Source organism: Gorilla gorilla, chromosome 8 (assembly GCF_029281585.2).
Source record: "Gorilla gorilla gorilla isolate KB3781 chromosome 8, NHGRI_mGorGor1-v2.1_pri, whole genome shotgun sequence".
NCBI lineage: Eukaryota > Metazoa > Chordata > Mammalia > Primates > Hominidae > Gorilla > Gorilla gorilla.
The window spans coordinates 71,556,026-71,628,114 of NC_073232.2; the positions used below are offsets into that span (position 1 = coordinate 71,556,026).

Below are 72,089 nucleotides of genomic sequence, written 5' to 3' on the forward strand. Positions count from 1 at the left end.
ATTTTTAATTTTATTTTAGGTTAGATTTGGAGGTACCTGTGCAGTATTGTTACACGGGTATATTGCATGATACTGAGATTTGGGTTTCTAATGAACCTGCCACCGAAGTGAACATAGTACCCGATAGGTAGTTTTTCAACCCTCCCTGCTTTTGGAATTCCCAGTCTTTATTGCTCCCATCTTTATGTCCATGTGTAGCCAATGTTTAGTTCCCACTTATGAGCGAGAAATGCACTTGGTTTTTGGTTGGTATTTGGTTTTCTGCCTCTGCATTAATTCACTTAGGATAATAACCTCTGGCTGCACCCAGGTTGCTGCAGAAAACATGATCTCTTTCTATTTTATGGCTATAGTATTCCATGGTGTATGTGTACCACATTTTCTTCATCTAATCAACCCTTGATGGGCACCAGGGTTGATTCCATGTCTTGAAGTGGCTTTAGTCTTCTCACCTAACCTTGCACTTCTCTGTGAGACAGGTCAGGCAGGCATTCAGTGGTTTGTCCATTCAGTCAGCAAACATTTAGCTAGCATCTTTGTGGTTGCCTCCCTGGTTCTCACCTGAAGTAGAACCAAGGCTCTAAGTTCCCTCCCTTGCTCAGCATGCTCTATGCCCAAACACAAGGTCTAACACATTCGTTTAACTCATATCCTAAGGAGACATTCAAAATGATGGTTAAGTAAAAAAGGTGGAGAATCAAGAAAATTCTACCCACATTATTTTGGTTATCAAATTCAAACAGAACTGACCCTATTAAAAGGTAAATACAGTCATTCCTCAGTGTACACAGCGGGGGAGAATTGGTTCCAGGACCTGCCATATATACAAAAATCAGCACAGACTCAGGTCTCCACCATCAGCCTTGCAGAATCTGATTCTAGGAAAAGTCAGCCCTCCATGAAATCAAGTTTCACATTCTGCAAATATTGTATTTTAAGATCTGCCTTTGGTTGAAAAACAAATCCACGTATAAGTGGACCCCTGTAGTTCAAACCTATTTTGTTCAAGGGTCAAAAGTATATTTAAAATCACATCATTCAATATTAAGTGAAATTTGAACTAAAGAAGGAAGAAGAGTAGAGAGAAGAGAAGGAAATAGAGGAGGAGTAAGAGAGGAGGAGAAGGAGAAATAGAAAGGAGGGCAGAAAAGCATGCAAGATGCGAAAGATAGTTGAAGTGAACACCGTAGGAGATTGACTCCAAGAAAACAAAGAGGAAAATAATGACAAGAAAGACAAAGGAACATAAATAAAGAAATAAAAGTGACAAGGGTGAAAATAACAGAGACAATCAGAAAACTAGAAATTTAACATAAAAATAATTATATATCTAAAAAAGACTAGAAAAAATTGTAAGACATAAAATTCAACTACGATCTTTTCTACAGTGAAAGAAAAAATAAATATAATTCAAAGGTTTACTGTACCCTGATAAAAAGAATATAGGATGAAATACACCAAGATTTGTCCAAAAAAGAACCACAGATACTTTTGAGAAAGTAAAAGCCAGTATCCTAAAAGGAAAACTATTAACTGACTATCAGACACTCCTCAGAGTTTTCTTCTTACTGGAATGCAATGAAACAATCGAGATTTGAGGAAAGTAGGACTCAAGAGCTCTATTACTCACAGCTGTCATGTGTCTATGGCAATAGAAATACGTTCTAAGATAGGTAAGTCATCCAAATGTGGATGAACCACCAACTAATAACATAGCTTCAAGACGCATGAGGCAAAAACTGTTAATAGAACTGTAAAGAGAAATAGAAAAAGTCACAGTTAGAATCTAAGATTTGCAAATCCCTATCTCAATAACTAATAGAACAAGTAGAAAGAAAATCAGTAAGGATATAGATTTGAACAAAACTATCAATCAGCTTTAACCTAGTTGACATTGATAGAACACTCTACCTGACAAGCATGCACATCCTTTTCAGGTGTACCTGGAACATTTGCCAAGGCATACTCTTAGCCATAAAGTCTCAGTGAACGTAAAATCATACAAGTCATACAAAGCATGTTCTCTGACCACATGGAACTACTTTAGAAATCAGTAAAATGAAGGTATCTTTTAAAATCCCCAATTATGTAGAAAAAATAAGTAACACACATCTAAACAACTCAGGGATCAAAGAAGGAATTAAAACAGAAATTAGAAAATATTTTGAAGTAATTATAAATGAAAATGTAACATATTAAAATTTGTGATATACAGCTAAAGTAGAATTTTATAGCACTAAATGCCTGTATTAGAAAAGAAAGGTCTCAAATCAATAACCTCAGCTTCCAGTTTAAGAAACTAGTAAAAATATTTCCAAATACATGTTGTATACAATAAATATATACAATTTTTGTCAACGTTTAAAAAATAAATAAATTAGAAAAAATATTAAAGACAATATTTGTAGAGTTGTTATTTTTAAAAGAAACTCCAAATAAGCAGAGGACAAGGAATAATAATAAAGATCAGAGTGGATGTCAATAAAACAGAAAAAAGAAAAACAATATAGGAAATTAATGAAGTCAAAAGTGGGATCTTTCAGAAGACCAATTAAATTTATAAACCCCCATTCAGACTGATCAGGAAAAAAAAAGAGAAGACACAAATTAGTAATGTCTGGAAGCAGATCACACATCACAACATATTTCAAGAATCCAAGACAGTGAAGATGGGTCCAAATGCATAAACCCCCCAAAAGTGAGGCTATGTAATGGTGTATCTACACCCAGAATGTGAGAATGGAAAACAATGCATGTTCCCTAGAAAATGATGGTGCACATCTCCATTTGTTGGCCCACAAAGGGGCTCCCAATAGCGTTAAGCTTAAAGAGTAGGTCGAAGAACAGTTGTTTTAGTCTGATGCCAATCAGGAAAAAGTATTGACATCTATTTCAAGAGGCATAAAGAAATACCTGAAAAAATGCTAATCTGAGAGTTAACAATGGCCATCTTAGGCTATTAGGACTCTGGGGATTTTTGGCAATGAGCTTGTTTCATTACACAATAAACAATAAAGCTATTTTTGAAAGTTTTTATTTTCAGATAGAAATTCATGTTATTGAGGGTGTGGGCAATGTATTGCATACACTGTAGTATTACAACGTTTTTGGAATATGATCTGGCAGAAGCTACTAAAAGATAAGTATGTATCTGCATTGACCGGGAATCTGATCTTATATAAATAATGGCCTTAGTATGTGAGGACTGCTGCATAAAATTTTGCAACCATGAACTCGAAGGTGCATCATTTTCCCGTTAGTCATCATGGATTTGTATATATTTTATAACAGTTTTCTGGCAGTAAAATGTCTTGGGGGATGCCTTTTTCTAACTGTCACCATTTGGACTAGCAGTGGTGCTCAAATAGTGCAGGGATTTTGTTACACAGTTATTTGTACAGACCAGAAGAAAGAGGAGAAGAGAAAGGAAGGAAAAGGAGAAAAAAGGGGAAAAAAAGAAGAAGTAGAGGAAGAGGAAGAAGGAAAAGAGAAAGAAGGAAGGGAAGAGTCTCAGAAAGACCAAGTTACAGAATACTCATATTATGGAATATTATGAAATAATTTTAAAAGAATATACTAGATCTATTTGAATTGACCTACAGTGATGTCCAGGATTTATTTGGGGGGACAGAGGCAAACTGCAAAACAAATGAAATAAGTCCTTAATTTTGTTTTGGTGGTTTTTTTTTTAAGGAAAGAAAACATCCTTTACATTTGCTCATATAAGTTTTATGACAGCTAAGAAAACTGTGGAGGGATACACACCAACAGTTAACTCTCTTCTGTGGGTTTGGGGATGTGGGCATTATGTTTTTTCCTTATTTTTTAAATTGTATGTATTTAAGGAATACAGCATGATGCTTTGATATTATGTATCTATAGTGAAATGGTTACTCCAGCCAAGTAGGTTAACATATCCACTGATCATCTCACATAGTTACATTTTCTTTTGTGTGTATGTATGTGACAAGAGCACCTAAAATCTACTCTAGCAAATTTTCAATATACAACAGATTTAACTCTAGTCCATTTGCTGTACATTAGGTCTCTAGACTTACCGTTTCAGATAACGGCAAGTTTATACCCTTTGACCCATATCTCCCCACTTCCCCCACGCCTGCTTCCACCTCTGGTAACCACCTTTCTACTCTGTTTCTACATATTCATGGTTTTTCTTTTTTAGACTCCATATCTAAGTGAAATCATGCCATATTTTTCTTTCTCTGTCTGGCTTATTTCATTTAGCATAATGTCCTCTAGTTTCATCCATGTTATCATACATGGCAAGATTTTCTTCTTTTTAAAGGCTGAATAACATTCCATTGTGTATATCTACCACATTTTCTTTATCCAGTTATCCATTGATTGACACGGCTTGTTTCCATATCTTGACTATTGTGAGTAATGGTGCAATGAACATGGTAGTACAGATATCTTTACAACGTGGTGATTTCATTTGAGTATATACCAAAAAGTGGGATTTCTGGGTCGTATGGAAGTTCTATTTTTATTTTCTTTAGGAACCTCCATACTGTTTTCCATAATGGCTGCACAAATCTACATTCCCACCAACAGGGTACAAGGATTCCCTTCTCTCTGTGCCTTCATCAGCACTGGTTATCTCTTGTCATTTTTACAATAGCCATCCTAATAGGTGCAGGATGATACTTCATTGTGGTTTTAATTTGCATTTCCCCAGTGATTGGTGATGTTGAGTACCTTTTCTTAAACCCGTTGGCCATTTTTTTTTGTCTTCTTTGGAGGAATATCTTTTCAGGCCATTTGCCCATTTTTTAATTAGGTTGTTTGCTTTTTTTTTTTTTGCTATTGAGTTGTATGAACTCCATAGGGATTTTAGCCCTTATCTGATATCTGGCTCGCAAATATTTTCTCCCACTCCATTAGTTGCCTTTTCAGTTTGTTAATTGTTTCCTTTGCTGTGCAGAAGACTTTTAGTTTGATGTAGTCTTTACTTGTTTGTTTTTGCTTTTGTTTGCCTGTGCTTTTTGGAGTCATATTTTTAAAAAAATCATTGCCAAATACAATATCAAGGAGCTTTTCCCCTGTGTTTCCTTCCAGGAATTTTATCGTTTCTATCGTTTCACATCTTACATTTAGGTCTTTAATCAATTTTGAGTTGATTTTCGTGAAGGTGTAAGATAAAGATCCAGTTTCATTCTTTTGCATGTGGACATCCTATTTTCCCAACACCATTTATTGAAGATATTATCTTTTCCCCATCTTGTCTTCTGGGTGGCCTTGTCAAAGATTAGATGACCATGTATACTTGCACTTATTTCTGGACTCTTTGTTCTGTTCCATTGGTATATACAGTATGAGTGTTTTTATACCAATACCATACCGTGTGATTATTACTGCTTTGTAATATAATTTGCAACCCAGAAGTGTAATGCCTCCAACTTCGTTTTTCTTTCTCAAGATAGTTTTGGTTATTCAAGGTCTTTTACCATTGCATAAAAATTTAAGAATTTTTTTATTTCTATAAAAAATATCATTAAAATTTTTATAGGATTGCATTGAATCTGTATATTGCTTTGAGTAGTATGGACAGATGGACATGATTTTTTATGTATATATTTCTCTATTGCATAAATTAATACTTTGAATATGTATCACTCTTTTGTCATCTAAAAAAATTTAAAATTTGAAAGCAAATTACAACTACCTAGGCCAACGATCTTTAAAGTTTTCTTCAGAATACTTCAGAACTCTATTGTGCTTTTGTTTTTCCAATATTCAGTTAAACTTACAGTTATTCCTTTATCTATGCATCCACCTGCCCTCAGCCCGCACTCCCAGCCATCAACCAAACATTTAGTGTCTCCGCCCATCCTGTCTGCAAGGAGCTGGGGACTCAGAACCTCCTGAGGAGTTGCTGGTGATCCCACAGGTAGCAAGGTAGACAGCAGCAAACAGGCGCCCCACCACCTGGTGACAGCCTAGGGTATTGGAGCTAATTAGTGCACAGCAAGGCCCTGCTTTCTCCCGTTTGGTAATCAATATACCATTGGAAAAGTGAGTGTGGATTTCAGGTGACAGGGTAAATCTCAGGTGGACTTGTCATTTTGGAAGGATTATTTCTCAGTGACAATTCAAGGGACCAGCTATGTTAGAATCCACTGTGAGTCCAGTCAAATTCTTTCGGGCAGCCAACTGTCTCAGTCTCTCAGACAGTGTGTTTTTGAAGGAGCCCAGGTAGAGGATTTTTTAACACAATCAATGTTTGAGAATCACTTTTCTATAGACTCTGCGAACCTCAGGTGGAATCATATATTCCAAAGTGCTGAATGAAAGCTTCCAAAGTGTCCTCCTGCATCTACAGTCTCTGGGGCAGAAGGAACCAGCCCATTTAAGGGAAGCTGCTGCCCCATGGGCGAGGCATCAAACCTGCTGTTTGCAGGCTGGCCTGCAAGCACGGAAGCTCAGGGGCCATGGTCACCACGAGGTTCAGGATGGCTGAGCTTGGAGACCCAGCAGAGGGAGATGAAGGAAAGAATGTAGGCTGGAGACTGCCCATTTTTCCCTCTCCTGGTGAGCGCAGAGAACTGAAGTCACTGTCTTTACGTTTAGAGAGGTGAGTGTATGGAAGTGGGTCAGGGAGAACACAGCATGGTGATTTATGCAGTCAGTGCTGCTGCCCTCGGCTCACCAGGGAAAGCTTCAACATGCTGCTCAGAGAAGCGGGCACTGTTTTCCTGAGACCCTGAACACCCATTTCCCAAATTTCAGGAGGTGGACCACAGCCCTGAAGACTCAAGCTTTTGCTCTGGAAAGCTAAGCCATCCAGAGAAGTCTCTGTGTTTGTGTACAAGCAGAAGAGGGAGAATGGTTTTTTCAAGACTGGGAAGATGCCCCGGGCAGGCAGCAAGAGTAGGTGAGCCCTGGGAACCTGTCCCCATCCAAACCAAGGTCTGGGGGTAGCTAGGGCTTTGGAGAGTGGGGAGCCAGTCCTTCACAGCTGCATGGAAGCTGGAAATTACCCTCTGCTGCTTCTGAGCCAAGCGGGAAACCCTCCTTCAGGCCAAGAACAATGTGGTATGAGTGGCATTTCTGTGGTCCCTGAGCCACAGAGCCCTAAAGATGAAGGAATCATGAAGCCAAGAGGACACAGCAGTAGCTGTGATGCTGATCACAGGCTGAGGAGCAGCTCCTGCCTCTTTCCAGGGCTCTTGGGCTCCAGGATCCCTGCATTATCTAATTGAAGAGGAAGGAACCCTGAGAACAGCCAGCATCGTGTTTCTTCTTAACCCTAGGGAGCAGATGCTCGGAGCCAGGTGTAATTTGATTTGGAAAAATAAAGAAATGTGATGCTTCTTGCATCTGAGTGTGGAGGAGCAACTCGTAACTTACACCCTCCACTTATTAATTCCTCCATCCACGTGTGAGCGATTTTAGATCACCTTAACTCGGCTGCTGAAAGCTGCACCCTCCTTATCGTTCTAACACCCAGCATACTCGAGGCACCTCTTGCAAGAGCTAAAGTTTATATAAATATTATGTCTTACGTTCTTATCAAAAATCAGTTCTCCAGTATTTATATTTTAGATTTCTTGCCACCCCTTGCAAGTGGAACCAGGAGGGGTGGGGTAAGTTCTTGGCCAGAAAATTTTTAAAGTGGCTCCCAAGAGGCTGAGGAGCTGAAAAATAAAGAACACAAACCTTGAATATATTTGTAGCAGCCTGAAGCAATTTTGTAAAGTAGGGTGAGAGGGCTTGCCAAAGATACAGGCGTGGAAATTATTTCCCTTTTTAATGCAGATAGATGAAAATGAGAAAATTGTAATCCTAAGAGGTAATGCACCCAAATGGAAAGGTCTCTTAGCATGCCCACTAGTTATACGTTTCAATTTTTTTCTAGTAAATATAAATATACATATATATAAATTAATAAAAAATTCAAAGGGACCAAAGAAATACAAAATAAAATAAAACAATTGGTCTTCTCCACTCTGCCTTTCAGCCCCTCTGGTTGTCTTCCCCAGAGGAGAACGTTACTGTTTTCTTCTCTATCTTTGCAGAAATATTCTATACACATCTAGTTACCTACATATATAAATATATTTTAATACAAATGAGACCTTACTGCACACACTGCTCTGGGCCTTGTTAGATGGACCATACTTTATTAAACCAGATCTCTCTTAATGGACATCAGAACATGTCCAATAGTCCAATATTACAAGTGATGCTGAAATAAATATCAGTGATGTATTTCCAAGTCTCTTTAGAATACCAAATGCAGAGTTTACCTAAGACATAGGAAATGTTTTTAAGGGCATTGTTCTGGGTTGAGTTGGCTCGTGGAAGAAAATATGAGAGCGGTGTTCAGGATTCCCTCGGGAGCAGAATGCTGGCCCCTCCCCGGCTCAGACCCATGCCCAGCACTGTCGGGGGCCATTCATTTCTCCAGGACTGTCCTGGGAAAGGTCATACTGGGATGCCTTCATTAGTTAGGGTGGAAAGATATTTCATCTTTAAGAGGAATAACTTTCCTCTTCACAAGTGGTCTAGAAAAAAGAAAGTAAAATTGAAGAAGTGGAAAACACATGTCAAGATGAGGCGAAATCCAGAATCACTTCAGACCTGAGCAGGGAATCACAGCTCAACACACAGAGAGAGAGAGCGGGGACCACCAAGGCGGCTAGAAACCTGAGTGAGTGTTGGAGAGGCGGAGTGAACTTTTGTAACAGGCTCAGCTATAGGAAATTCTTGGGACACTTCCTTTCCCAATAAAACTTCGCATAACAAAGCTGTTTTTGACAGGGTTGAAGTTTTTGTGGAAGGGATACAGAGGCCTTCACTTTGCAGGTGCAAGAGATCCCCAAGATAAGTCCACTGGCATTGTCGAGGGCATTTCATTTGTGGCCCAAGGTTGACACAGTTCGAGGACAAGGAAGAAAACTAGAGAAAGCCTTGCCCTGGGAACAAGAGATCCTTCAACCAAGCCCCATTCTCCCTCTTTTTCAGGACAAGGTCCGTCAGGACACAATGGGGTTATGGAGAGGGGAGAAACAAAGGAAAAAGCACTTTATAATCATTACCTCATTTAATTCCTGCAGAAGGGGAGGGAGAGAGCATTGTTTCCATTATGTGAACCACATTCCAGAAAAATTGGAGAATAGTAAAAGAGAGAGAAAAAAAAATCAGCCCTAATCCCATAATTGAAGCAAAGTTATTGTTACCATGCTGGCAATTGTTTTCACCCCGACATCTTACTGTATTTGTTATTATTTTTATATAATTATGGTCAAAGTGTTACAACTGTATAGCCTCCTTTCTAATTTTTCATTAACCATTACAGCATATACAATTTCCATGTTGCCAAATTCTCCAAAATCATCACCTTCCTAAACATGAACCAATCATCGCCACAGTGTCAGCTTTACTTGGACAGTTCCTTATTGTTGAACATTTGCATTGCTCTTGGGGCTTTATTTCTGCATTATTTTAAATAATAGTACAATTTCAGATTGTTTTGTTAAGATAAATTTCCCCAACGGGTAGGGGAGTAAGGGGCAGGGGAGAGGAAGTGAATGGACAACCATCCTAAGATGCCCTCAGGAACTTGGAAAGAAGATTTCCTTTGAGAGTTCTGCTGTAACAGCTGACCCATAATCAGTGAGTATAGCAATTTGAGAAGTTACCCTGAAGGGGTAGAGGCAGCCAAAAATGAAACAGTGTTGAAGGCACCAAAGTAGCTGAAGAATGTGACCATCAGAAGAGGGTGGGCTGGCCCGAGGAGCCCAGAAAAAGTGTTCATGTCAGTTAGAGTGTTGGGGGGATGCTGGGTAGTCCTAGTTTACTCCTATTTTCTCAGTATCATCAGTAACAACTCCCTCCCCATCTCACTCTCAAAACTGTCTTATTTCAGAAAACAAATTACACAGTCCTCTCCTGTGGATGACTTGGCAATGGGCAGGCCTCTGTCTTCCAGAGAGACCAGATGGATGCACCCTATTTTGCACAAAAGATTTGGAAGAGGACAAGTTGCATCTGAGAGAGAGGTGATGGTTACTGGCCCCAGGAGTCTGGGTGCCAAACCTGCCTGGACACATGTGCTCCAGTGGGACAGGGTTTCTGGAGGTACAGCTGAGAAGGAAGCTGCAGAGAAAAGCATGGCACGGCCAGGAGCCAGTGGGGGGACTCTGACCACCACATCAGGGGAAGGGTCACCCCAAAGCCTCCCCTTGCCTGCTGGGGCCAGCACTGCCCTGTGGCTATAACACATGAGAACTGAAGGACCAGAGCCCTCCTCCTGGAGAGAGAGAGGCTCACCAAATGCTTTCTGGACTTTGCACGCCACCCTAAAGGTGAGCTGACCTTGCAGTGAAGACGTCTGCCTGCCCACCAATACTGGGGCAGTGTGCTCAAGGAGGTTTTGTGACATCTGGGAAAATAAAGGAATGCAGTGCCATTGGCTGGATCTGAGTGTGTGCAGCAATTCAGGCTTGACAGATGGGTGCAGCAGCCTGCAGGTCCCACATGGCCCCAGGTGCAGCCTTTTCCCGCTCTGATGCCACACTCACCATAGCACCCTGTGGGCGTGGGAAAAGGACCCCCAGGCAGATCCATGTCTCCTTGTCAATTAATTAGGCTCTATATTTTATACGTTGGTTTTATGAATTTGGACAGCTCAAATCAGTGTACAGGGGTTCACTCAACCCTGGGATGGTTAAAAAAAATTGAGTTTCTGAGCCACAGAATGAAGGGCAGACCCATCCTCAAAACACATGATGACATTTTTTTCTTTCATCTGCTTTTGGTTGCTCTGTATTTTAACTTTTAAGTTAATCTGAAATTTGCTTTTTCTTTAGGACTAAATTACTCTTTCTCCCCAACTGCAAGCAGGTTATTATCATGTGATTTGTGGAAAATATTTTTATTTATGAGTATTTGTGTTGCTTTATGAACCATATAGCTTATTCATTCATGAGCCAAGGTCTTTGAATTATTTATTCTGTTTCATTGATTTGTCTATTCATAACCAAATTATTTTGAGCATTGTATCCTGATAACATTGTTTAATAATTATAAAAACCAATCTTTTTATTCAAAGATTTATGTTGAACACTCACATTATTATTTTCACTGTAACTTTAGAATTTGTTCTGTTTCTAAAATAGCCAGGAGGATATTGAAATGACCTACACCAAATGTGTGCATTAATCTAGGAACAACTGATATTTTCACAACAGTCATTTTCTTATTCAGGAATATGATATTGTTCAAATGTGTATGTTATTTTTTGTGTACATTTTATATGCCAATAAAGTTTTGTAACTTTCTTGATTGCAATCACACTGATTTTCCTTAAAAATACTCCAAGGTGTTTTATGATATTTGTTGTTATTCTTTATATGTTTTTTCTCACTAAATCTGCTTATTGCTGGAGAGGTGTGTAATTTAACAGCCATATTACGGATGATAAAACTTGGGCTCGGGGAGGTTCATAAATTGTTCAAGATTTATGAAGCAATTAAGCCGGGGAGCAGCAGCATGAAGCAAATGAGGACAAACCCTGACACCCACACGAGTGTTTCCTTATCCTTCTCTGTGTCTGGGCTCTTGGCAGCCTGTGGTGTTGGGAGCAGGCCTGGTCCCTTCTCCCTTCCATGCTGACCTCCCTCCCACGTCTCCGTGGAGACTGGCTTTCCTTCCCACTGTGATGCACCTTCATCTCCAGCCCATTCCAAAGCGCCCTCCTTTTCTGAGAATGCCTGCAACTCTGTCTCCCACAGGAAATGTTCATCATGCTCACCATCCTTGCCTTTCGTGTTTTCCTTGAGACCATTGGGGAAGAGACCTCAGTGAGCAGAATGCACAGCCATGGGCAGAGGTCTGAGTGTGGGGATCAGCTCAGAACATAAGACCAGATCACAGACACCCGAGTCACCGGGCTGCAGCCTGCACAGCTGGACACACTCGCCATCTGCTAGGGGTGCCTGGGGCTCTGCGGGTGTCCAGCACCAGGAATTGGAGGCTCCCTGCTGGCTGTGGGGCGGGAGTGAGACTGGATCCTCTGCTTCAGGTAATCCACCCAACTTACATTTGATTTATACCCACGGGACCACGGGCTTTTCCTGAAGGAAAGCTGCAGTGTGTGGCCTCCCGGGCTGACCACCCTCCCCTGGCTGTGGTCAGCGTTCTGAAGCTGGTACCAGTGGTGGGCCAATCCCACTCAGTGGTGATCCCACTCAGCCGTGGCTTTTCAGTCAGTTGCTCCTACGAGGAAGATGGGCACAGCGTGGTTATCCCATGTCCATGGAACTTCCAGTTTTGGGAGACGAATTCTCTGGGTCTCTTTGTCACCACTCACAATTCTCTGTGCAATATCTTACTGCAATTCAGATGAATTAACTAAAGCGTGGCAAAATGACAAGACTGGCCAGAGCCCATGGGGAAGCTGAGAAAGGGAAAGCTGGCCTTGAAAGCGGCAGACTGCAGTCTGCCGGGGCTGCAGGTCAGCTGCCCTAGGCGGCCGTCTCGTTTGGGATTTAGGTCTGAATCGCCATTTAGTGCTGGGGACTTGGTGCCCCCTCCACTCAGGTTTGCTAGCTGTGGTGAAGAAATCACTGTCAACCAGGGTCTGCGGGCATTCAAAATGGAGCAGAGGCTTGGCCCCTGCCCTCCTGAGATGTGCCAGAGGCAGGCACCTGGGAGTGTAGCTTGAAGGAGGGCCGAGAGGCACTGTGGGTCTGGTTCAGCTTCCCAGAGAGCCTCATAGGAAAGGTGTGGTTCAGAGGGAAGCCTGGGGAGGGCTTTGCGTAGAGAAGGGCAAGGAGGGTACTGTTCTTTCTTAGGAAGAATCAGAGAGCCACTGAGCCAGCACATGCTCTGTCCCCAGAAGCCCTGGTTCTCTCACCTCAGTCTTCCACCACCTCCCTCCATAACCCAGCTGAAGCCACTTTCCCCTCACAGAAGTCCTGTCACTGACTTCCCAGAAATGAGAACAGGCACGTTCACGACTTCAGAAAAAAGGACTCTATAAGCATAAATGATGGGAGACTCTTGGCCCCGATAAAGATGTTTTTCAAAAGACCAAAGAGGGTAAATAACAAAAGCACCCATGGTGTAAGGTCCAGGTGCTATTTTTAGGCCGTCCTTCGTGGTTCAGGACAGACGGAAGATGGAAGAGGTGATGCTGGCCGCCAGTCCTGCTCCGTTTTGGTCCTCACCCCCGGAAAGCACTGAATCCTTGATTGTTTGGTTAAAAACATCCCAGAGTGGATTTTGTTGTTAGCTGCTCTTGATCTTTTAAAATTTCCTGCATGTGCTATTGACTGCACTCCCGGCCTTGATAGAAATCCAGACAAAATTGTCAGCCTGTGAGCTGTGGCTTTGTCATCAGCAGGCTCAGCCGTTCTGGCGACAGGGGCAGGAGGCTGCGGGGCAGGAAGTCGGGCTGTGAGCCAAGCCTGAAGTGACTGGAGAACAGCCTCAGACCCACCCTGGCCTCTCGTCTCTCCGTTCCTGCTCCTGCACCAGGCGATGGATGATATTTTTATGTAAGAAACCGGAGGAGAAATCCTGCCGCAAGCACAAAACAGCCTTACACAGTGAGTTATCAGAAATGCCACTAAATGTTGCAGGTGGGCTTGTGCAACTTGAAGGAACACATGGCCCCGGGCTTCACTGGGCCCCTTCACCACCCAGCCCTATACCTGAAAGGAAGGGCCTACCAAAACGCAGACGGGTGAACCCACCACAGCCAGATTTCTCCATGTGTCCTAACTTCTGCATAGTCCAAGCTGAGTCAGCCTCACTCTAAGGAGTGTCGTGATGGGAGGTTCTCCTGGAAGGAGGGGGGTTATCTCAAGACCCTCAGGATCTAAGTGGGGCCTAGCACATGACTGGCACTCACCGACTGGTGAAGGAGAAAGAGGAATGGAGAAGGAGAAGGAGGGAATGGAGGAAGGGGAGAAAGGGAGAGGCAGGAAGAGGAAACCAGAAAACAGGCAGACATGAAGCAGAAGAGCTTCACCCACCCAACCACAAATCTCCAAGCCAGGGCACTTCAGCAGCTGGCAGGGCTGGAACCAAAGGGGTGACAGCAGGAGGCGGCCTGAAGCAAAGGAGTGGAGAAGAGAGGACAGCGAAGTCACCAAGGATGTCCCACGCTCTCTCCATCAAGGCCTCAGTTACAGGGGCCTTCTTGCTGCTGAGTCCCTAAAATGGAAGAACCACAGCATGGCAATGACTTGGAAATGTTTGCTCACGGCATTTAACAACCAGAAGCGGGGCCAGGCGCGGTGGCTCACGCCTGTAATCCCAGCACTTTGGGAGGCCAAGGCGGGCAGATCACGAGGTTAGGAGATCGAGAACATCCTGGCCAACATGGTAAAACCCCGTCTCTACTAAAAATACAAAAAATTAGCCGGGCGTGGTGGCCTGTGCCTGTAATCCCAGCTACTTGGGAGGCTGAGGCAGGAGAATCGCTTGAACCTGGGAGGCACAGGTTGCAGTGAGACGAGATCATGCCACTGCACTCCAGCCTGGCAACAGAGCAAGACTCTGTCTCAAAAAAAAAAAAAACCCAGAAGTGTTTGTTTGTGCAATTCATTTTGTTTCCTAGCATGTGGACTTCATCTAAAGGAGTGTGTAACTCTTTCTCTTCCTCTTTAGCTCCCCAAGGGATACATTGTGATCTACAGCTCTACCCTTAGTCCTGAAGGAAGTTAGGTAAACTCTGGAGTGGGAAGACTGGTGTTTCTGTCTCCTCAGCTACGTAAACACACCTTCAACTGTAACATGCTGCAACTATAAAATACAGTTTTATAACAGCCTGTTTCATGTTTCACAGCCCGGCTTCCATTTCAGTTTGTGGGAGGGTTGCTGAGGGAGGTGGGCCGGGAACTGAGGAGAATAGACACGCGTAGTTCATCAAGGTGTAGTTTAACTGTAACTGCTGAAATAAAAGATGAGAGGAATACCAATTTTCGTGAAAGGCAGACATAAACACAGCCCTGTCAAAGCTCCAGACGTGTATTGGCCTTAAATGTGTGCGAGGTGGGCTCCCGTGACAGGCCACACCGTAGCATTCCTCATGACCAGTTGTGCAGTTATTCACAAGACAAGACGAGTGTGAGATGCCTCATCTGAGAAGGACACGACGGAAGTTGCCCCGTCTTGTGTGAACCAGGGTCTCTGAAACTCACCCTTGAGTTAGAAGAAAGGCAATCGAATCCGAACACCCCTGAACAGCACTATTAAAAAAAAAAAAAATCTTTTATTTTAGCAGAATCTCCCAGTGGCCATTCTAACAAAAAAAATGAAGAGACTAATCTTCATTTCCATGGGTAGAAATACAATTTGAGAGCACATTTTACCTAAGGGTATTAAATTATTTGACTACTCTGAAAACCTTTCCCAAACCTTAAGGATTTTAAAAGGAGGGAGTGCCATTGCCTCTGCTTCACAGAGGGAGAAACTGAATGACGGGAACAGGAGTTTAGACAAGTTCACCAGCATTCATTTGAAAGAGTCAAGGTTAAACCTCAGCATTCCCAAGAACCCAAATTTGACAGTGCTGGAAACTCAGGAATTCTGATTTCTAAAGATCTACTTTATCAAAAGGTAAAAAATATAAAGAAAAATCCCCCAATATAGAGGATTGGGATCCCAATAGTTAAATACATGTTCTGCATGTGTACAAACAAAGTCAGAAGTTTAGAAAAAAGGCACGTCAGAAACTGTGACCTCCCTTGCCAGTGTAGCTCCCATGAGTAGCATAAATAAAGCGCCTGAGAATCCATTTTAAAGAATTATTTAATCTCTTATAAGCCTGGAGTTAAGTATTCTGAAATTCAGTGCAAACTCATCTATATTCTTGTTGAGAATACATTTGTTTACACTAATATCAAACTTCTAAGGCCCCAGCGTCTACATAGTTTTGGAAAATTCTTTCATGCCAGAACCAGAGAAGTCTCAGGCTTCCTTTACAGCCACAATTCCTGGTCACCCTGACACTAAAAGTGTCAGGTTTTGAACGTGAACAGGGCTGGTCATTTCATCAGTATTTCAGGACTCAGCAGTTTTTTTCTTTTTTCTTTTCTTTTTTTTGAGACAGAGTTTCGCTCTTGTTGCCCAGGCTGGAGTACAATGGTGTGATCTCAGCTCACTGAAACCTCCATCTCCTGGGTTCAGTTGATTCTCCTGCCTCAGCCTCCCAAGTAGCTGGGATTACAGGTGTTCGCCACCTCGCTCAGCTAAAGTTTGTATTTTTAGTACAGACAGGGTTTCACTATGTTGGCCAGGCTGGTCTCGAACTCCTGATCTCAGGCGATCCATCTGCCTTGGCCTCCCAAAGTGCTGGGATTACAGGCATGAGCCACCGCTCCTGGCCCTGGGACTCAGCTATTTCTGACCATAAATCCAAAATCTGAAAATTCTCGTTCCAAAGAACTAGATTTGTTTGTGTTCATCCCAGCAATTTTCTAAGCTGAAGACGCTTCCTTACTGTGCACTGAGATGACACGTAGGTCAACTTGACTGTTTTAATCAACTACAGGCTCATCTAATTTTCTGTGTCACAGCAGGTTTCCAATGTAATACTCTTATCTCTGAAAACACTGTATTTTAAAAACAAAACAAAACAAAAATTGGTCATTGATTTTTAAAACACGAAGAAACTATCCTGTTAGGTATTTTCTGTAATTTAGTAAAAGTGGGCACTTGGGAAGAGCTCCCTGCAACACGCGATGGCCCTGGTGAGGGCTGCGATTCAGTCTGGGCTGTCAGCTCTGATCTCACAGCGCCCATAGCACTCGGCCACCACCGCTTCCTCGAAAGGAGCATTTAACTCTTTCTCTTCCTCATGAATGCATCAGTGGCTAACGGGGGAGGGCACTCTGGAGCCCTTCATGGAGTCTGTGGGGAAATCTGATTCTCTCCACGTTGCAGAGGGGTTTATGGAGGTCCAGGATCTGGTGAGCTGCCCCATATCACACGGCTTGCAAGTGGAATCCTGTCTGAGAGACACCAAATCCCATACTCTTTCCACTGTATTGCTTTTCTATAGAATGGAAGAAATTGAAGTACACCTTCCATCAAGTGTCCGCCATTGGCTCCAGTTTGATTTCTGAGTCTAATCTACATTACGTATAAACCCATCTACCTAATCCATATTATATGTAGAAATACATCCTCACTGGCCTCATCGCTTTCATCCCCAATGCCTCCCAGGTTGAATCACAATGAGCCTGGCTCTGCAACTGGCTCTTAGCTGTGGTCTCCGCAATTCCAACCTTGCCCTCTGCCCCAATAAGCATTCACCACCCAGCACCCAGCATGATTTCATAAACACATAAATCAATCCACCACTCCCTACTCAATGCTTTCTGGTGGCTTCCCAGGCCCTCAGAAAGAAACCCAGATTTCTTAGTGTCCCCGTGGTACCCTCTACTGAAGCACACACATGACCCCAGCCACTCATGCATGCATCTGATACAAAGGGACATCTCATTCACCACGCTCCACATTCTTTGCAGTCCCAAATGCTCCAACGTCATTCGCACCTGGAGACCAGTCTTTCCTTGCCTGGTGTCTTCTGGCTTACTTTCATGCCATCCGGTTCTCAACTGAAATGTTCTCATGGAAGCAGAATGGTCTGGAAGCCAGGTCCTGTGATTTTGCATCACATCCTCTTGCCTTCTCTTCTTCACTGCACTGTGGCTCTCTAACATTGGCACTCTTTCCCTCGGTTCACTGTTTCCCACCACGCACTGTCAATTAGAATGTTGGCTCCCTGCAAACAGGGCTGTGTCTGCTCCGGGACTGAACTGTAGTTGGAAAAAAAACAGATGTAAAACTCATCTGCTGAATTTCCTGATGCTCCATAGGACTGTCCTCCCAGCACTGGACCAGCCTCCTCCCCTCTAGGTGGTCTCTTCTCCAGGTCAAATGTGCCTCGTGTGTGAGCTGTCCCCCAGGCCATGTCTAGACTCTACCCCATGTGAGGGCCTCCTGAACTCTGCAGACTCCAGATCTGAGCTCAGCCCTGCAAGTGCCACATAATTGGATGATGTGACTCCAGGGAGAGCCTTGAACACATGGGAAGGAGCCCAAGGTTAGCAAGAGGAGCCCGGTTCTGCAGGAAGCCTCGGCGCAGTTCAGCTAAGATGGCTGGGGTCCTTTCGCTGCCTCTCACCCTTCACTCTACCATTCCTGGGGCTGGAGCTCCTGGATGGTGGGAGCTCTCTCTGCCCCAGCTGCTCCAGCCAGATCCTCCTCTCCTGGCCTCATCCACACAACCTCCAAGCCTCCGTGAGTGGCCTTATTGGCAAAGATAAGACTCCAGGCTCAGAGAAAAGCACCTACTCTTGAGGCTGAGAACCAAAAGCAAGGGCTTCTCTCCAGGAATGCGCTCTTCAGAGGGAAGGTTCTGGCAAGGCAAGGAGTGCCAAGCTCACCCTTAGCTAAGCGGATCCTTGGAAGGTTTCTATAAACCTCTGGCAGGCCTCTTCCCACTTCTCAGGAGGTGAGCTAATTTCTTGGTTGAGGCAATGCAGTAGAAAGTCAGGATGGTTTGATATCCATCTGACTTGGAGTCAATGTAATTTGTCAATTCAGAAAAATCAGTCTACAACAGGATTTGTGACCTGGTGAATTTGACTTTTCTGCCTCAACAGCCACGTGTGGCAAATGCCCCCTCCCTCTCGGTTTCTGAATTCTACTATCTAGGAACTAGAAAGGCCCTTAGGTCTCAGAATCTACCTTATACAGTAGAACCCATATGCGAGTCCCCCTGAAAAAGGCAGGATGGCACTGGGAGCCCAGTCTCCTGGGTCCTGGCCATGGCTCTGCCTCTACCCACAGGAAGTTCTGTTCTGGTCCTGCACATCTCTGCATCTGTTACCACAGCATAGTTATACCCTATGACTTCTAAGGCTACTTTCAGCTCTGGGATTTCAAACTCAGGATTTATAGTTATAACTGGTTCCAGGCCCACATCCTCAACAAGGTCTTTTTGATGGCCCTGTCTAAACAAGTCCTTGTCTGCTCCTCTGTGGCTGCACACTGCTTGCTTCCTTTACACCCTCACCTGCCCTACCATGACTCACCCACTCCGTGTTTGCACTCTCTGCCTCCTGCGCAGTTCTCCAGGCACCGAGATGCCAGGGAGCCAGTACTCTCCTTCAAGGCCACAGCCCCAGGACCCAGAGGGTGTGCCTGGCGCCAAGGAGGTGCTGGACTTTTGCTGAGTGACCTGATTATAGCCTCTACCTCTGAGGATGCGTTTGTGGGAAACGGCAGTTCACCCCTCACCAGGCTGGGGATGCCGTGTGTGAGCCTAAAATATCCAAATTGAGCTCAAATCAGCCTTAGTCCAGTTTGGTCTCAGGTCTAACCGCTGACTCTTCTAATCTTATTAGCAATTACTCAAATTTTTAAAAAAGCATAGAGTTTCTTTGGAATCCTGTTTTAAAATCCTTCCTTTTTAATTTGGAATATAGCAGCTTGGGAGAGCTGTAAGTCTAGAAACAAAGTGATTCATTCTCTGGCCAAGAAATGTTCAGAAGCAACAATGGTCATGTTTATACTAAAATAGCAAAAAGAGAATGCTTAAATTAAACCATTATTGATTTAAATTCATGAAATGAGATAATTGATATTGAATATTGAAATTAAAGACTCTGCATTTGTGTTCTTCTTAAGTCTACCTGGTGGAGAACATTAATATTTGAGTAATATTTGCCTTTAAAGAGTAGGTGGGTGATGAACCCTGAAAATAGCCTTCTTTGTATATCAAATATGACTTTAACAAAACAAGTTGGACTGCATTAGAATCTGCTTACATAAATGGAGTTTGTAATTTTTTCTTAATGATTTGAGATTCTATAGTAATATCATGGCCACATGTGGATTTGAAGAGATATAAACTTTACAAAAATCTAACATAAATTAAACTTCATTCTATATTTATTCAATATATATTCTTGTTTCAGGAGAAAATATTTACTGGATCATACCTTTGTGAGAACCATTCTCAGTAGCAGATTGTTATAATGACATGGTTTCTTGCTTTAATGAAAAATAAATGGTATCATTTAAAAAAAAAAGAAAAAAGAAAAAAAAAGCTCTCCCCATTGGTGGTCTGGGAAGGGAGCACATGGTGACGCTCAGCAGCTGTCTCAGCTGCAGCCCTCCCGGCAGGGTGGGGCGGAAGGCAGGCAGTTCTCTGCTCTGAGGCTACAAATGTGGAGGCAGCAGAGCCCAGGGAAGTCAGGTGCCCTGGCCGCTGTCCATGTACTCCAGCCACTGTCCCGGGAGCAGTGAATGCTGAGACAGGCTCCAGGTAGAAAGCTGGTATGGCTTGGATTTCCCCAGAGCAACCCTTGTCACCATGTGATATTCTGCCAGGCAGCCTGCACCATCCAACAACATCTCAGAAATGGGGACAGTTTGGGGCAAGTGCACGTTTTTTGTGTGTATTTGGTGTGTTTGGTTTATTTAATTATTTTAAGCTAAGTCAAAGTCGAACTCTACTCTCCCATCCTCCTGAGCTGCCATTTATGGAAATCGTGATGTCCCCACAGGACCTGTGTGTGAAAAGATAAGGCCATGTGAGAAGAACTTCGCCCATGGGCATCCCTCTGCGGGCTTGGCCGATGTAGGACTCTGTGTCCACCCTGCCCTGAGGCACAGCCCTCCCTGGCACTAGGTGACCTTGGGATGTTGTCCTCCTGCTCTCCGGTCAGCCTTGCACTCTCCTCTCAACTGAGACCTGTAAAGGAAGGGAGTCCACTTGAATGGAAATGCTGAGGGCGTGGCCCCAGGGGCAGGTCAGGGCAGGCCAGCCGCATGTGTAGAGCCCCAAGTCTCCAGTGGGGCCGGGCAGTTGGCAGCTCCAGGCAGCCCCCGCGGAGCGCCCATCCTCTGTGGTCTAGAAGCACGTTTGCCTCACATGGCAAGCACTGCTGCCTTTGTTCTCCTACGACTCCTCAGAGGCTGAGCCCTTGGGAATGAACATGAACAATAACAGGTTGCAGAGGCCTGAGGATTGTTTCTGACAACAGCAGCTCTCTGTGACTGTGGCTCCCAACTGCATCTTCCCCAGGCATAGACCTGGGGAGGCAGTCACCCCTCAAGTAAGAGGGCGACAAAAACAAAATGAGTCAAGCCACCCCACCCACCACCCTCCCCCTGAGGCAGGTGCATGCTCTCAGCCCTTTGACAAGGCTCTGTAGAAGTTAGTCCCTTTATGCAAATCGGCCTCCCCATCTGGCATGTGTGTGTGTGTGTGTGTGTGTGTACAATGGCGTTGACCTGAAAGTAAAATCCAATAGGTAAGAAACATCCTATTCCAACCATGACAGACCCTTCCTCCAATGCATGTGGGTGGAGCATGGTCACCATCCCCAAGATTTCTGGTTCTCAGTCTCAAAATGTGGGCTTAGCAATCTACGGAGTAGCCTTTCCAAGCATGCCCTGTGAGCAAAGACAGAGTCTAAAACCAACATAAAAATTAGTGTCCATGTGGGTGTAGAGTTTTCATGATCCAGGACGGCGCATTAAAAAGACCTAGAAAGATTCAGCAGTACTGAGGCCTGGCCCCACCACAGACCAACGAAAGCAGAATATCTGGGGAGGGGTCAGGCATCTTTATTCTTTGAACTCCTCAGCTGATTTTAAGAGGCAGCCGGGGTGGAAAATTCTGGGTCAGGCCTTACAGAGACTGGAGTCCACGGCTCCTCCAGCTAGCCTGATAGCAATTCTATCCGCACAAGAACCATCCTGTCCCCACACACTCTGTGTCGTCCAGCCAGTTGTTCTCAGACTTTGATGTGTGTCCAAGTCACCTGGGAGGATCATAAGGACCATAGAGCCCCAGGTTCCTTGAAGTGGGTGGGACCCGGGCCCGGGGATTTCTCAGAGCTCCTGGGTGAGTCTGATGCCCATCCGAGTGTGATCACCAAGGGCCTTGTCCTTACAGAGAGTAGAAGGTGGCTGAGCAAGCACAGTAATTGATGGCAGTGCTCCTTGCCTGTGTCCCAGTAATACCAGCCAGGAGCCAGCTGAGCCTCCTGCAGAAGTGAGCCAAAGTGAGCCCCCTACTCCTTCACCTCCTCCTCCCACACACACCAGAGAGCCATTCTGGAGCTGTGCCTGTACAAAACCCAGTTTCCTCAGCCACTGTGGCTCCGGGTGGGCTTCTGCGCTCTCCACCTGTCACCCCAGGAGTGCTGTCCTGGGCTCCACCTGACTCAGAGAGAGGTCTGTGCCCTGTGCTCTGAAATGCTGGGTCTCCAGACACTCCATCCACGAAACAAACAAAATAGGGTGAGTCTGTGTCCTCAAATGGGAAGGCCCCAACACATGCTGCTTCCTGGCCCCTTGAATTGGTACTCTCCACCAGAGCCACCACCAAGGCTCTGTGGTCCATGAGGAGAGAGGCTCACAATGGGGCCTCTTCCAACGAGAACAAGCTCCCAGGAGACCTCCCCTCAAACCCAGGGCTCTGAGCTGAGTAATGTCCAAGGAGAGGCACAAGAATGGCTGGTCAGGGACTGGAGTCTCTGCCTGGCCTACCTAAGGGCATCCTCAGCTGCAGGTCCCCTGACTCGATGAACAGAACAGGGAGAGGATGCCGCTGAGCGTCCACCCCCGCAGCCTATCTGTCTCAGTCCGGCCAGACAGCCCCTCCAGGGCCTGAGATGTAACTCTGCTTCCTTCTAGCCTGAAGCCATGGAGGAAGCCGGGCGGGGGCAGGTGTGGACAGGTCAACTCTGGCCAGACAGGGCCCTAAGGTCCCGCCTTGCCTGGGTGCCCGGCTCTGACTCTGGGACAAGGACCACTCTCCACACCAACCACACTTGCCAGCCTGCCCTGTCTGCTCTGAGCCACCCCCTTGGCCCACTGCCTCTTCCCTCTGCCAGACGCCTACCTCTGACGCCTCCCCCACAGCTCCATGTCAGCCATATGCTGTCTCTGTCTTCTCATTAGGACTTTAGGCACACTCCAAACAACATCTCTTTTTATGAGCTACCTAAAAAATTCCTCTCCAGCAACACCAAGTCACCAAGGGGTGGCCAGCAAGGCAGGACTCTCCAGGCCAGGCCAGCAGGGGTACCTGGGCGGGGGCTTGTGGCAGAGGGGCAGAGGTGGGCCACTCCCAGGCTGCATTTAGGATTATTTTGCAGATAGGTAATGGGGAACCACCCACAAGGATAGAGTTTGAAATAAGAAGCAAGCTAAAGCCAGGGCTTTGGGGAATGGAGCTCAGATCCCCAAAACTTAGCATGTAGAAAAACATTTTTGAATCTTACTGGGCATAAGACTCACCAGGAAGAGATAAAAATGCAGATTTCAAGGCAGCCGAGGAAGCTGCTCCCTCAGCAAGCCCTGCTAGGCTTGCAATGTGTTCCCAGGAAAGATTATGGAAGACTTGAAGAGAAAAGCAGAATCCAGGGATGGGTGAGGTCGGACAGCCAAGGCCAGAGCACAGGGTGGAAACCAGAGAGGTCCTGAGGTCTGAGCTGGCGGGAAGTACAGGAGAGGCAGGAGGGCTGTGAGTGGATCATGGATCCTAAAGCCACAGATCTCTGGGCATGACTTCCTGCGATTCTGAAAGCCTCCAGCTTTTAGGTCAACCTTGAAATGTGAGCAGGTCATACAGAACCTCGGGGCCTATGAAATCTTCCTCCTTAGAAATAGACTCTTAATTTAGAGTTGAGAGTCCACCCAAGAGGAAAGAGCTAGATTTATTGCTGGCAAAATATGAAGGATGTAACATGATACCTCTTCAAGTCTCCTTATATATTTTCACAGGCCAGGCAGTAATTTCCTCCAGAGATGAGGCCCTGATGGGTTAGGGGAGGCACCCTGCCCACCCGCCCGCCAGCTAGGAGGAGGGAGTCTGGGGCCAGGTACAGCTGTGGTAGGGATGCAGGACAGAACTGACTCACAAAAAGAAGTTGTGGTGGGGTCCACCAGGCCCAGGAACTGGCAAATAAGGAAGCCACAGAAACAGAGGGAAGGTGGCGAACAGGGCGGAAGGGAGCCGAGAACTTGCTCGTTACAAAGGCAGGAACCCTACTCTGTTCCCAAAGGCCTGAAATCTCTCCAGAGCATAGCCGTGTCCACACATGGCTTCCTCTGGGTGAATCAGGCACGATGAGGGCCCGGGATGAGTCACTCTCGCTCCAGCCTGGCGTCTTCTCTTTGGGGGCCTTTCTGCAGACAGAAAACTGTAGCCAAATTAGGACATTCTAAGGATCCGAAGGCACCAAGGCCTGCTGGCCTGCGACCAGAAAAATCCAGATTTTATGCCTGATTTCAGGTGATCCTTAAGTCATCCGACTCTCATTTTCCTCATGGTGAAGGGTGTTTATCAAAGCCCAGTGACTTGTGAAGACCACCAAATGGTGCCTATGTGATGTCAAAGCAGTGCTGGAAGAAGGGAAGGGTATTCTCTCAACTAGTGGTTCAGGAGAAAGAGGCATGACCCCCACAAGCACTCGGAAAACTTTCATCCACCAAATAATCACACAAGTCATGCAAATGAACACTGTGGAGGTGCCTCAAAGGAGAGAACACGCCCCTGCCCCGCCCCAGCCCCTGGGGACGCCAGCAAAGCTTCTGTGAGGAGCTCACCTTTGGACTGAGGTCTGGAGGATAAGCGCACGCCAACAGGCCAAAGAAGGGGTGGACAGTCACGGGGACAAACAGAGCACTATGCAGATGCCTAGAGCAGGGGTTCATGGTGAGCTCAGCCTCATGAGAGGTTGCAGCCAGACTGGGGAGGGCTGTGGACCAGGTAAAGATCTAGTCATTGTTCTGCAAAAAAATGAAAAAAAAAAAAGGCATGTGAAGCATGTAGAGCCACTGAAGGATTTTAGGCAGGACAGCAGCACAGTGAAGCTGTGAAAAAGGCCATGCCGGACAGATGCAGTGCAGGGGGAGGCTTGCAAGTTACAGGACCAGCGAAGAGAGGCATCCTGGCCATTTCCACCATGCAGTCTCGAGAGAGCTGCTGCAGCTCCAACTGAGACACTGGCTGTGGATAAAGGCGAATGTGTCTGAGAACAACTGACAGGCAGAATCAGCGGGGACGGACTGCATTTGGGGTAGATGAGGGTTTGCTGTCTCTAAGGCAATATCCTAACAGGAGGAGCACGGGAACAAAGTGTGACTTAGAGCTCCAGATTCAGGTTCTGTTTTTATTATGTCAAGACGCAGGTGCCGTCTACATGGGAGCTTCAGGAAGGTGATTGTCTGTGTGTTTCTGGAGCTGTGAAGAAAGTTCTAGAAGGAGATTTCTATGTCAGCTGCACACAGGAGCTCACAAAGCCAAGCTCCTGAATGAGGTGGCCAGAGGAGAGCTCCGCATGAGAAAGAGTGACAGCTAGGACCGAGCCACAATTGCCCCCATAGACAATAGCCATGAGCAGTGCACAGGGGAACCAGGAGAGAATGGAGCCTGGAGGCCAAGATGGTGTGTCAGGAGGAAGAAACCGTTAGCAATGACAAAAGTTGCTGAGACCCTGGAAAAGAGAGACAACAAGAGAACTCCAAGGGCTGTACTAAGAGATCATCCCGAAAATGTTGAAAAGTCAATAGGCAACAGACTGTAGGGACATTGAGTTGCATGTGAAAACAATTGGGGTGAGTGAGGAAATGTTAATGCTTTTGAATATGTGAGAAGTAGGATTGGAGCTGTGCGCAGGGAAGATCATGGTGGCTTGAAAGGAGAGAAACAAAGCTAGGAATTCCATTCTCCATGTTTATACTGCCGTCTTGTAAGAAATAAAGCAGTGTAGGACAAGGCTGGAGCAGTCCAGGAATTAACAGGAATGATCAAATCATGGCCACTGAGCTCGCAGGAACTGAATTAAGAGGTGACTCCACAGACACGGAAAGGAGAGCAGCTGGACTTAGTGGCTGAATGGGCCACTACAGGGTGAAGGCATAGACAACTAAGAGACTGGCGGGAAGAAGAAGCAGGATCCATGTCCCTGTCATAGCTGGATGGCCAGGGATTCTGTGCTGAGCTGTTGTCAAGGGCAGCTGTTTCAGGTTCCAGTAGAATGTCACAATGTGGAGACACCCATCAGTCTCTGTTACCTGCAGGCCTGTGCTCAGGACACAGGGCAAGTGGGTGTGGGGCCTGCAGGGACAGCAGAGTCCACTCAGAGGACATGTGCGGAATGCACAGAGGGGCTGTGGAAACACAGAGCCCAGGAGGAAAGGACAGTGGACAGCAGGAGTGACCAGGAGAGACGGAGAAAAGGATGGATGAGGAATGGAGCCCCTGCAGAGAAGGGCAGAGAGACTGCTCCTACCATGGGTTTGGGGGGAGATGCAGGACAAGTTTCCTGCAGTCCCCTGGGTTTGGAGTGCACAGTTTCCACTCGTGTGTAGGAGTAGGAGCCAAATGGAAAGGGATGGAGATAGAGGAGGAGGGCAGAGGAGAAGCAGCTCAGGACCACACCATGTGAGGATGGAAAGAGGGCTGGGAGCACGAACAGCCCCAGGGCTCAGCGCAGGCTGCCAAGGGAATTCTTCAGTTATCTGTTTTGGCCGCTACTCTTTATGTGTGTAAATATGTGTGTGTGTGTTTTCCCAGCTTTATTGAAGTATAACTAACACATAAAAATTGAGTATTTAAGGTGTACAAAGTCATGTTTTGATATATGCATTGTGAGATTACCAGGAACAAGCTAATCACCATATCCATCACATTTTTATAAGAATACTTGAAATCTATTAGCAAATTTCAAGGATATAATGCCATGCATTATTAGGTCTTCATAATTTAGTTAATAACTAAAAGTTTCCTATAGTGTTTTTCAATAAGGAAGATGGGTATAGAGAAGTCAAAGTGGCCAATGAACATGGAAAAATGGACAAGATTAATAGCAGTAATTACCCAACATGCTAATTAAGAACTAAAACATTGTCCATCTGTCAAAGCAGCAAATGCAAACAGTTTCTGCAGACACATCATTTGGGTTAAAGACAGGACTGCGTATCATAGGATGGCATTTTTCCCTGGCTCTGTCACTGCTGCCATGGTGGCTCTCCCGGCCCCTGCTGTGGGCACATCTGGACACAACCCCCAGCCTCCTCACTTCCCTGTGGTGTGGGTCGCTTCCTCTAGAGCTGCAATTACATTTGAGCCAGAGTCAGACACAGAGGCCTCCGAGCCCTGAAGATGCTGCAGGGTGTGCGAGGCTGCAGGAAGCTGCCTCAGGACCTGCTTGTGCAGGTGGGAAGGCAAGCTCAATGGCAACTCCATGATGTCTTAGAGATTGCCTCTAATGTTACAAAGGGGAGAGAGACCAAAAGAGCCATATGTGAGGTCCAGAAACAGAGCCAAGTGGGCACTGTAACTCAGGATGGGTCAAGGGACCTGGCCACTCACACGCAGCTGGCAGGTGGCAGAGCCGGGATTTCATCCAGGCTGCCAAAACCCAAACACAGACCCTGCCTGCAGCACGCTCTGCCTCTCTAAGTCCACCCTGCCTATGACCAGGAAGGCCGGGTGTCCTCCCACCCAAGGCAGGCAGTGGTGGGAGGAAGTCAGCAGAGAGACCAGGTGAGGGCCTCCAGCACAGCCACAGCACAGCCCTGCCCATGTGAGCCCATCGGACATCAACACATACCACGTGTCACGTTGTGCACAGCCAGCCCCTGAGCAAGGGCACAGCAGGGCACCTGGTTGCAGAGCAGAGTGGACAGGCAAGGGCACACTGGCCCTACTGGGGAGAGCAGGCGGCTGAGGAGCATGCTGGGGCCGGGGTTGCCACCAGCCAGCCTGGACCAGGGAAACTGTTCAAACTTTTTTTTTTTCAGCAAAAACAATGACAATTTTCTGTCCATTGTCATTTCCTAAGAACACTTACGGGACAAAGTCTCAGCTGCAGTAAACAGCCTGGGAGCCAAAGTCCTCTGGCTCCAGTGAGCATGTTAGGCATGATTCATCTGGTGAACATTCTCTTTCTAAAGAGGGAAGGCCAGGTTAAACAAGGGTTTGCACAAAGCTCTCTTCCTGTGGCAAACAAAAGCCTGGGCTGGGCCAGCCATCAGTCCAGGCTCAGGAGAGCTCCCTAACCAAGTCCACATGTGGCTCCCATGAGACCCTCCCAGATGGGACTTGGGGAAGATCTGATGATGATGGTGATGATGGTGATATGGTGTTCTTCCAGAAATGCCTAAAATGTGCCAGCAGAGTCTTCCCTGGGAAGCAATATTGTCCTGGCAAAGCAATGGGATCAGGAGGCCTTTTAGTCTCAATCAGAATAGGGAGGAGAAGGCACCTTTGGGAATAAATGAAGCACCATGGGCCCCAAAGAGAGCCAACATGCAAATCATGGCCTGAAGATGACCCTGGAGGGAATGGAGCTCAGGACCACTGACAGGACACAGAGAGGAGGCAGCAGAGGGATGGGCAGCACTGTGATCCCGGCATCCAGGGCAGTGATGCCAAGCAGCAATGGCCCTCCTGTGCTCGGTGGTTACACGAAGGCCCAGATCAGTGCCAAGTGGGTGGTCTACTGGGCAGGCGGGGTCTGAAGGAGACATTACTTCCAGCCTGATCTTGTAAGCCAGGCTCACATATCAGACCAACCCCCATCCCACCTTAAATTGCAATCCACATCCTTCTCAGGAAAAAAGAAACCCCTCAGTCTGCACAATGCTTTCTTTGCCATAATTTGTATCACCCATGTCTTGCTCTATGATTTGGGGATTATGTCCATTGTTTGTTGGCTACACCCCCACTTCTCAGTTGGAATACGCATCAACTCCAGGAGGGCAGGGAAACTTTTTCTTGCTCCCTGATCTCCCCCTAGCACCTCAAGCAGTGCCTGGCACACAGCAGGTGTCCACAGTACTTGTCGAATGTAGAAGTGAATAAATAGCAAGACAGAGTCACCCGGCTGGCTTGGACCTGGACTGGCCCAGCTGGTGGTCTACACCATGATTTGCTGGATAATCCATGCAGCTTTCCCTGCATAGACACAGATGCAGCCCCTCTGTCCAAACATGATGCTCCCTCTGTCATTGATGGGAACCAGATGGAGTCGCGCCTGTAACATGACTGAGCACTGATTTCAGTAAAGTAAATGAATTACCAAACTGTAGTCATTACAATCTATCTTCATCTTAGTGACACACTTGGCTGGCTGCTATAAACCAGGATTTGAAGAGTGAATGTGAATTTACAGACCTCTCAGCTCTGCCCACAGGATCCAAATCTGGCAGAATTGTCATCTCTATTGAACTATTACAACTGAATGATGAGCTCTCCTACCCCCAGATTCACCGTTAATATGTGGTAACCCAACTATAGGAGCCATCTGATAATTCATCCTAGTACATCAGATTTGGAAAGACCTTTAGGGTCATCTAAACAAATTCCATCTGCTTGAAACGAATGCCACTAAATCACAACTACCACTCTGCCAAGACTGGGCCAAAGTCCAGCTCACACAACTCACCCCACTCAAACAACAGTCCCACACACAAAATGGAGTATCCACTCCTAAATCTGAGTCAGCCCTGAAAGGTCTGAGGGATTGAGCAACCTAGCTCAGGCATGACAAGTGACTTTCAGAACTATTACTCAAACTGAAGAGTGTCTGACTCCAACCCATCACTCCCAACCATTATGCTCACCACTGACTCTGAATTCTGGAGAAAATTGTCAATAAAGATGTAGAGGATTGGTGACTCCTAGGTCCATGACACCTGAACTCACCAATCTTAACAACATTGAAAGCAAGAAGGCCAGACATTGTTGCTTCCTGATGTGATGAAGGTACAACAGGAAATGCACAGCATTCATATAAAGTGGCTTTGCCAAAAAAAAAAAATGTGAGTTTAATCAAGCATTGGATATAACCACCTGCAGGAAGCATGGAAGATAAATCTTCAACAAGAGGGCATTTAGCTAAATCCAGAACATAATCCACTGTACAGAAAAATGACCCAAGACCAAGTTTTTTCAACAAATAAATGCATTTTTAAAAGAGAGGGAGAAGTATTACAGATTAAAAGAGACCTAAGAGACACCTCACCCAACCACAGCGCGTGGACCTTGTCTGCATCCTGAATCCAGCAAAGCACCTGCAAAAGGACAATGATTTTTATATTTAGCTGAGATTCATTTATTATGACTGCAGTATACTATTCCATTCTATACGTTTTTCCTTTTTTTATTTTTATAGATTAGGGTGTACACGTGCAGTTTTGTTACCTGGATAGATTTCATAGTCATGAGGTCTGGGCTTTTGGTGTAATCATCACTTGATTAGTATACATTGTACCTGTTAGGTAATTTCTCATCCCACATTGCCCTCCCAACCTCCCCCCTTTCTGAGTCTCCAGCGTCTGTTATTCCACACTCTATGTCCATGTTTACACATTATTTAGCTCCCGCTTATAAATGAGAACACACAGTATTTGACTTTCTGTTTCTGGGTCGTTTCATTTGAGATAATGGCCTCCAGTTCTATACATGTTACTGCAAAAGACATGATTTCATTCTTTTTTATGGCTGGGTAGTATTCCAGGGTGTGTGTGTGTGTGTGTGTGTGTGTGTGTGTATTATACACATTATATATATAATATACACACACACCATATTTTATGTTGTAAAATATATCCATATTTTATGGTGTATATATATATATATATATATATCAATACCAATACGGTGTGTGTGTATATATATACCATATTGGTATTTATATATGTATATATATATATATTTCTAGAATTTGCTTCAAAATACTCCAGGAAAAATAAAACACAGAGTAAAGGGGTAGATGAAGTAAGAATAGCTAAGTACTGATCATTATTGAAGCTAGGTTATGAACAAGTGAGGTTTCATTAGACTATTTGTTCTACTTCTACATATGCTTAAGATTTTCCATAACAAAGTTAAATTTAAAAAGAAGTGATGACACCCGGGAATAGAATCTTAAACCCCAAAACAACACTGTACTCTATATGGAAATGGTCACGCCCTCCCTTTGAAAAGCTTTCTCATCACGGGAGATAAAGTTACCAACTTAGAGAAACCGAAGGGTCGCAGTGAGACACTCCCCAGGAACATACCACAGAAAGCAAAAGCATAATGGCTAAGAGATAAAACCATGGAAAATTTAAGAAAAGATGTATGTTTTAAAATATTAGTGAAACATTTAAATATACATAATGAACTGGGAAAGTATAAAGTACATGTCAAAAAAATCTTAACACTATCATTACATTTAAAATATCGTAAGCCTATAAGAAAAAATAGACTATTCCCTCTGAAAGGGCAAAAGATATGAGCAGACAGTTCGTGGAGGGAAAGGAAAGGTATAAAGACAGTGAATATGTATAAGGGAACAAACAAGAGGACAGGTTCACTTGTAATAAAATCAGCACATAATTAAAAAGCACATGAAGGTCTACACATTATTGACAAGATGAGCTCATTGGAGAACATCGCATAGTCCTGCCGTAGTTGAGGGGAAAATGTTCTTCCGCCACACTGCTGGTTCACACTCCCTATTTATATGTAGCAAAAGCTCATTAATGCCCTTTGTTTCAGCAGTTCTTCTTGCAACTATTTATTCATGAGAAGTAAAAATAAGCAAAGGTTTGTCTTACCTACAACAGTAAGTACAGGCAGTTTCCTTTGGCGCTGTGTAAAAATTCGTGCGCAATTCAAGATGATGAGCCCTTGGCTTGAAGTCAGAGGCCTGAATCCTGGTGCTGGCCTACTTTTAGGACTTGGTTTCTTCTTATCCTATGGGCTAAAAGTTAGCACTTAAGTCTACAGCTACTGAAAAACTAGAATAGATCTAAAAGACAAAGTGATTTTTTTGCTAACATATATAAGTCACCTATTAAAAACCTGCTTATTCAGTAGATACCATTTTGTGCATAAGACTAAAATAATAAAAATAATGATCTTCTTCAGTCTTGAGTCTTGAATCTCAGAATCTTCCTCTGTATAGTGAACACACTGGGATAGTTTTAGAAAACACATCCATTGGCTCTCAGTTCTAGTCCAAAATGAGAAGCATATCCTTGTGTGATCCAAGTCATAAAGGTAGAGCCAGTTTCCCTAAGATGTATTCTTGGAATTTTCCAGAAGATTAATTTTTCTCAAGCCTTAGATTGCTACAGGATTGACCTCATGGGCTAACATCCATAAGAGGACGTTACCAGTTGAGAACCCATGGACTTAGAGGTGAAACTGCCTGCAGCTTGCTTCTATCTGAATTTCACCTGAGGTGAACAAATCTGTGCCAGAAGGAGTTGCCCAAGTCTCCATTCTAGAGCAACAGGGCTGTTTTGAGTGCAGTTATGAAGGAGGAAAAGCAGCTCCATGCCTCCATGGAAACCCAGCCTGAAGATCTCAAGATCCTGGTCCCTGGAGAAGCAGATCCATGGCACCGAACCCCACACTGTACAGCCCATCTAAAGGTCAATGGCACCTGTGCGAGAGATATTAAGGAGGAGCAATGGTAGACAAAATCAGAGCATCTATGAGCTGACTCCAGGGGCGAATTTGAGGAAAAGCTTTGGCGTTATCCAGATTAAAATTGAAGTTAAATGCTGCAGCGTTTCCAGAAACATGAGGCACTGGTTTGTCCCCAGGACAGGAAATACTGATGTTGACTTTCATGATGGAAACAATGACTTCTGCCCACTCTCCACCCTCCTTTCTTACACTTAGAAAATCTGGCATTAAAATGAAAGGCAAACCAAAGAAGAAATGGAAGGTGACAACCAGAGAAAAGACCATGTCAGCAACATCCCGGCTCCAAGTCCTGAGCGGTGGTAGTGAGGATGCATTCACAGGTTGACGCAGAGGGTGGTATTAGGATCTAGGAACAGATCAGGAAATATTTGAGTAAAGGAAGCACCTGACCAGGAGAGCCAGGCTGCACTTGGAATCACTGGGGAAGGAGAATCTTGGTTACGTTTGCTTACCAGGATTACCCTCCTGTGGGTTAATCAATCCTAATAGGATGCTGAAGGGTTTTTTTAAATTTTCAATTCAGAGGCCCATTTTAAAAAATATGCTCACTGTTGGTTAAGGCACACAGCTGATTTTGTTAATATATATGAGGATCCATGTCTAAAGAGCTCAAAGTTATTATTAAACTCATAACTACTAAATTAACAAGCACATATATAACATAAACATTCTCAAATACACGACTGTGTCATGTTTAAACTCTACTTGTTCTCTGAGCACCATTTTATGCAAAACTATCTAAGAAAACAGCTGCCAATTAAATTGGAATGAGATAAAGTCAACCTATGCCAATGAATGGAGCAATATTGGAACCTATTTTCCAGAACTAACTTGATGATCATTCAACAAGAGATTCTGGCAGGAAAAAAGAATATATACATACACACACACACATATACAGGTTCTTTTCAGAAAATGTCTCAAAAATGTGGTCCTCATCATGTGAACACAGTGTTCGTGTGTGTGCTGCCTGATTTGACTCCCAACTTTCTGCCATTGCATTGGTGTTTGGGGGGTTTTGTTCTCATAGTACAGAAAAGCTTTTAATTGTTAAATGTGTGCAAAATAAAATGCAAACTACACAACTCAATTACTTTCCTTCAAACTGATGGCCATGTTTCTCAGTGTCTGTCAGTTGTTTTAACAAAAACTTTTCTCATCTGCAAAGAACTGAAATTACCCTTTCAACATTTGTTTTCCAAAATCCCTGCTCTGTTTTCTCTTTGAAATTCAAAATTACTAATATACCATACTGCAAATATAAGTGCCTTTCTCCAGAAAGCTCTAGTGGCCAAGTAGAAATGTTTCCCTTCGGATCAAGGAAATGGTATTTTGTGATTAAATTAGTTTGAGCAACACAGCTCTGGGTGTTTTATATCGCAGAGCTGTGATTTTCTAGCAGATGGCTTCGACATTTTTATACTGAGGCAAGTTTTAGTTTTCCAACCTCAGTTAAAATCTTTAAAATGTTTGCTTTAGAAGGAATTACTACACAATGGGAAAAGAACCATATGCAATACCTTATCATTTAGGAAAAATATTCCATTTCGAAACTGAGTTTCATTAAGGCCTGTTTTGTGTAAGCAGGCTGCAGGTTCAGTTGCTACACACATTGTTAGGGCCCTGCAAGTGTCTGTTTTTCGTTACCCTCCCCACACAACCCAGCCCTCTGAACCCCGGCGCCTGCATCTGTGCGCTTACATGCTGTGATTCATTGCAATAACAGGAATTTGCTGCTGTTATGATTGAGATAAATCAGCTTTGTGGTCTGGGCAGCCATTCTGATAACCATGGCTCCACCTCAAATTTGCTGCCTGGTCTTAAACCATCTGCAATACAGTCTGGTCGACGAAGCAGACACAGAGATACTATATTTTCTTAGGAATTAAAATAAAATAGATACTATGGACCAGGAATTTAACTAACACCTTTCCCTACATTAACTAATTTAATCCTTACAACATCCTTAGGGGTTAACTCCTTCTCTTATCTGCCTTAGATAGAATAAGGGATTGCTTGCCCACAGCACCCCAGTTGGTGTGCAGCTCAGCTTGATCCCTGGGTCCTAGCTCTGAACAGCTGTTATGACATGCTGTCACCTTGCCATCTTGGCTCCAGGGTGAGAACTGGAGTCCCCCACTGTTCATTTCTGTAGTGGGTTCTGAAGGGAAGGAAAACCAGACTTGGTCTTCCACACTCTCCCCAACCCAATCACCTGTGTGCACCTTGGGCTGGGTCCATCACTGGCCATGGCATAGACTGGTCTCTTGGCAAAGCTGAAGGGAGGTTAGCCAACCTGGAGTTTTCTACCTAGTCACCTCCCACTAGCAATGGTAACTGTGACTTCTCTCTCTCTTCTTTCTTACATACTATTTTCTTATTCTTTTTCTTTCTTTTTTTTTTTTTTTTTTTTTTTTTTTTGAGACACGGTCTTGCTTTGCCACATAGGCTAGAGTGCAGTGGCATGATCACAGCACACTGCAGCCTACACCTCCTGGGCTCAAACAATCCTCCTGACTCAGCCTCTTGAGTAGCTGGGACTACAGGGGCATGCCACCACACCAGCTAATTTTTTTTGTATATATGGGGTGTATGTTGCCAAGGCTGCTCTCAAACTCCTGGACTCAAACCATCCTCCCACCTCGACCTCCCAAATGTTGGGATTACAAGCATGAGCCACCACACCTTGCCTATTCTACCTAGTTTTATATTTGCCTCCACAGCAAAGAATTTTAATATGTTCCTTTGTGTAGTACAACTGAAAAATTTACTGTTTATCTAAAATTCAAATTTAACTGGGCATCTTGTGTTTTATTTGCTCACTCTGGTCACCCTAACTAGGTGATCACCAATGCAGAATGCATTGGACTCCTTAAACAGCAGGACAAGGTCACAAAGGTGGAGGGCCTGGTCCCTGCTGCTCCCCCACTTCTAGTGTCCTTTCCCTTCTCACATGGAGTCCGCCTGTCACACCTGCTCACCTGACCTAAGACTGTGGCCATCCCTTTGCAGCCGGCCGGTCTCACTCAGATGTCCCTGCTACATGAGCCCTTCCCTGCCAGCCCTGTCTTGCACACCCTATATTTTCATTTATTTCATGTTTATATATTTCATCCCACCCAATTAAACAGCAGGGACCTGGCCCAGGGCACTGGGGCAGCCCCATCTAGCACACGGTAAGCTTCCTATTAGCAACTGTGAATGGATGAATCCTCCAGGAAGCCTGAGCATTCCTTGATACACTAATGAGGCTTCTGACACATGGTGCCTAACGAAGGATGTTCCAGTGGTCTGACCAGCCATCTTCAGGTGTGAAGTGCCTCCAGCCATGCCAAGAACTCCTTGGACAGCACGCTGACACTGCACATTACCCTTCCTCTCAACTCCAGGGCCAACTGGCAGCTTCTCTGTCACTTACCACAGTTGCCTTGCATGTCTGTGTTATCTACCAGGCCAGACTGAGTTCACACAGAGCAGAGACCACTACCCCATGCCCCTCACCTCGTGGAGTGAGCATCCAAGAAGCGCAGACTCCGTGGTGGGGGTTGCATTGTGCATGTGTTCAAGCACTCACATGCTCCTCGGAGCTCTGCCCAGGCCAGGCTGGCCAGCATCGGGTCATGACAGATGGGGCCTCACAGACACTGTGCAGACACAGTGTAGACATGGCAGTCAGGATGGAGCACTCATCCCATGGGGCTTGATGCTGTAAGCCAGTTGTGAGGGCAGGAAGCAGGAGCTTAGCTGGAGTAGCCACCAAGGTGAGGCAGGTTTTCACTGGTGAGGCCAAGTTTGACAACGGGATAGAAGAGTAACTAGAGAAGGGTAATGTAGTTCTTGTGTTTCCCGGGCCTCTCAAAACATCTGAAAAGTCTACTTTTTGCCAGGTGCTCTGCTAGTCACCAAAATACAGATGAATAGATGTGACCCTAACCTTGGGGGGCTTATGGTTTTCTCCCACACTCCTCTCAGCTATCACCTTCTGAAGGACGAGGATACACATCCTTTGTCACCTTGGCTGCCTGGAGCCTAATCGAGAATTGGCCTCGGTAAGAGTCATTGTTATTGCTCCATGTTCCTCTAAAAGAAGGGACTAGAACAAAAGGGATAGACTCGGAAATGGAATTGGGCAAAATCACATAAGCAAGAAGCTTTCAGTAGCCTGAATTCTCCAGCAGTGGAACGGGCTTTCCTTTGGGAGGATGCGTTTCCTTTTTCTCAACGTGGCCAAGCATGGGTTGGGCCACCTCTTAACAAGAACCCTGTGGAGGAAACTCAGGCACGTCCGCCATGCCTCTCAGGCCTCTCGTGACCCAGGAGGCTCCATGTTCCCTTGGTGGTGATGTGGTTGTTTTCAGAGTCTTTTCAAGAACTCTGTATTAGCATTCTCCAGAGAAACTGAATAATAAGATAGAGAGAGAGAGATCTATATATAGATATAGATAAAAAGAGATTGATTATGGGAATTGGCTCATGGGATTGTGGAGGCTGAGAGACCCCACGATCTGCCATCGACACCCTGGAGCCCAGGAAAGCCAGTGGTGTGATTCAGCCCAAACCTGAAGACCTGAGAATCAAGAAAGCCAACAGTGTAGGTTCAAGTCTGAGTCTGCAGGCCTGAGAACCAAAAGTGCTTGTGTCTGCAGGCAGGAGAAAAGGGGCAACCCAGCCCAAGGAGAGAAAGAGAGAATTTTCCCTTCTGCCTTTCGGTTCTTTTTGGGCCCTCAACAGATTGCATGGTGCCCAATCACATGGGTGAGGGCGGACCTTCTTACTCAGTCCACTGATTCAAATGCTCATCTCTTCTGGAAACACACTCACGGGCACACCCAGAAATAATGTCTGACCAGCTGTCTGCATCCTTAACCTGGTCAAGTCAACACATAAAATCAACCCTCACAGTATGGATGATATGGAGATACTAGGTGATTCCCATAACGTTTATTAATTATTCTGCAAAAGAGTCAGGAATATGGATCCTTGGTCTTTCTGATGATCAAAATATTTATTCACTGACACTGTACCTAGCAAGAAAACATTATCCAACAATCTGTCTCCTCCTCTGGCTCAACTTCTCACCCTGCTCTTCCCTCCATCTGCATCTGATATCTCTGTAGAGGGACTCCATTCCCTCACAACCCATATCCATGCAATGGAAAAACCCACAGGAGCAGGAGAAGGGGACAGATTGCGTTCCTGCCACAGTTCTTCTCCCTTGAGGCGACAGAGGCTCGTCACAGGCCGATCTGTGGTCGCATTCCATTCTGGTGACACATTTGAAAGGACATGTTCTTTTAGGCACAGTAAAATTGAATCTCATCTCCACATGTGGAGCTAAGTAGGAAAATTACCTTAATTAAACGCAGCAGAATTCAGATTTATTGCCCACCACATGGAGTGCTCTTAGTCTCTGAGGACCGAACCTGATATTCCAGAAAAGCCATTTTCCACTGGCGCTGTGCACTTGTCCACCTATGGCCTTCAGATGCATAGACTCGAGAAGAAGAAATGCGTTCCACAATTTTCAATGTGGTAAAGAGATTTACAGTTTAATAAAAACCATAAGGCCAATGCAACTAGTTGAAAAGTGAACGCAAAGTCAAATTACAGTTTAGGCCACATGTCCTAAGCAAGTGGGTTGACTGTTTGGCCTCCTCCCTGACCTCACTGGAATCAGAGGGTCTTCTTTGTTCTAAATAAACTCATGCTTTGGTATCCTGTAGGCTGTTTTCAGCTCCAGGTAGTAAAAACTATTGACTGTGGGAAAGAGATTAGAGAAATAAAGCAATAGATCAACAGTACATAAAACTGAAACCCTGAGAAGTAGATTGTTTTCCCTAACAAACAGGTCTAAGCTGGAAAAGAGGAAACACACAGAGGGCCCGGAACACAGTGAATGGCCCAATTGTGCGACAAGCAATTCAGAAAGGCAGGCAGAGAGGCTTACCCATCTAGCAGGCGCTTGTGTGGGGCCAGAATTCCCTCTGAGTCATTAATTTTAAACAGTGCTAAAATGCTAGAATTCTCATTGCACATGAAATAGAATGAATGCTCTTGGAGACAAAGAAGTACTTCAAGGATGCCGTCGATCCTTACTGTATTTGCCTTGACCATCATTTTTCCTTGGCTTGTTTTCTTTGTTTTAACCTGAGCAATCTTACCAGTTCCCATCATCACCACAACCACCTCTCATGCAATGACCCAACTGCTGGCTTCTCTTCAAGGGTCCAGAGCCCCATTTCCAGTGCTCAGCTGGGTGCCCCCACTTGTCTACTGAACATCTGAAATGGGTCTCCCACAGGCACCTCAAATTCCACATGCCCCCAACTCAGCTCAGTATCTTTTCCGCTAAGCAAGCCCCTCCTCCTCTCTTCCCTGTGCCCATCAGCTCCATCCACAACCCCAGTCAGACAACTCGGCCAGAGGCTCTCATGCTGTGCTCTGCATGACCACAGCTTCATGGCTGTGATGCACCCACTCTGTTGGCACTGACCATTGCCCAGCAGCCTCCCTGAGTTGCAGCTCCGTGCATGCAGTGCAAGAGGGCCAGAGCCTCTGACCCCGGCTTCTCCTCTCTCCCAGTATGCATCCCTGTGTGCACAGGTGAGCTCCTCTTGCAGAGTTCCTGACTGGACCCATCCAGGCTGGAGCCACTCAGGCCCCACAATCTTCTCCCAGCCTGAGGCCGGCTCCAAGGAAGACCTCCAACTTGTTCAGCACTCATGCCCAGACCCCTGGCAACTCACTGATCCCTGCTGTTGTCCGCTTGTTGGAGTGATGCCTGCCCCACCAGCACTGTCTTGCCCATAGCCACATTCCCATATTTGTCTCCAGTAGCCTGTGCCTATCCTCGATGCTTGTCCCTTGAACAACACAGGTTTCAATGCATGGATCCACTTATACTCAGATTTTCCAACCAAACTCTGATGGAAAACACAGTATTCCCAGCAAGCGAAGGCTGCTTATGCAGAGGCCTGCCTTTCCTTACACACGGGTTCTGCAGGGCTGACAGTGGGACTTGAGTATGCATGGAGTTTGATATACTCGGGGGTCCTGGAACGAATCCCCACCCACACCAAGGGAGGACTGTATGAAGAGGAGACTTATTCAGGGAAGTGGCTCACGTGGTTGTGGAGGCTGAGAATTCCTGCAATCTGCCATCTGTCAGCTGGGAAGCAGGGAAGCCAGTGGTGACATGCAGCCTGAGCCCTAAGGCTTGAGAAATGGGGAAGGCGGTGGCTGATGGCCTAAGTCCCGGTTTGGGTAGGGAAACCTGAGAACCAGGAGCACCAGTGTTCAAGGGCAGGAGAGGATGGATGTCTCCACTCAAGCAGGAGAGGGTAGATCCACTTTTCCTCCACCTGTTTGTTCTATTCAGGCCCTCAATGGATTGGACAATGCCTGCCTGCGCTGGTGAGGATGGGTCTTCTTATTCAGTCCACGATTCAAATGCCAGCCTCTTCCAAAACACCCACACAGACACACCAGATATAACGCACTGCCAGCCATCTGGGCATCCCTTAGGCACACCACATTGACCCATAAAATTAACCATCATAATACCTAATTGCATGGATTGTATAATTGTGTAGATAAATATGGATCATGTAAGCACTAACAAAAAGAAGACATAAGCAGTATTTCCAACGTAGAACTCAAGGTAACACATTAAATGAGAGAAGGGGATGCCACATTAACAAAAGGCATGGTCTCTTTGCCTGGAAGCCTGTCCCAGCTTTTTATGGGGCTGGCCACCTGTCCTCTGGCCTTGGCTTCAGTGCGCCCTCCCCAGGGAGACCTTCCTGACCATCCCACAAACAGTCCATCCCCTCCATACCTTGAAAAGGCTGCTCATTTGTTTCCTTCATAGCACCAACCGGGATTCTTATAAATTAATACTTATTTATCTGCTTGTTTATTGTTTGTTTTGTAGCTATAATGTATGAATCATAAAGTGCAGGAGGCCACTAGATTCTTTTATCTGCCATTGTATTTCTAGTGCTTAGCACAGTGCCCAGCACACCAAAAGCATTTAATAAGTATTCCTAAAATGAGCACCACTGTATAACATCACAAATCTAGGCAACCAAAAGTTCCAGAAATATCTCAATAAAATATATTTTAAATGCAGAAAAATTTAGCAAAGCTACATGAACCAGTACCAGTCCATGGCCCATTAGGAACCAGGCCACACAGAAGGAGGTGAGTGGCAAGTGAGTGAGCGAAGTGTTATCTGTATTTACAGCCACTCCTCCTGGCTCACATTACCACCTGAGCTCCACCCCCTGTCAGATCAGTGGTGGCATTAGAGTCTCCTACAAGCACGAACCCTATTGTGGTCTGTGCATGCGAGGAATCTATATTAGGTTGCACACTCCTTATGAGAATGTATTGCCTGGTGATCTGTCACTGTCTCCCATCACCCCCAGAGAGGACCATCTAGTTGTAGGAAAACAAGCTCAGAGCTCCCACTGATTTCTACATTATTGTGAGTTTTACCATCATTTCATTAATTACAGTGTAATAATAATAGAAATAGAGTGCACAATAAATGTAATGCACTTGAATCATCCTGAAACCATCCCCTACCATCATCCATGGAAAAACTGTCTTCCACAAAACCAGTCCCTGGTGCCAAAAAGGTTGGGGACACTGAATTTCATTCAACAAACATTTACTTAATTCCTATATGAATCAGGTTCTGTTAAGTAGTTGAAGCTGAGCTGAGGACGAAATGGACAATTCTGCCTCAACAAACTTGAATCGAGATGACTCCAGGACTTGGCTAACACAACTACCATTGACTAAATATGATATATAAACATATGCACATGGCAGAGTGTGTATATATATTACTCTATTCCAACAGATAATATATATTTCATAGTATATTTTTGGAACACTGTCAAAAATTGATCATGTTTGAGGATAAAAAAGATATTAATGCTTTATCTAAAATTAAAATCCTCCATATTATTTTCTCTAAACACAATGTAATAAAACCAGACTTTAATAACAAAACAAGAGCCTACAATTCTAAGTATTTGGACATTCAAATAAATCTGGACCTACACATGGAAAACGAAATTGAATTACAATTAGTATGCCCCCTACAGAAACCTGTGGAGTTTGCTCAATGTAGTACATAGAGGAAAACTCATAGAATTAACTGATTTTTTAGAAGTCAAAATAACGAAATAATTGAATTAAGCGCTTGACACAAGGATATAGCAAAATGATAATAAAATTTAAGCCAAAATAAATAGGAAAAAATATAAACTCAAACATTAAAGAAATAAAGGGGGAAATCACAGTGGAGAAGTAAAAATAAACAGTTGGTTATTTTTAAAATAAAGATAAAACAGACAAACCTCTTTAAGTCAGGCCAAGAAAAAAAGAAGAAAATCAAACACAAACAGCATTAGCAATAAGAAAGGAAATATAATCACAGACCCAGTGGAGACTAAATAATTGCGAGAGAACCACACTCAACTCTGCACAATAAACGTGATCACGTAAATGAACTGGGCACTTTTTTAAGAAAGCCTACAAAAACAAAATTAAGTTAAAATGAGAGAACTGAATAGACCAGAGGAACTCCATGGGCTCAGATATGCAGGTGGCACCAGGAGGTCCCCTGAGCCCAGTTCCTGGACATGGCCCTGGGACTTCTGTCCCTGCGGCCTCTGGCCACCATGTCCGGTCCTCTAATGATGCCTCTAAGAAAGGTTCTGTGTGTCCTTGCTTCTGACGAAAGCTCAGGCCGGTGCATCTGGTTCTCAGGATCTGGGTCATATGCCTTCAGTGGGAGCTGGGCTCTGCAAAATAAAGGTGGGAAAGGCCCTGCCTAAACACAGGAATGAAGTTCAGAGACTCATCACCCAAAAAAGAAACACATGACCACCACATGAACACAAAAAGTCCTTATTGGAAATTAGAGTGGATTTGAATTCACATCTCAGCAACCTCATTTCAGTGCCAAGCAAGCTGTAACATAGACACTTCTCTAGCAGCTCAAGTTCAGCACCATGGAGGAGCTACTTTGAATTTTATATTTCACCCCTATCACATGCAACACTTATTTACTGAGTGCCAAATATGAGCAAGGTGTAATCTCAATGGTTTATTTACACGTGTCCACCTAGATGCCTCCTAAGCGGACCTCAAAGTCAGCAAGCCTGGAAAGTGACCGCTGATCACTGACCCTCCATTTAGGATAATAAGAGCACCCACTTTGCATAGGGATTATAAAGCTTAAATGGGACTGTGAGAAGAACATGACTAGGGATAACTAAATATTCGTTATCTTTATTAGTATCCTCCTCTGCCTCCAACCTGAGCCTCCCATGACCCCTCCCTCATTATAAACTCACTCAAGCCAAGTGCAGCCTTTATCCCTGAAGACCCACCTCTCATATCACCTGCTCTGTACAGAGCAGTGGCCCCAGGAAGGGCAAGCCCCGGACTCTCTGCACTCCCAACACTGCTTCAGGCCTCCCTGACCTCTCACACCTCCGTGCTCCCCAGGCACAGAGCTCCAGCCACACTGACCTCCTTTGGTCCTTGAGCACCCCAAGCCCATTTGTGCCCCAGGAACCTTTGCGTTTTCCTGATAGTTTTTGCTCCAAATCTTTACCTGGCTGGATCCTGTTCATCCCACAAGTGTCATCCTATCTCTCCTGTCCTCTGAGAAAACTTCTCCCATCACCCTAACTGGAATGCAGCTCCTTTCCCACCCCACCCTTTACTGCCCCTCCTCATCTTATTTTCTTCATATCACTGCCTGCAATGGGTCTATCTATCCCCCCATTAGAACGTAAGCTCAATGATCTAAGATCTTAGCCCCAGGACCTCAATAAATAAATAAAAAATTAATGCATGGATAGATGAATGAATGGATGGGTGGATAGACAGACAGGTGGATAGATGAATAGGTTAGTGAATGGATGGATGGGTGGGTGGGTGGATGGATGGATGGATTGATGGATGGATGGATGGATGGATGGATTCACGAACCATAGGCACTTCTGTTTTAAAACTTAAAATCCGAATGACTGTCTGCTTAATATCTGTGTCCTAACAGAACATGAGTGCTGAAAGACAGAGGGTGTCCTACTGATTCCTGTCTACCTAATGCCTAAAGGTATGCCACCCAGCTTTCTGCTGACTTAATTTAATTCATTCTATGTTGCCCTAAACTCTTACTGCAATGATTCTCAAATTTACCTGTTCAGTACAGCCTTTGCTTTTCCTACTCTCTCCACTTTCCTTGTAGCACATTAAAGATGGTCTCCTTTGTCATGTCTCCCATTGAGAAGTGGGCTCTGATTTCCTTCCCCTTGAATCTGGGCTGGTCCTGGGGATTTGCATGGCCAATAGAATGTGGCGGAAGGGAACTACAGGACTTCTGAAGCCAGGTCATAAGGAGCCTTGCAGCTTCTGCATGGGTCTGTTGGCAGTCTCATTATTGGAATCCAGTTGCCATGATGTGAGGCACCCATGCCACATGAAGAGTCTATGTCTAAGTCTATGCGTGAGTTCCAGCATCAACCTGCAGCCAGGCGAGCAAGCCATCGAGGGTGCCTAGGCCAGCTGAGCCTTCAGATGAATACAGCCCCAGTCAACATATGACTGTGACCACCCAGCCAACCACAGAACAATGGGAGATAATAAATTCTTATTAAACCACTAAGTTTCTGCATAGTTTTCTAGGCAGCAATAGCTGAAGAAATACTCTCTAATAAATACCAAAATAAAGGTGTAATGAAGAATAGGCCAGTATACGCAATAGAAGAGAAGGAACACTGGGAGCTAGGTGTTCTAGCCTTAACTCTGCTACCAGCTAGTTGTTTAGGATCACGTAACCTCTCTAGGTCTTTTGGGAGAGAGTATTTTAATTTAAGAGATGAGGCCAGTCGTATGTAACCCTAAGTCTTTCACCCTATGTGTGCATTTTTATAATTTGCTTTTACCAAACTTTATTGTATAACTAAATAAAGTAAATAACGTATATAATTTAATTCAGATTTAATTCAGATGTTCTCGTAGTATGAGTAAGGAAGTAAAAAATAGGTGCTACCAGCATCACAATTTTGCCTTGGGTTGGTCCAATTTAAGAAGCAAAGAAAAAAGTGGGACACCAGAGAACAGAGCTGGAGGGCGTCTTCAAGAGTAAAGACTCCAGCCTGCTGTAGAGACCCAATCAAGAAAATGAGTTGCCAGTAATTAAAATGTGCCTGTTAGAAATAGGACGGTGACCCAGGGTCAATGACAGGAAGGGTTTGGGGGTTGCATTGTTTTGCTTTGTTTTGTTTTTCTTCTGAGTTTAAATGAAGGGTTTGATGATGTTGGCAAGTTGCTTGCTTCACAAGGAGAGGGTCAGAACTCAAAGAGGGCTTCCAGCTCAGATATCATCTTTCCAGGATTTTGAGCTCTTCCCTTTGTTTCTAAAGCAGAAATGTGATCACATGGCTCCCCTGCTGAAAAATTTATCGTGCTCCTATTGTCTGCAGCAAAAGGAACAATTCGAATTTCTCCATCTGGCCCCTCCTGCTTCCTCACCACCCACCCACCCAGCCCCCACGCCCCCCACGCCCCGACACATTGAGCACCAGTCCTTACTGAGGTGTCTGGTCCTTCTCCCTCGGGATGCTCTTCTCCCAGATGGAGAACCAGGTAAAGATATGCTTCTGTCTTACCCCTGGCCCACATCCTGTTGAAGTTCCCTGACTGCAGCTACAGCAACTTTGGATTTTGGAAATGATTTGAGAGCAGCTTGCTGTAAAAGTGCTCTACTTTGGGCTGGCAGCTGGACTTTGCCTTCACCATTTGCCATGCAGGTGAGCCTTGGACTTAGCTGGTTCTTGGTGTGCTTGCCACAGACTTGGTGACGCCCCATCCCTCCGCTGACAATCGGAAATTCTTCACTTCCTGCCAGGTGCTTCCCAGCATGCCCTGCTGCCAGGAGAACGGCGGCAGGCAGGCGTCTCTTCAGGATGCCCTTCCAGCTGCCCGAGGTTCCCGCTCCTCCTCTGCCCTTAGCATCAGGGACACGTCCACTCCCTCCCAAGCCTCTGCAAATGCTCCCTGCTCTAGGAATGAGGTGGAGCACACAGCACTTAGCACAAAGGCCAACCTTCCACAAGGAGTAGCTGTTTTTACATCATTTCCTCATCCACTTTTACAATTACATGAATAATTCTTAAATAAGTAATATATACACATGACAAAATCAAAGGCACAAGAGGTCAAATCAAAGGTCAAGAGGCACATCATTCAGTTTCTGACTCCACATCTGTTTTATCTGGCATGCTAGTGTGTGGCATGCATAGCATTCATTCCTGGGTTTTTTTAAATACTCAAAGAAATTTTATTTTCTCTTTAGTTTGCCGAATAAATTCAGCACATCTTTCTTGGCATTGCAAATCACGTATTCCTGATGTGGACAGTCCCAGTTCTAAGAACTATGGAAGCTTATTATGTTTTTTTTTAAGCTGAAAACATTCTGATTTTTAAATGTCAAAAAAACACAAATGTATAAAAGGTTTATGATGAAAGTCCCAGTCCTATCTTTAGCACTGGGTTGCCCAATTACCCAAGACCCTCCACTGGGAGGCAAATATAATTTTTAAAATATTTTTTAATATTTTGCTATTAATAAACTAAGATAGCCACCTGTAGTTGACCATGTCCTCCTTTTGCCACTGCAATGTCAAAATGCCCACTTCTGTTTTGGCACTAAGATAATGCAGTTCTGATTTTCTGCATGTCTCCTCCGCTAGACTGCAGGCACCTTGACCACAGGGAACACTAAGGCATCAACAGATGTCTCTGGGACGATGTTGACAGAGCCGTTCCCCCACAGAACTTAATAATCAATGAGACAGATAAACTGCACATACCTGTGGAACTTTGGGGAGCCAAGGGTCAGAATCCACCATACCCACATCTCTTCTTCCACATCTCTTCTTCCTGTTTCCAGAGCAGCAACCAAGGCTCATACCAGCCTCTCACCCACTTCAGACACACCTCTTGCCCTCACCTGTGGGGCAGGTTTCCCAGGCTCTGGGGCCACTGCCCGTCTGGACAGGAAGTACCTGGAGGAGAGGTCCGGGGGTGGAATGCTTTGGCCAGAGGAGCAGGCTGGCTCCAGGCTTGTCTGCTGGGGGCCGGATGATTCCTTCGGACTCATGGCATCTGGCCTCTCTGGCAGCAGATTCTCCCTTTTCTAAGCCTGCCCCACCCCCTCATGATTCTCTGGATTTCTCACGTTGCACCTGCCTCAGACCACAGGCCACTTAACGACCTCAGAGACTAAGTAACCACCATGCCAACTAAAATGTGACCTGCATGCCCCTCCCTTGGTTATGATTTAGGTTTTACACCACAATCCCTTCTAGTTATTTGGTTTCTTCACCTGTTACTTGTCCCTATCACCAAAATAATAATAATAGCTAACAGTTAAGATGAGGGAAACTGAATCAGGCAAGGTTTAAGTGGCCTGCCCCAGGTCACAGGCCAGGAGACAGAGCCCCAGCTCCAGGGCCTGAGCGCTGAGTTCTGTGCAGCCAGGAGAAGCTGCTGCACATGCCGGCAGGTGGGGAGGGGATGGCAGACCTGGTTTTAGAAGTGGAGGTGCAATTTAGGATCCTATTGGATGACAGCCAGGAACACACAGACCCTGCCCAAATCACAGCCACCATCCTGTGAAGCTGCTCTGAGAGAGGAACACACTCAAAGAACAAGTCAGACGGGAAAGTAACAGTACTTCAGATGGGGAAAGTAACACTACTTCAGATGAGGAAAGTAACAGTACTTCAGATGAGGAAAGTAACAGTACTTCAGATGGGAAAGGTAATAGTACTTCAGATGGGGAAAGTAACAGTACTTCAGATGGGAAAGGTAATAGTACTTCAGATGGGGAAAGTAACAGTACTTCAGATGGAGAAAGTAACAGTACTTCAGACAGGGAAAGTAACAGTACTTCAGATGATGGGGAAAGTAACAGTACTTCAGATGGGGAAAGTAACAGAACTTCAGAGGATGGGGAAAATAACAGTACTTCAGACAGTGAAAGTAACAGTACTTCAAACGGGGAAAGTAACAGTACTTCAGATGGGGAAGGTAATAGTACTTCAGATGGGGCAAGTAACAGTACTTCAGACAGGGAAAGTAACAGTACTTCAGGGCAGCTGCACTTTTTGTTACCCATCCTCTGTGCAGGGCCTGCATCGGTGCTGGGTAAGAAGGTCCAACCCCAGCTCCAAAGGACCTCCCCAGCTTACCCCCATCCCTCCCTCCCACCCACCCTTGCCCAGCCCCAGGAATGCCAGACTCCAGTCAGACACAGCAGAGAAAGTGACCAGGTGAGACACTTCACGATGCTGACCACCTGCCCAGAGTGTGGACTATCTCCTCCTCCGCCGGGAAGCATGGGGAAGAGAGGACACCAATGGGAATCAGTCAAAAGAGGCTTCTAGAAAGTTTCCAATAACTGGCATTGAGTTTGTCCTTTCCTATTCTCTCAAAATGTTAGAGAAGACAAACATAAAATACGTGGGTACAATATGAAGTGTAGAGGGCCTGGAAGTGAAACCCTGCTTCTGCAGTCTGAATGTGCCTGTGTCTTCCACCCCACAGCGCCAGCCTCCCTCCAGGGTACGCCCAGCCTGCTGAGGGCGACTGACCCACCTCTCTTATTCCCAGCCCCCTCCAAGGTGCCCTCTGGGTGCATGGGGAAAGACTCACATGGTCTTATGGGGGTGGTAAGCAAGGTAAAGAGTTCCAGAACCCATGCCCTGATGCTGATCAACTATTGCAGAGTCCGAAACAGTTTCCTGTGTGGCACTGCAGTGGCAGTCCATCCTCCCTGTGCTCAGTCCAGCCAGCATCCCCTGCTGCTGAGTCAGCTGGCCACAGAGCAGAGAGCACCCTCAACACAGCCTCACCCTCCTCTGCACCTGGCCCACACAGTGAACCCACTGGGTCTCAACCCATCTTCTCCCCACACAGGAGCCCATGGTTGGGCAACGCACATTTCCCTGGGTGGGTTGACCCTGAGGAGGCAAACTAAACCCTGGACCCAGTGCCTGGTCAGCAGATGAATTCAAGGTAACTTAGTGATGAGTCAAGGGGTGACCCAGGTACTGGTGAAGTGTAGGATAGGCTCTATTCCATCCTGGAGCACCCACGTGCACAGAGCTGGGGGAAGGCTCTGCCCGCTGTGGCCTGCCAAGGGCCCAGGGCCACTTACACTGACCTGCCCCAACTGAAGCCTCTGCTTCCAAAATAAAGCAAAAAAAAAAAAAAACAAGAATATCTCCTGGGCTGTGGATCCTCCATGAGGTCCGGCTTGTCAATTCTCCTTTGAAGGTGAACAGCAGAAACTACACAAACTTAAAACAAAGACTATAAACCACTAAACACACACAGCTCTACTATTTCAAGGGGCTGGTGGAGAGAACACTGAGGGCGGGTAAGAACATGTTAAAAATCAGCTCCCACCTGCCAGCATTCCAGCCATCTCACCAGGAGAGGTGGTGAGATGAAGTCATCAGCAGTGGGAATGTTGAGCCCACCCTGGAGCTGTGGCAGGATAAAACACCCGGGGACTCTCCAAGGCAACCCATGGCCTCCACCTCACTGGGATTTAGCTGATATATTCAGAGGTGGTCTTGGTCTTGAGCTCCAAGGAGACGAGAAGGTGGATCAGCGGTCTGGGTGTGTGCAATCGTATTTTCTGCTGCAGTCAGGACGACTGTGGCTCAAATGCACCCTTGTTCCTGCTCCAGGAAGATGATGGGGCCCAAAGGAAAAAGCAGAGATGTCTGGGTTAGCAGAGGTGAGTTTTAATATTGACTCAGCCACTGCTGAGAACCTTGGGAAGGGGCGAGGAAGACTAGGAGAGAAGCCCCTGGGCATTCAGGATCTCAGCAAAGAGGCCAAGAGATTGAGCAGAACCAATGGAGTGGTTCCACCAATTGAGTGGAATCCAAGTCAAGGAGACATGGATGTTTCCAGTTGGATTCAGAGGATGGAGGAATAGATGCTGACCTTGGAGAAGCATGAGGATTGGAGTTGGGCATTGACCCTCTCCACACCAACTCCCACCCCCAAGAGCTGAGACTCAGAGAGGGCTGACTGCTAGACTGCACTCCTATAGTTTTTCCCTCAACAACCACCCAGAAGGTGCCAGCCTCTGTGCTAGCCATGAAGAAAAAAAAGGGTGAAGACCAAATGTGACCTCTCTGCCACCGTGACTCTAGGCACAGCCACCCTGGCCCACATCCTGGGCTTCCTACATGGTGTCCTTGATTTGGGTGGCTCCCTCTGCACCTGCCCATTCTCTCTGATTTTTTTTTCTTTCTCAACTGGAAGGATCCATGTTCTCTGAACATTTTGTCCTCTAAAACTAAATGCCCTGGTAGAAAATAATTTGAGGGGCAACATTCTTTCCCTGGTCATGCCCGGCACTGGTGGATCTGCCCTCTGCCCTCGGCGCCCCTTTCTCAGCACATTCCTGTGTTTCCATAGCTGACAGCCCCACCCCAGCCCTCTCTGTTCTCACCTGGCAGACAGGTGGGGGCACTCAGGGTAGCTGAGGTGTGGAGACTGTGCCCACCAGGAGTGACTCCTGCATATTCAGAGGCCGCCTTCAGGGGCTGGCAGCCATTGTGAACACCAAGGAGATGATCCAAGTCCTAGTCCAAGACCACACCCTACTCCTTGCCCCGACACGGCCCACTCAGAGGCTCACTGCTTTCACATGTCTTCTTTTACTTCTCCTCAGGTAGCCCTGTAACTATGGTTGAGTGTGATTATGCACATGGCATAATTATAATGCATATCTGCCTCCCTCTACCCCAGCACCTTTTGCCTGGGTCCTCACCAGCTCCCACACTGTCCTTGACTTCCAGAGCTGTCTCACTATGTGTGTGCACACATGTGTACACGTGTGTGTGTGCACGCGCACACAATTCCATCAGATTCTGAGGGGTAGAAATCCTCTCTCTGCCAGATTCTAGTTGGTAGAAATCCTATATTTACACCTCAAGTTCAGCACATAGACAATGCATATAGACAAGCATATAGAAAGCATATAGACAATGTAATGCTTTCCTGTTGGACTTCATTGAACCTTGAAGCTTCTCATTTCAATTCCGGAAACAGAAGTGTGGCTCAGATGATGGGCTCCAGAGCCCTGAAATGAGCATGTGTTGAGAGTGGCTGCTAATGCTCCAACTGTCTTCTCGAGGGCCTGTGGTGTGTGTTAAGGGGGCTACAAACAGAACAGGAGATGTTTCTGCCCTTCTTCTCAGCTGGTGACTGTCATGACCATTTTCAGTCACCTCGGCACATGCAGGGCCTCCAGTTACACAGAAGCATCGGCTGGAGCAGCGTCTGCTCATGTATAAAGACAATGTCACCTGGACAGCTGCAGGGCTCAGGACTGGGGGACACCTGTTGCCCCTGCGGAGGGAGCTACTCTAAAACTTAGGGAACAACAGAAAGATTTGAGAATTTCGGGACTCCTTAATGTCTCAGCGGGGCTGCTAATAGGTCATCATCTCCCTTTCCATAGCTCTTTAATTTTTTGTGTGGAGTAGAGTTCTGGAAACATTGGATCTCTTCTCCTTGCCACACAGACTACTTAAGAGACGTTGATCCTGTATTTTAAATTGTCTGTTGCAAAGCTATAAGCTTTGATAATTTTTGTATCCGTGTAGCTGTTGTGAGTTCTGAAAACTTGAATCATTATTAACTATCAAATAAAAGAGCCAATGAGAACACTTCTGGCATCTCCCGGCCCTTGTAATTGTTATCACTGTAGATCTGGCATGTTATTCATTATATTCTCTCCATCATGCGAAGGGTGGTTGTTTTTATTGTTCGTTTCTTACACACATGGAAACTAAGGATTAACTCACCCAGGCTAACAGAATTGGCAGCTAGGTTTTCTTGCTCCTAATTTCATTATTTTTCCATTTTATGAACAAATTTGCTTACTATAGAGTAAATTTATAACTTTCACTAGGAGGGTATCTGTTACACAGTGGGCAAGAGAGTCACAAGCAGTTTCTGTGTGGGTGAAAACAGAGCTGGAGATGGGCAAGTCTTATTCCATGTGGGTTTCTTTGGAATAATCTCTTTATAAAGGGAATTAGACGGCTTAAAAGACATTAGATGTCACCTTACCTACAAAACAGTGCTCTATCTTGAATACCCGCTGTGGATGCGCCACTTTACAAAGCAACATACCTGCGTTTTGTCAGTTCTAATAATCAGGTCTTCCTTCTATTAATACATCTTGGCCTCCATTTGGACAAGATATGGTACATCTTTTCCACATCACGCAGCCACAAACATTCTTTTACAGTCCTGAACTGTGATCCAACACAGTCCCCATTTCTGTCAATTTTGTATCAACCCCACTTTAAGGCCAGTGGCCAACAACTGTCTCCTAAAACACGTCTGGAAAATGTCCCTTCCACTTGACATAAATCCTTGGATAGGTTCACTTGCCCAAATGCACACAAACCTTTCTTCTAGCTTATCATTCAACCTGAGGCAATTAGTGTAAAATGTGTGCTAGATATTGGTTATCATGAAGGTGAATGGGACAGGTAGCGGTGAACAGAAACAGGAAGAGTCCTTTCTGACATCTTGAAACGCTAACATCCAAACAAAATCCAACTCTCCCAGACTAATATTCCCATCAAATAAACTGATTCATTTAAAATAACCCAGTCTTAGTCTCATGGAATCCCCAAAAGCAACTGGTGATTACCAGTTTATTTTGTTGTGGTTTACAAACTATCATTTCTAAAACATCCATTCTAAAATGTTTCCTGAGATGATTGCCATTGCTCTGTTGTTTAAAGACACCATACTATTAAGTGTTGTTGTGTTTGTCATGGTTGTTTTTGGTTTGGGTTGGGACTGGTCTACCCATCTCGTTTATACTAACGCACTTTCTTCAAGCCTGAGTGATAACCTTTCCAGTGCTAATGAAAGTGGCTGTACCCTGAAGGTCAGGAAATGTTTCTTATCAAAATAAATGTTGAGCTTCGAGAGCCAAGGCAAGGCAAGGGGACATGCACTGGGGGAGGGAGGTAAGGTCAGAAGAGATTTATAAACAAAAGAAACAACAAATGCAAAGGGCCCAGGGATAAAGAGATTGTGTCAGGATGCAAGGGTAATTCTCCCAAATGCAAGAGTGCTTTTGGCAAATTATTGGGACCAATAATAGAGAAAAGTTGTTAGACATAAGACCAACATAAAAAAAAATTCACCATGAACAGCTAATTAGAAAATGTAATTTAAGAAAGAGATTGCATTTACTATAACAAGAGTCTATATATATGGTGAAAAATCCTGTGGAAGCAGCACAGAACCATTTTGGAGAAATTTTTTTGACTTTTTTTGAAAGACATAGAAGAGGTCAGGAGTTCAAGACCAGCCTGGCCAACATAGCGAAACTCTATCTCTACTAAAAATACAAAATTAGCCAGGCATGGTGGTATGCACCTGTAATCCCAGCTACTTGGGAGGCTGGGGCAGAAGAATCACTTCAACCTGGGAGGCAGAGGCTGCAGTGAGCTGAGATCAGGCCGTTGCATTCCAACCTGGGCAACAGAGCAAGACTCCATCTCAAAAAAAGAAAAAGAAAGAAAGGAAGGAAGGAAGGAAGGAAGGAAGGAAGGAAGGAAGGAAGGAAGGAAGGAAGGAAGGAAGGAAGGAAGGAAAGAAAAAGAAAGAAAGAAAGAAAGAAAGAAAGAAAGAAAGAAAGAAAGAAAGAAAGAAAGAAAGATCGAAAGATCTGAAAAAAGTGTATTGGACACCATGGTTGTAAAGACTTATTATATAGATGTGACTTTTCCTCCAAATAATTCATAAGTGCAGTGAAATTCCCATCAAAATTCCAAGCAGCATTTCCATGGAGCTTGTTGGGGTCATCCTAAAGGTTATTTGAAAGAGTTAAGGCAGCCGTGCACAGTGGCTCACGCCTGTAATCCCAGCACTTTGGGAGGCCGAGGTGGGTGAATCACAAGATCAAGAGATCAAGACCATCCTGGCCAACATGGTGAAACCACATCTCTACTAAAAATACAAAATTAGCCAGGCTTGGTGGCGCATGCCTCTAGTCCCAGCTACTCAGGAGGCTGAGTCAGGAGAATCACTTGAACCCGGGAGGCAGAGGTTGCAAGTGAGCTGAGAATGTGCCACTGCACTCCAGCCTGGTGACAGAGCAAGACTCCGTCTCAAAAAAAATAAATATAAATAAAAAAGAGTAAAGGCACAAAATAGTTGAGACAAACAAAATAGGGAACCTGGAAAGAGGCCCACACATTTATGGGAATTGAAACTACAATAAAGATGGCAGTATAAATCAGTGGGGGAAAGAGGGACAATTTAATAAATGGTAACTTGACAATGATGTCAAATGGCCCCCAGGACCCCAGGTGATCTGCTCCCACATCCTCTCTTCCCTCATCACTTACCACCCCCTTCTCCTTGTGCTCTGTCACTTGGGCCTCTGCGCTGGTCTTTGGATTGGGGGATGCTTCTATCTCAAGTCTTGCCCACTTGCAGGTTCCTGGGGCTGGAATGTTTTTCCCCAGAAAATCCACACCCCCTTGACCTTTACACAAGTGGCACCTTCTCAGTGAGGCCTTTCTCTTCTAGACCACCCCTTCCAACTTCTAAATTCCACCACTACCACCATTACTTGCTCCACTGAAAATACATACACTAGAATAATCCTGGTGGTTTTCGGTTTGGGTTTGTTTGGTTGATTGGTTGGTTAGGGTTTTTTTTGTTCTTTCAAATGTAAGCCTTGGGAGGAAGGAATTCTTGTCCCTTCTGTCCACTGTGATATTCTTCCAAACAGTGTTCACTGGATAGAAGGCCTTCAATAAATAGTACTCAGATAAATAAATGACTGCATAAATTGTCAAGATACAATCTTCCAGGAACTGTACTAACGGCTGGAAAACAGAAGTGGGGGGAAAAGAAAAAGAGGCCTCACCCTCGGGGAACTAACAATCTTCTGGAGAAAAAAAATGGGCCAATATGTATACATGTGGATATATAATTTAAAATTAAGGATGTTAGGAAGGAAAATTCTGTTGTTTCCACCCCACAGGGCAAGGTTGTTAGTTTTTGTTTTGCTTTGTTTTGTCATGCTGTATTAACTGTGAAAGTGTATCCTCCACCTCCTGAGAATCAATCACTTCTCGGTATTCTCAATCACTCCACTATAATTATAATCCGGATTTTGAGAAGTCAGAAATTCCTGTTTCTAGCCTTTGTTCTGATGTGGAGCAGGATCTCCCTGAGTTGCTTCACTGGAGACTACAAGCCTGCAGACACAGGACCCCCTCCTCCTGTGGACACCCTTCAGCCTCACAGACTGGCAGCACTTGCAAACCCTCGAGAATGTCATCATCTACCCGCCTGGTACAGCAGCCTCTGTGAGAGGTGGGCCCCTTGGCTCCTTCCCTTCATGGAATTCTGTGAGTTTTTTATGACTAAAAAAGGAATTCACAAGTCCACCTCGCAATGGTGAGATGCAGATGGTTTTTGAACATAGAGCCCCAAGTCACTAACTTTTCATCATTATTGCCAGCCCAAACCTAAATCAACATTCAGTTGCTTTTATAAGAAGTAGGTGAAAGATCTTGAGGGAAAAAAGTCATGGAACACTTGAAGATTACACTGGATGAAGAGAATTATCTTTATTGAACCCAGATCTAAAAAGCAGGGCTCACTCAGGAAGAATTCCACCCACAGGCCAGCACATTCGCTCTGGAGTGGAGCACCCAGAGCTGCACGATGTATGGAACTGACAGGTTCTTGTCTTTCCACCTCTTTCTTTGGCAGGCCCGGATCTGTTTTTCATTGTCTTCGCCACATGTTCTCTCCTTGGTGTATGTTGCAATTTTTGACTTGTAGAGCATCAAAAAGAAACAAAGCAAACCTCCAAGAACAGCAGAATTTGGCCAGAGCCAAAAGCAACTCAGAATTTGAACTGAACTTGCTCAAAGCAGGGCAAGAAGACAGAGGCTTACGAAAATGCCTTTTGTTTGAACCAAAGACTGGAGCCAAAGAATCTGTGTCCAGAAGCTCTTGTGCATGGATGAGCCTCCGATCCCAAACTTCAAGAAGCCAGCTGGACAAGGAGAGGCTGGCAGCTGTGTCTCAGAGAGCTGAAGCCACAAACCCATCCCGCTTTGGCACTGGAGTCTCGAGCCCCATGGAGCTTGGAGAGTTCTAACAGATTCCACCCCCACGGCAGTGGATCTATCCCTGGGTTTAGGGTGATGTGCATTCCAGGCACACTGTGTCCATTAACTCAGTGACACATTCTATTATTCTACTGATTGCATCAGCCCTTGTCTCAATTACCCAAAGATGCCGTGACTGTAGGACTCCAGATTTACATTATAGAAGCTTCCCCTACTGCAGGCCCGGCCCCCAGCACCCAGCTTGAGACACATGTGACTCATGCCACAGAAGCCTTCTGTGTGTCTGGCCCCCACATCTTCCAGGGCTAACCCCTGTCCTAACTTCTGACAGCACAGATCAATCCAGGAAGGACCACTCAGAACACAATCACCTTGTTATTATACGTGCAGTCAGTAAGTGAGCATGCTGTCCATCCTATCCCCCCACGTTTCATTCATATCTCCATTTAGAGGCAGTGGAGCTAAGAGACACAAGTCCCATTGCCAGGGTTTGATTCTGGCCCAGCCGTTGCTTACCCCCATGAGGCTTCTGTTTCCTCATCTTTAAAATGAAGGCAAAAATGTCAGATTACCCCAAGGAGTAAATAAGATAACGTGTGGGACATATATCACGAACAGCTTCCCCAGCCCATAAGAAGCAGTCCAAGTCCCTTCCCCTTCCTCCTTCCTTCTTTCCTCCATTCATTGCTGCTGCTCTTCCTTTTTTTCTTACACTAATTCATTCTTTCTGTTTGTCTTCCTCAGCAGTGTCTCCTGGAAGAAGTTCTGGCCTTGGCAGCCACTGGCACAGCCACTTTCCATGAGGACGGGCCCTGGCAGCTCCGGGGCTCTCGCCCTCCCCGGTTCTCACACCATATGCAGGGAACCACTCACGGGGCAGCCCCAGAACCCAGTGGAGGCAAGGTCTGTGGCTCCCACCTGCCCTGTCCTGATCCTTCGCATGAGGCTGCTCTGGCTCCAGACTCCTCCCTCTCGATGCCCTGCCCAACCCCCGTGCTTCCTTCTGCAGCAAACGGCACCACCAGCTCCCACGTTCCCTGGCATTTCCGCCCCCAGCCTGGCCATCAATCCATTTCCTGATCCTTCCATGTTCCTTGCTTTTGGATTTCTAAAACATGCCCATTTCCACAGCCTTCATTCATTCCAACATTTTTCCTCTTGTATTACAATGGGCCCCTCATCACAGATGCTGTCTCTCCAATCTGGGTTCTCAAAAGTGCATTTCTCAGGTCAGATCCAGCCCCTCCTACTCCTCCAGCCCCACTGCCTATCCCCTGACCCCCCAGGGAGCCCCCGAGTGCACCATCTCCCTCCTACCTGGTGCCTCAGCTCACACCCTCTTCACCTCCCACTGTGGCCTAGATCATGGTCCCCTGGACTCCAAGCCATTATTTGGCAGCAAGTCCTCCTGCCACAGGCCAGTGTGCTCAGTGAAAGGGGCATAGTCACATGCAGTCTGTGCTCCTGGGAATATCCTGGTTTGCACTGAAGACAGCAGTGGCAAGGCAGTGCCTGTTTCCCAGGATCCTCCCTGCCTGCGCTGCACAGGCAAAGCTGTTACAGTCTCACATTAGGCAGGGTGGAGGCACACTGGGACACTGGAAAACACGTGGAACAGTCCTCACTACCTGGAGTCCAAGGTCTGGCATTGTGAGCTCACCAGCAGTGGTGGTGCAAAGGTTTCAGGTGGCACCCATGGGTATAGCTGTCTTCTTAGTCCAAAGCATCCCTCACCAGGGGGGCTCAGCCACGGCAGCCTCCATTAAGAGATTCGCATGTTCTGGACGCTTCAGTGGGGGATTAGAGAGAAACACCTTCACCCATGTGCAGCTCAATCAGGCTGAGGCTGGATGGGCTGGGAGCTCACTGCTGGACACTAAAGTGGTATGTTTCCAGCCTTGGGGTCACTGTCTGACCTGTGAACAGTCCTGTTACAGGTCATTGAGCAGCCTGTTGTCCACCTCTCTGACCAGCCTGTGAAGTGCACAGCCTCCAGACAGTGTGCTCTGAACAGGAGGCTCTGCAGCCCCTCTCTCACACACCAGAGTCACCAAAAGGGATTTCATAATTGTCGTAACATTGCCCCACATAAAACTAAAAAGAGACTGTGTGGCCAGGCACAGTGGTTCACACCTGTAATTCCCAGCACTTTGGGAGGCTGAGGCACGTGGATCTCTTGAGGTCAGGAGTTCAAGACCAGCCTACCCAATGTGGTGAAACCGTCTCTACTAAAAATACAAAAATTAGCCAGGCATGGTGGCACACTCCTGTAATCCCAGCTACTCGAGAGGCTGAGGCAGGAGAGTTACTTGAGCTTTGGAGGCAGAGGTGGCAGTGAGCTGAGATTGTGCCACAGTGCTCCAGCCTAGGCAAAAGAGCGAGCCTCTGGCTCAAAAAAGAGAGAGACAGAGAGAGAGACTGTGTGCCTACCATATTACTAGGACAAAAAAGAAAACACAAAGAAACTATAGACCATTTAGCAAAATGTGGAAAATACAAATAACCACTGGAAGAAATATAAAATGGAGCATAAGAGGATGAGAGTAAGAGCAAGTACATCTGCCACAAAAATATATGTAAATAAGATAAATGCAACTGGAGTAAAAATTACTATGTGCTGCATAAATGAGAGTTTCCCAGCAAAGTAACCAGGAAGGTGAACAGAGAGGGACAGTGCAGAGACCCACGTGGACAGAAATGGGAAGAAAGCAGGGGCTTCCATGACAATATCACAAAGCTAATTGGCTTTAAAGTGTTAAAAGGCATTAAAATTCCATACTATAACAATGAAACACATAATCTATAATAAACATGAGTTTGTCATAATCCTCTATGTGCCAAATTATCCACCATTAAGTATCAAGCAGAAATTGCTAAATGGAAGAGAATGCCTCCTTATAGATGTCCTCATTATAAAAAATATCACTTGTCTTGTTCAGGTTTTGTTAATAATACTTATAAGTACATGAAATTATAACATTTATGTTTGCCTGGTACAATGGTTTGAATCTTTGTCCTCTCAAAAACTCATTTGAAATTTCATTGCCATTATAACCGTTTTAAGAGGTGAGAGCTTTAAGAGGTGATTAGGCCATTAGAGCTCTGCCTTCATGCGTGAATTAATGCTGTTATCATGGAATTGGGTTTGTTAGAAAGGGGTGTGTTTCAAAGAAGGAAACTACAGACACTGGGGTCTACTTGAGGGTAGAGGGTGGGAGGAGGGAGAGGTGCAGAAAAGATAACTATTGGGTTCTGGGCTTAATACCAGGGTGATGTAATAATCTGTACAACATTAAGGGATTTTCATGCTCTGGGCGCTTCAGTGGGGAATCAGAGAGAAATACCTTCACCCCTGTGCAGCTCAATCAGGTTGGGGCTGGATGGGCTGAAAGCTCACTGCTGGACACTAAATTGGTGTGTTGCCAGGGTCAGGGTCACTGTCTGACCTATTGGCATCCCTGTTACAGGTCATTGAGCAGCCCGTTGTCCACCTCTCTGACCAGCCTGTGAAGTGCACAGCCTCCAGAAAGTGTGCTCTGAGCAGGAGGCTCTGCAGCCCCTCCCTCACACACCAGAGCCCCCAAAACAAATTTCATGATTGTGCTAATGTTTCACCACAAAGAACTAAAAGGAGACTGTGATGTGAGTATACCTATGTAACAAACCTTCACATGTTCCCCTGAACCAAAAATAAAAGTTTCAAAAAAAGAAAGGGGTGTGTTTGCCCTCTCTTCTCTCTCTTTCTCTCACCCTCTCTCACTTTCCTCACCGTCTCCCTTCTGCCTTGGGATAATACAGCAAGAAGACTGGCCCTTGAAAGATGCTGACACCTGATATTGGACTTCTCAGCCTCTGTAACTGTGAGCCAGTGAATTTCTGTTCATTATAAACCACTCAGTCTCAAGTATTTTGTTATAGTAGCACAAATGGACTTAGACAGAAAATTGGTAACAAGAAGTGGTGGTTGTGCCATAACAAACACCTGAAAATGTAGAAGTAGCTTTGAAACTGGGCAATGGGTAGAGGCTGGAAGAGTTTGGAGAAGCTGACTGGAAATAGCTTGTATTGCCATGAAAGGAGCATTAAGAGCAACTCTGGGGAGGAGTCAGAGGAAGAAAGGGGCTGTAGGGAAAGTCTGAATCTTCCTAGAGATTACTAAGTGGTTGGTAGAAATAAGGACAGTCAAGGCAATTCTGATGAGGTCTCAAGTTGAAATGAGAGAAAAGGTACCGGACACTAAAGTAAAGCCCACCTTCTTACAAAGTGGCAAAGATCTTAGCTAAATTGTGTCCACCCCAAGTGCTTTGTGAAAGGCAGAATATAAGAGAAATGAACTAGAATACCTGGTCAAAGAAATATCTAAGCAACAAAGTATTCAGGATGCTGTGGGGCTTCTCATAACTGCGTATACTAAATTTTGAGAAGAGAAAAATTATTTAAAGACAAAATTGTATAATTAAAAGAAAAACACAGGTTAGGGATTTGAAGGATTCTCAGCCTGGCCATGTGATAGAGGATGAAAGAGTATTTTCAGGAGAGGAAACCAATGGTGCAGCCAACTCACCATTTGATAAGGAGACTTATGTGGATAGAAGGAAGCCAGAGGCTGTTCGTCAATGACCCCCAAGGCACTTCAGACATTATTGGTGACATCCTTCCCACCACAGGTCCAGAGTGCCAGATCCTTCCTGGGGACGGACTTCTGTCAAAAGAGAGGCCTAGGGCACCCTCCAGACTTTGGGCTGCACTGCCCAGGGCTGCCTCAAGTTTCTGCTTCCCAATTCCAGCATAGTGCTCCTCAGCCGCCCCAGCCATGGCTCAAATAGACCAGGTACAGCTTGGCCCGCTGCTTCAGAAGGTACATGCCATAAACCCTAGCGCTGATTCTGCAGGTGCACATGATGCAAGAGCTGAGAAGGCATGGGTGCCTCCACATAGATTTCAAAGGATGTCACGGGCAGAGACTTAACACAGGAGTGAAGTCATTGCAGAGAGCCTCCACTCGGGCAATGCCCAGGAGAAGTGTGAGGACAGAGCTGCTGCAGAGAGTCCCCACTAGGCCTAATGGAGCCATGGGGGCAAGGTCACCTCCAAGACCCCAGAACTGTAGAGCCGCCAGCATGCAACACCAGCCTAGGCGAACTGCAGGTACAAGATTACAACCCGAGAGAGCTGCTTTTGGGACTGAGTCCAATAAAGTCATAGGGCTGGAGCTCCTCAAGGCCTTGGGTGCCCAATCCCCACCACAGTGTGTCCAAAAGGTGGCATATGAAGTCAAAGATTATTCTGAAGTCTTAGATTTAATGCTGTTCACTCTGTTGGGCTTTGAACTTCTTTGAGATCAGTTACCCCTTTCTTCTTTCCTATTACTCCCTTTTGGAATAGGAATGTCTATCCTATACCTGTTCCACCATTGTATTTTGGAAGCACGTACTTGTTTAATTTCATAGGCGTACAGATGGAGAAGAATTTGCCTCAGGATAAATCATGCCTTGAGTCTTGCTCATGTCTAATTTTGATGAGACTCTGGATTTTGAACTTTTGAGTTGATACAGGAATGAGTTAAGACTTTGGGGGCCACTGAGATAGAATGAATGTCTTTTGTATGTGAGAACAACATGAATTTTGGGAGACCAGGAACAGAATTCTATGGTTTGAATATGTGTCCCCTCCAAAACTCATGATGAAATTTTAATTGCAATGGTATTAAGATGTTTAACTTCAAAGATTAAGCCATGAGGGTTCTGCCTTCATGAACAGATTAATGTCCTTAATTACAGGAGTGAATTCCTTATAAAAGGGTAACTTTGTCCACTTTCTCTCTCTCTCTCTTTCTCTCTCCCATTCACCTCCCACCATGGGATGATACAGCAAAAAGGCCCTCAACAGATGCCAGTGCCTTGATATTGGATTTAGCCTCCAGAACTGTGAGCCAATACATTTATGTTCATTATAAATTGCCCAGTCTCAAGTATTTTTTTACAGCAATGCAAAATGGACTAAGTCACTTGATCATTGTCTATCTCTCTCCAACTAGACAAAAAATCCCACACAATTCCAAAGACCTACAATAATAACTATATGTTAAGCATTCAATACTTATTTATGAAATGAGTCAATGAATAAATAGCAAAATGAGAAAACAATCCCCAAATTAGAAATCAGAAAAGAAAATTTATTCCAAACACAAAGGACACTAAAGCAATTGTAAGGGACTATAATGTTCGACCATCTGGTAATAAGAAAACTTGAATAAAATCAAAATTTTTTCCTGGGAAAACATAAATTACCAGTATTAACTGAAATATAGGCTAAAAAAAAAGTATTCATATTTGGCTGGCCATAGAGAAATAGATCCATCTCTCTATATGTGTGTGTGTATATATATATAGATACATATATATATACACACACACATATACATACACACGTATATATATATCTATATATATATACACACACTCATATACACATATATATGGCCAGCCAAATATATATCATTGCATATTTTATATTATTAATTAGAAAAATATGATTATAGAGGTGGTTGGCAAGATGGCCAAATAGGAACAGCTCTGGTCTGCAGCTCCCAGAGAGATCAACATGGAAGGCGTGATTTCTGCATTTCTAACCGAGGAATCCAGCTCATCTCACTGGGACTGGTTAGACACTGGGTGCAGCCCACAGAGAGCAAGCCAAAGCAGGATGGGGCATTGCCTCACCCAGGAAGCACAAGGGGTGCTCCCTCCCCTAGCCAAGGGAAGCCACGAGGGATTGTGCTATGAGGAATGGTGCACTCCAGCCCAGATACTATGCTTTTCCCACAGTCTTCGCAACCTGCAGACCCGGAGATTCCCTTGGGGGCCTATACCACCAGGGCCCTGGGTTTCAAGCACAACTTGGTGGCCATTTGGACAGACACTGAGCTAGCTGCAGGAGTTTTTTTTCATACCCCAGTGGCACCTGGAATGCCAGTGAGACAGAACTGCTCACTACCCTGGAAAGAAGACTGAAGCCAGGGAGCCAAGTGGTCTAGCTCAGCAAATCCCACCCCCACAGAGCCCAGCAAGCTAAGATCCACTGGCTTGAAATTCCCGCTGACAACACAGCAGTCTGAAGTTGATCTGGGATGCTTGAGCTTGGTGGGGGAAGGGGCGTTCACCATTACTGAGGCTTGAGTAGGCAATCTTCCCCTCACAAAGCCACAGGGAAGTTCAAACTGGGCAGAGCCCACCAGAGCTCTGCAAAGCCACTGCAGCCAGACTGCCTCTCTAGATTCCTCCTCTCTGGGCAGGGCATCTCTGAGAGGAAGGCAGCAGTCCCAGTCAGGGGCTTATCAATAAAACTCCCATCTCCCTGGGACAGAGCACCTGGAGGAAGGGGCAGCTGTGAGCACAGCTTCAGCAGACTTAAACGTTCCTGCCTGCCAGCTCTGAAGAGAGCAGCGAATCTCCCAGCACAGCACTCGAGCTCTGCTAAGGGACAGACTGCCTCCTCAAGTGAGTACCTAACCCGTGCTTCCTGACTGAGAGAAACCTCCCAGCAGGGGTCAATAGACACCTCATACAGGAGAGCTCCAGCTGGCATCTAGCAGGTGCCCCTCCAGGACGAATCCTCCAGAAGAAGGAACAGGAAGCAATCTTTGCTGTTCTATAGCCTCTGCTGGTGAAACCCATGCAAACAGAGTCTGGAGTGGACCTCCAGCAAACTCCAGCAGACCTAAAGCAGAGGGGCCTGACATTTTTCCTTCTAACAAAGGAAAACTAACAAACATAAAGGAATAACATCAACATCAACAAAAAGGACATTCACACAAAAACCCCATCCAAAGGTCACCAACATCAAAGAACAAAGGTAGATAAATACATGAAGATGAGGAAAAACCAGCACAAAAAGTCTGAAAATTCCAAAAACCAGAACTCCTATTCTCCTTCAAAGGATCACAACTCCTCACCAGCAAGAGAACAAAACTGGACGGAGAATGAGTTTGATGAATTGACAGAAGTAGGCTTCCTCTGAGCTAAAGGAATATGTTCTAAACCAATGCAAGGAAGCTAAGAAACTTGAAAAAAGGTTAGAGACATTGCTAACTAGAAAAACTAGTTTAGAGAAGAACATAAATGACCTGATGGAGCTGAAAAACATAGCACAAGAACTTCGTGAAGCATACACAAGTATCAATAGCAGAATCGATCAAGCAGAAGAAAGGATATCAGAGACTGAAGATCAACTTAATGAAATAAAGGTTGAAGACAAGATTAGAGATAAAAGAATGAGAAGGAATGAACAAAGCCTCCAAGAAATATGGGACTATGTGAAAAGACCAAACCTAGGTTTGATTGGTGTACTTGAAAGTGACAGAGAGAATGGAATCAAGTTGGAAAACACTCTTCAGGATATTATCCAGGAGAACTTCCCCAACCTAGCAAGGCAGGCCAACATTCAAATCAGGAAACACAGAGAACACCACGAAGATACTGCTTGTGAAGAGTAACCCCAAGACACATAATTGTCAGATTAACCAAGGTTGAAATGAAGGAAAAAATGTTAAGGGCAGCCAGAGAGAAAGGTCGAGTTACTCACAAAGGGAAACCAATCAGACTAACAGCAGATCTTTTGGCAGAAACTCCACAAGCCAGAAGAGAGTGGGGGCCAACATTCAACATTCTTAAAGAAAACAATTTTCAACCCAGAATTTCATTTCCAGCCAAACTAAGCTTCATACATGAAGGAGAAATAAAATCCTTTACAGACAAACAAATGTTGAGAGATTTTGTAACCACCAGGCCTGCCTTACAAGAGCTCCTGAAGGAAGCACTAAACACGTAAAGGAACGACTGGTACCAACCGCTGCAAAAACAAATTGTAAAGACCACTGACACTATAAAGAAACTGCATCAACTAACGGACAAAATAACCAGCTAGCATCATAATGACAGGATCCAATTCACACATAACAATATTAATCTTAAATGTAAATGGGCTAAATGCCACAATTAAAAGACACAGACTGGCAAACTGGATAAAGGGTCAAGACCCATTGGTGTGCTGTATTCAGAAGACCCATCTCACTTACAAAGATACACATAGGCTCAAAATAAAGGGATGGATGAATATTTACCAAGCAAATGGAAAGCAAAAAAAAAAGCATGGGTTGCAATCCTAGTCTCTGATAAAACAGACTTTAAACCAACAAAGATCAAAAAAGACAAAGAAGGGCATTACATAATAGTAAAGGGATCAATGCAACAAGAAGAGCTAACTATCCTAAATATATATGCACCCAATGCAGGAGCACCCAGATTCATAAAGCAAGTTCTTAGAGACCTACAAAGAGACTTAGACTCCCACAAAATAATAGTGGGAGACTTTACCACCCCGCTATCAATATTAGACAGAGCAACGAGATAGAAAATTAACAAGGATATTCAGGACTTGCACTCAGCTCTGGACCAAGTGGACCTAATAGACATCTACAGAACTCTCCACCCCCAAATCAACAGAATATACATTCTTCTCAGCACCACATAGCACTTATTCTAAAATTGACCATATAATTGGTGGTAAAACCCTCCTCAGCAAATGCAAAAGAAAGGAAATCATAACAAACAGTCTCTCAAACCACGGTGCAATCAAGTTAGAACTCAGGATTAAGAAACTCACTCAAAACCGCACATTTACATGGAAACTGAACAACCTGCTCCTGAATGACTACTGGGTAAATAACGAAATTAAGGCAGAAACAGGTAAGTTATTTGAAACAATGAGAATAAACACACAATGTACCAGAATCTCTGGGACATAGCTAAAGCAGTGTTTAGAGGGACATTTATAGCACTACATACCCACAGGAGAAAGCAAGAAAGATCTAAAATCGACACCCTAACATCACAATTAAAAGAACTAGAGAAGTAAGAGCAAACAAATTCAAAAGCTAACAGAAGGCAAGAATTAACTAAGATGAGAGCAGAACTGAAGGAGATAGAGACACAAAAAACCCTTCAAAAAACCCAATAAATCCAGGAGCTGGTTTTTTGAAAAGATTAACAAAATAGACCACTAGCCAGGCTAATACAGAAGAAAAGAGAGAAGAATCAAATAGACACAATAAAAAATGATATAGGAGAGATCACCACTGATCCCACAGAAATACCAACTACCATCAGAGAACACTATAAACACCTCTACACAAATAAACTAGAAAATCTAGAAGAAATGGATAAATTCCTGGACACCTACACCCTCCCAAGACTAAACCAGGAAGAAGTTGAATCCCTGAATAAACCAATAACAAGTTCTGAAATTGAGGCAGTAATTAATAGCCTACCAACCCAAAAAAGCTCAGGATCAGACGGATTCACAGCCGAATTCTACCAGCAGTACAAAGAGGAGCTGGTACCATTCCTTCTGAAACTATTCCAAACAAGAAAAAAAGAGGAACTCCTCCCTAACTCATTTTATGAGGCCAGCATCATCCTGATACCAAAACCTGGCAGAGACACAACAAAAAAAGAAAATTTCAGGCCAATATACCTGAAGAACATCAGTGTGAAAATCCTCAATACAATACTGGCAAACCGAATCCAGCAGCACATGAAAAAGCTTATCCACCATGATCAAGTCAGCTTCATCCCTGGGATGCAAGGCTGGTTCCACTTAACCTAATCAATAAACATAATCCATCACATAAACAGAGCCAATGACAAAAACCACACAATTATCTCAATAAATGCAGAGAAGTCCTTCAATAAAATTCAACACCCCTTCATGCTAAAAACTCTCAATAAACTAGGTATTGATGGAATGTATCTCAAAATAATAAGAGCTATTTATGACAAACCCACAGCCAGTATCATACTGAATAGGCAAAAGCTGGAAGCATTCCCTTTGAAAACCAGCACAAGACAAGGATGCCCTTTCTCACCACTCTTATGCAACATAATAATGGAAGTTCTGGCCAGGGCAATCAGTCAAGAGAAAGAAATAAATGTATTCAAATAGGAAGAGAGGAAGTCATATTGTCTCTGTTTGCAGATGACATGATTGTTTATTTAGAAAACCCCATCATCTCAGCCCAAAATTTCCTTAAGCTGATAAGCAACTTCAGCAAAGTCTCAGGATACAAAATCAATGTGCAAAAATCACAAACATTCCTATACACTAATAATGTAATAGTACATTAATAATAATATACACAAACAGAGAGCCAAATCATGAGTGAACTGCCATTCACAATTGCTACAAAGACAATAAAATACCTAGGAATACAACTTACAAAGGATGTGAAGGACCTCTTGAAGGAGAACTACAAACCACTGCTCAAATAAATAAGAGAGTACACAGACAAATGGAAAAACATTGCATGCTCATGGATAGGAAGAATCAATATTGTGAAAATGGCCATACTGCCAAAGTAATTTATGGATTCAATGCTATCCCCATCAAGCTACCATGGACTTTCTTCACAGAATTAGAAAAAACTACTTTAAATTTCATATGGAACCAAAAAAGAGCCTGCATTGCCAAGACAATCCTAAGCAAAAAGAACAAAGCAGGAGGCACCACACTACCTGACTTCGAACTATACTACAAGGCTACAGTAACCAAAACTAGCATGGTACTGGTACCAAAACAGATATATAGACCAATGGAACAGAACAGAGGCCTCAGAAAATACGCCACACATCTACAACCATCTGATCTTTGACAAACCTGACAAAAACAAGAAATGGGGAAAGGATTCCCTATTTAACAAATGGTGCTGGGAAAACTGGCTAGCCATACACAGAAAACTGAAACTGGACCCCTCCCTTACATCTTATACAAAAATTAACTCAAGATGGGTTAAAGACTTAAACATAAGACCTAAAACCATAAAAATCCTAGAAGAAAACCTAGGCAATACCATTCAGGACATAGGCATAGGCAAAGACTTCATGACTAAAATACCAAAAGCAATGGCAACAAAATCCAAAATTGACAAATGGTATCTAATTAAACTAAAGAGCTTCTGCACAGCAAAAGAAACTATCATCGGAGTGAACAGACACCCTACAGAATGGGAGAAAATTTTTATAATCTATCCATCTGACAAAGGGCCAATATCCAGAATCTACAAAGAACTTAAACAAATTTACAAGAAAAAAACAAGCAACCCCATCAAAAAGTGGGCAAAGGATATGAACAGACACTTCTCAAAAGAAGACATTCATGTGACCAACAAACATATGAAAAAAAGCTCATCATTACTGGTCATTAGAGAAATGCAAATCAAAACCACAGTGAGATACATCTCACGCCAGTTGGAATGGCGATCATTAAAAAGTCAGGAAACAACAGATATATATTTTATCAATGTAATGATTCCATTGTACATTCTGTGGCATTTAGCATATAGACAATAATGTATCTATGAGTAATTATATTTCTAATTATTTCACTCCAATCTTATTTCTCTTTTTACTTTTTTTAATTGACAAAATTGTATATTTATTTAAGGTGTATAACATGATGTTTTAATATATGTATATATTGTGAAATGACTAAATCAAGCTAATTAACCTCACACATCTTTTTTGATGGTGAGAAAATTTAAAATCTGCTCTTTGAGCAATTTTCAAGCATATAATACATTGTTGTTTCCTATAATCACCATGTTGCACAATAGAATTCCCACTTATTCCTCCTGTCTAACTGAAATTCTACATTCTTTAACCAATATCTTCCCTGTTTCCTACTCTCCAGCCCCTGGTAACCACCTCTCTGCTTCTGTGAGTTCAACTCTTTTAGATTCCACATATAAGTGAGACCTTGTAGTATTTGTCTTTCTATGCCTGGTTTATTTCACTTAGCATAATGTCATCCAGGTTTATCCTTGTTGCAAATGACAGGATTTCTTTCTTTTTAAAGGCTGAATAGTTTGTTGTTGTGTATGTATACTATATTTTTCTTATTCATTTATTTGTTGATGGACAGTTAGGCTGTTTCCATATCTTAGCTCTGGATAATAATGCTGCAGTGAACATGGGAGTGCAGATACCTCTTCAACATAAGTATTTCATTTCCTTTGGCTATATATCCACAAGCATAATGACTCGACCATATAGTAGTTCTGTTTTTAATTTTTTTTTTTTTTTTGAGATGGAGTCTTGCTGTGTCACCCAGGCTGGAGTGCAGTGGCACAATCTCGACTCACTGCACCCTCTGCCTCCCGGGTTCAAGCGATTCTCCTGCCTTAGCCTCCCGAGCAGCTAGGACTACCATGCCCAGCTAATTTTTGTATTTTTAGTAGAGACAGGGTTTCACCATATTGGCCAGGCTGGTCTCGAACTCCTGACCTCGTAATCCACCTGCCTCGGCCTCCCAAAGTGCTGGGATTACAGGCATGAGCCACCATGCCTGGATCTGTTTTTAACTTTTTGAGGAATCTCCATACTGTTTTCCAAAATGACTGTATTAATTTAAATTCCCACCAACAGTTTACAAAGGTTTTCTTTTCCACACATCCTCAAAAACACTTTTTAATCTCTTATATTTCTTATAATAGCCATCCAAACAGGTGTGAGGTAATATCTCATCCTGGCTTTAATTTGCATTCCCTGACGATCAATGATGTTGAGTTTTTTTTTAATAGACCCATTGGCCATTTGTATGCCATCTTTTGAGAAATGTCTTTTCAGGTCCTTCACCCAGTTTTTAAAATTGGATTACTTGTTTTCTTGCTATTGAGTTCTTTCAGTTCCTTATGTATTTTTATATTAACTCCTTATCAGATGTATGGTTCACAGATATTTTCTCCCATTCTGCAGGTTGTTTCCTCACTCTGTTGATTGTTGCCTTTCATGTGCAGAAGCTTTTTAGCTTGATAATCCCAATTGTTTATTTTTGCTTTTGTTGCCTGTGCTTTTGGGGTCATATCAAAAAGCAATGGCAACAAAATACCACTGGCAAGAACCTTTTCCCATTTCCTCTAGATTTCAGAGTGGGATTATCCAGTATGGTAGCCACTATCTAAATTTGTGACCATTCAAAGTTAAATTTAAACAGAAGTGTTACCCTTTCAGGTCTTACATTTAGATTTTTCATCCATTTTGGGTTGATTTTGTTAAATGAATTTGTTCTCTAGTTTTACTGTGAAACTCTCAAAGACTTTATGTAAGATTGGAATTTTCAGCTCTGAGTATTCACACTGGCATATAAAACTAACTGAGCCTGGTGTTTTCCTTAAGGACAGATTTTTTTAACTAAGGATTCGTGTTTTTCATAAACATAGGATGATTCAGGCTTACTATTTCTTCTGGAGTCAGTTTTGGTAATTTATATTTCCTGTAAATATTTCTACTTCACCTGATTCCAGATTGATTGTCGTAATGTTCAATATATTCTATTTTATTACCTTTTGAATCTCAATTCTATTTGTAATTGTGCCCTCTTTCACTTTTGGCATTGGTTTGGTTTGTTTGTAATGTCTTCTCTCAGTTTTATTGAATTTTTTTATCCTAAGGATTGATTATTTTTTCCCTTTATTCCCTCCCTCCACTTAAATACAAAACCAAGTCAGGCAAGTGTCTTTCCCTACTGTGTTACTCAAGAATCACAGTCAGCTTTTTCTATAGAGGTCCAGAAAGTAAATTTTTTCTCTTCTGTGGTCCATATGGCTGCAACTATTCAACTCTGCCCTTGTTTTGCAAAAACAACTACAGATAATATGATAAGGAAAAGCATGGCTGTGTTTCAATGAAACTTTACAAAATCAGGTAGTAGGCTGCGTTTGGCTTACAGGCTGTAGTTTGCACATCCCAGCTCTAGATTCCAGAACCTGTAAAAAGCCCAGCTCCAGATCCCTCCCTTTAAAGAGGATATTAATTGCCTGTCCTCCACCCTACTCCCAGGACAAAAACTGGATGACAATTTCTTATCTTTCCAGTTTCACTTACTGTTTCCAGCTTTGAACCTCTTTATCACTTCCAGACTTTTGTGACATTCTTTATTTTCACATACGATTAACCACTCATTTTTAAAGATTTATTTTAAATATTCTATCCAGCATTGTTAGATGTTCTACACTGGTTTGGTTTTTCCGGCTATTGCCAAAAATGGAAATCTCATCACTGGATTTTGCCATAAGGCATCTTTTTCTCTTCCTTCCTTCTTTTCCTTCTTCCTTTCTTCCTCCTTCTTTCTTTCTGCCTTTGCTACAAAGTACAGGGGGAGGTGGAAGTCTGACTCCTGTGACTAAGTGGAAAGCTTCCATTCTCAGGCAAATACTAGGAATAATATTACAGCAGGCATCAGATGAGAGGTCTGACCTGACTGTAACAATTCAACACCACACTTTGGACACACTCTTGATCCACAATTCCTGATTTGCTTGGAAATTGAATCATAAATGATGATTTCTAGCAAGTCTATTTCTGATAGTTGGTCCTTGGATGAATTCATTGGTCACTTCCAGGGAAGCACTGGTTGACCAGGGTTTAACTGAGGACAGTGTGAAATAACATTCTGTTACCCAGAGAGTACATGCTTATGTCCTGTGGGAGGAATAACAGAAAAAGCAAATGGTAGCAATGCTGGGAAAAACTGAGCACCTTTTCCCAGTGGGACCAAGTTTGGGACACGGCTGATCCTGCAGCATCTGGACGAGCAGCAAGAGCTGGGAGGAGATAGTGGAACAGTGGAAGATCTGAAGCTAAGAGTCTCAAGGTGGGCTGGTGAGCGATCTCACAGCTGGGAAAGTCTTGCAGACCCGAGACAAGGAGTCCCTACTTTCCTTCTTTGATTTAGAAACTTTTGTGAAGGGAGATAGCTGTGTGAAGACATGGGAAAAATCAACCCTTTACTTAAATTCTATAGGTTTAAGTTTTATTATGGTTTGTGTTGATCAAAACTCTTTATAGCCTATACCTAGAGTACTCAAACTCAGAGAGACAGAAAGTAGAATTGGTGGTTACCAGGGTCTAGGGATGGGAGAGAATGGGGAGTCTGTGTTTAATGGGGACAGAGTTTCTGTCTGAGATGATGGAAAAGTTCTGGAGATAGATGGTGATGATGTTGTACAACAACGTGAATGTACAAACTTTACATTATGTACATCTTACCACAATAAAAAAATCTTTTAAAATATAAACCAAAAAAAAAACCTCTTTATAATCTCTTTCAAGTGAGGAATTACCAAGTGCTCAACAGGCTGCTTAGAATGGGAGGCAGGGGTGAGGGGCAATGCCAGGCACATGACCCGCTTTGTACACTTATGATTGCTGTTATTTATTGAGTGTCTACCCTCTCTGCCAGCTCCTACATTAAGCACTTTACATGTACTCATTCTAATCCTAAAAAAGAGA

General features: G+C 44.5%; 2 long non-coding RNA genes across 2 annotated transcripts; both read right to left on the reverse strand.

Annotated features, from left to right (window-relative positions):
* Positions 1-15,210: 15,210 nt before the first annotated feature.
* Positions 15,211-32,567, reverse strand: LOC101150270 (uncharacterized). The gene is made up of 3 exons (XR_008668837.2): positions 31,621-32,567; positions 30,039-30,087; positions 15,211-17,798 (listed from the first exon to the last, which is right to left on the reverse strand). It is a non-coding gene; the product is annotated as an uncharacterized lncRNA (long non-coding RNA).
* Positions 32,568-41,370: 8,803 nt separating this feature from the next.
* LOC101148941 (uncharacterized) lies at positions 41,371-46,698 on the reverse strand. Its single transcript, XR_002007552.3, has 3 exons — positions 46,597-46,698; positions 46,402-46,471; positions 41,371-42,318 (listed from the first exon to the last, which is right to left on the reverse strand). It is a non-coding gene; the product is annotated as an uncharacterized lncRNA (long non-coding RNA).
* Positions 46,699-72,089: the final 25,391 nt, after the last annotated feature.